This window comes from Manacus vitellinus, unplaced genomic scaffold, assembly GCF_001715985.3.
Source record: "Manacus vitellinus isolate BGI_N305 unplaced genomic scaffold, ASM171598v3 scaffold_19_pilon, whole genome shotgun sequence".
Taxonomy (NCBI): Eukaryota; Metazoa; Chordata; class Aves; order Passeriformes; family Pipridae; genus Manacus; species Manacus vitellinus.
Genome location: NW_021939395.1, coordinates 12,372,667 through 12,442,822, shown reverse-complemented (window position 1 = coordinate 12,442,822; position 70,156 = coordinate 12,372,667). Strand labels below are relative to the sequence as shown.

The window sequence follows — 70,156 nt, the reverse complement described above, 5'->3', positions numbered from 1 at the left end:
TCTCCTGGGATGGGTCAGGACCATGGTGCCCCCAGGGGGCCAGTCTAGGCTGCCAGCCAGGGTCACAAATCTCCACAGGATTAATGGGAAAGGAACATTAAAAAACTATCCCCTCTAACAGCCCCTTCTCACACACCCACTGGGTTTGGGAGGAGGCCGAGCACTCCCAAACAGCTGGAATCCCAAAACAGCCCATGGCCCACTCACTGTCTCTCCAGAACCATGTGGGGAGTGGGAGCTGAGTGGGTTTGGGACCGTCTGGCACAGACGGCTGCAGCCAGCTCCCTCTGGTGATCCCCGCAGCTCCCGGCACTGCAGCTCCTCGGCAGCAGCAGCCATGCAGGGACACAGCCCTGTGTGACACCCGCAGTCAGACAGGACAGCCAACGAGGCAAGTCCAAAGGCAGAACTGGCCCAACTGGTGCTGCTGGGCAGCTGAAGGAAGCTTTCCCTGAGAGCCAGCTGTAAGAAACCATTAAGGTTGATCTAACACGTTTCCCCTGACATAATGATCTCCAGCCTGTGGTGCAGACAGACAGTTATAATATATTAGAATCAAATCTCCTTATCCTAGTGCTTCCATGGGTGGAGAGCAGCCAATCCCTACTACAACCAGGAGACAATCCTGGTCTGCACCCACCAGGAATATGACTTTTATCTTCTTTAGAAAGTGAGCAGCAACAACTCCGTGTTAAAAATGGTCTATCTCAAAACATCTCAGGAATACCTCAGAAATGAGATGTGATCAAAGATAAATCAAAATACATTAATTAATGGCTAATCCATGCCACTGGATAATTGTTTGGGCTGCTCCTGCCACGTGTGAGAAGCGGTGGCTGTAGCACAGCGAGCATGCCTGGGGCAGGCAGGGTGGGCAGGGTCCTTTTTTCCATATTTCTCATCCTTTTATTCATCTTACATCCCAATAGCTGAACAACCAGCAAGGGCAGGAGGTCTCTGGGGGGCATGCTCCTGGTGGCACTGCCTTCTGTCAGGGGGATGAGGTGCAGCAGCCAGGCCCCATGAGGGAAAAAAAACTCAACAAAGAGACAGAGACTTGTGTTTGTGTGAAAAACATGATGGTTCTTTGTCTGCTCCTTCGCTAACTCAAATTTACAGAAGAAGGAGCCAGGAAGTAGTTTTGGAGAGCACTTCAGACACTGGAATTTGAACACTGACTTAAGGCTGTAAAGGCAAGTGAGTGCAAGTGAAAGTGATCCAGGCTAATGGGTGTTTTGCAAGGCAAATGGAACCAATCACATCCTGTAGGGTGCCTGCAGGTGGTTCTTGTTCCCCACCAGCTTACCCATAAATCCCATCACCTGTTCGAGGGCATATATATACAGCCAGGGGAAGAGCAGGGTTTTTTTAGGAGACAGACTTTGGGGTTTGGAGTGGTTAAGGTCTTTCCTCTCTGCTTTTGGCCAAAGGTAAAGAAATTAATGACAAGTTTCTTGCCCCACAGCAGCAGTGGCTGGTGGGGAGGTGTGCAGTCCCTGCTCCTTAACTTTGTCAACCCTTGGGATAGGGCTGGAGGTATCACAAATACGCTGGTCAGGCAGCGCTAAGGGGTGGGGCTTTTTTCAGGTTACATTGTTGTCTGAAAGCTGGTTACACTGTGTACATACTTAAATAAACATGTATAAGCAAGCTAAGTGGATTTTAAGCCTGGGCATGGGCGTTTGGGTTGATAAAAGCATGTGGTGGATGGCTTTTTGAGCTTGAGTAGCTGGTTGCTATGTACACTTTCCCGTGCTTGCAGCACCTACCCTCTGACTCTGACCAGGGTGGACTAGGAGCCAGGATGTCCTTGTGGAATTTTCCTAGCTGAGACAGACAAAGCAAGTGTTGAGAAGCACTTTTGCTTTTTCTAAATGAGCACAGTAGGGCACAACTGACTTTCCTGGGAACATTCAAAATATTGAGCTGAGAAAAGCTGGCATGTGATATTGGGCAGCTCTCAACACATTGAATAATGAATAACCATGCATGGGTTTCTTTTGGAGTTTTGTTATCAGTTGTAGATCCTCTGTTGTATTGCACTAAAAGTGAGCGTTGGAGTGTTTGCTGTTATGTGTTCTGCAGAACTGTTAAAAAAATAAGGCTGAATTTAGTGAAAGTAACTCCCTAAGCTGCTCTTCATTGTTATGAGTCTATCAAGACTTTGCAGGGAAAGAGAAGATAATGAGTACTGGAAATTGAGAAAATATGAAAACTTGCCTTTTTTAGGCTAAATTAGCCTTGTTGGAGACATTGCTGCTGGCAAAAGGAGGAAGGATATAACCAAATTTATTTAATGGATATATTTGTCTCAGGACATCAGGAAATGTGCCAGAGTCTGAGGTATATAAATCTGTCACATTATGTACCAAACATGTTTGCTGGTTTTCCCCCATTTAAAAAAGCTTACTTTTTAAAAAGGCAAATTGTGTTAACTAAAATTAGTAGTCTTTCACTTTCATAAATTATCATTCTGTAAGTCGCTGCATATTTGAATAGGTTATTTCAGACTATAAGGCGAAAGTGTCTCTTGAGAAAGACTATCAGTGTATTAATTAGAAGGGCTTTTGCTGCAGAATATCACTGGATATGGGATCAAGAGCCAATTTATTAACCAGAATTTTTCATTTTAAAGTCATCTGCGGCAATCAGAGCTCAGGCCTTGCATGTAAGAGAACTTTCACCTTATTAAACTACACTTACATTTCTGTGCAGGTGAGTTTAGCAAGACTCTAGCCCAAATTCCTGACCTGGTGGCATAAATCTTGCTTTCTGCCTGAGCTCTCCTCTGATTAGACTTTACACGCATCTTCCATGCATAGTGCAGCTGTAGGAGAGGTTTAGGTGTGATTTTGTAGGGCTTTCATTTGTTGGTTGTTTTTTTTTGTTTGTTTGTTTGTTTTTTTTGGCTAGGCTTGTGTTCATAGGCTGCAGGTACTAGTGCTACAGAGGCCTGCAGCAACCAGCATCTGAGATCTCTGCCCTGTTTCAGCCAAGAAAGCTGCTGGTGGAGCGATAAACTGATCTAAAACGTGCTTGAGGGGTGGAGAGAAGCATGTGCGAGTCCCCTTGTGTGATGGACACTGCAGTGTGGTGCTGCTGCTGAGTTAACTCTGTAGTGCTCAGTGCAGACTATGAGCTTGCCTCTTCCTTCCCTTTTCCAGGAAGGTTGGGAAAGCCCAGAAGCACTCCCTGGGATGTCCCTGCTGCAGGTTATGACTTCCCAGAGGAAATCATATGTCTGAAGCAGATGTTTTTGGCACAGGGTGTGAGGCAGAACTTGGGAAACTGGTGCTGAGTGATGTGCTCAGCTAGTGCTGGTCAAGCCCTGCTGATCCGGGGGGATGGGATGTGCAGGTTCCAAGGGAAGTCGTGAGGCATGGCTTCATGCAGACCCCTCTGCAGACAGTTACTGGCTTCCTTCCCTCACAGGTGTTTTGCAAGTCTGATGCAATCCCTCCATGTAATGCCCTGGATACCCAAGCACTTGCTGGCCACTCCCAGGTGGAACCTATTTTTCCCAGGCAGCCAGGCATGAGGGGAGGATGAAATCTGCAGCCTGCCCTGCTGAGGGGCAATGCCCAGAGATGTCAGCAGCTAAAGGCTATATGTAGGACTTCAGCAGATACAGAATTTATGTGGCTTTGGCTGCTTTCAGAAAGTGTGCTCCTGATCCTGTGGCCTCTGGTCAGCCCTGTGCTGGCAGGGTAGATTTGAAAGTCTCAGGTGTGAAGAGACAGGAATTCTGCCTTGGGATATGTTGGGGGGAAAAAATTTCCATTTCTTATCAAACAACCTGTGCCACCAAATCAGTGAAAGATCTGCCCCATTCAAGAAAAGGGGAGGAAAACAGTGGTGGTGTCAGCTCCTCCTTGGCATTCCCCCCGAGGGCCCATGTGCCTGTGGGCAAGGACAGAGCCCTTCTAGTCTCTTCAGAGTGCTGAGATTGTGGCAGCCCTGACCAAGAACTCACATTCCCAGATGGAGATGGCCCTGGAATGGTTCTCAGGGGGAAAGAATCACCTCGAGAGTGGGTAGCTGTGGTGTCAGTCAGCAGTGAGTACCTCTTTCTTGATCCTGTTGCTCGGTGTGAGAAGGAGGAGCAGCAAGTCAATAAGGACAATAAACTAGCTGTTGGTCTACAAGGTTGGATTAACAAGATCTACCTCAAGCTGTAGCAACACTAAGGATAAACCTGTAGTACTCGTCAGGCAGTGGATGGACCTTGAAGAGATGCAATACATCTCCATTGACTTCATACTCCACCGGATACTACAAAAATCCATTAAACAGTTTGAAGACATGAAAAGCCGATTGCATGTTCTGCCACCAACTGCTCTTCATTCTCCGAGTGGCCACACGATGGCAGAAGAAGCAAAGAACACTGCAAGAATAAGCGTTTTAAAAAAAAACAACAAACAAAAACCAACCAAACAAATAACACAGTGAGGGTTAGTGTGTGTCCCAAGGTCAGTGCGCAGGCTGGCTCTCGCCTCCTGCTAAGCCATCTGCCAGGGACTGAGCTTCAAAAGCCTCCATAGCCATGAACAGTAGAAACAAAGGTTTTCACAGGACATGAAAAGTATCTTGTGAGGGGATTTAATGGACTTTCTGAAGTTGTGAGTAGCTCACAGCAATCCCTTGGGTCACTCTGTTCTCGCCCTGGCTGTAGTCTGCTGAGAGCTTGGCTGATGTACTGAATAACTTGTTTTTGATGTTAATTGAAGTAGTGATGGGTCCCAACCAAGCTGTATTGAGCAAAATTCTCCCAAGGATCTGCCTCTTGTGGTCCCCTTGTCAGGGGTGCAGAGCATGGCTGAATGTGGGATGGAGTCCCTGCCAGCTCTGTGCAAGAGACCCTTCTGGTACTGCTTGTGCCATGTGTTACCCATGCAGCACAGGCTGTTTGTGGCATTAAAAATAGATTTCCCTTGTAAAAGACCTGTGAACTGATACAATTGCTACCAAATCAGCAGTGGAATCACGCAGGCCATTCCAGGGTGTGAAAAAGCCCAGTCAGGGCTGTTCCTCTTTGTGGGGCTGGTTTCTGCTGAGTTAGGGGTTTCACTGCCAGAGACCACTGTGTCAGCAGCAAACAGGGGGAGGGGGAAAATGACAGCTGCCTTGATTTCTCCAGTGAAATCCTGCATGGATGCTCTCTTCTGCTGGTGAGAGACCAACTCCCCTTCTTACCAGTTAATGCAGGTGAAAGGTGAGGAGCAACTGTACCTGTAGGAATATCCTGAAGATAAGAATATAGTTCATTTCTGTGGGCCAGGTGAGTCAGGCTGCCTTGGCCTTTGGAAACATCTACATGCCTGGCTCCAAAGGCTGGTGGTTCACTGGGCACTGCTGGTCTGTTCAGCACCTACCAGAGCCCTGCAACAGGAAAAAATGTCTGAAAAGAACAACTCTCTCTTCTAACCAACACAAACAGGCTCAAAAACCATCAGAAAAGTATCCAAGAAGCAGTGCAAAACCTGCAGGGTAGTGTAGGTCTAAGTTTAGTTCTCTTTTGTTTTGTGGGGGAGGGAAGTCTAGAGCTAAACTGGTTAGGTATTATATTATGATGTTTAACAATTCCCATTCATTATTTTAAAATGTGTTTCAAACTGCCTAGCATTGTTTCCTGGTTTCCTCTGTTGTGGTTAGGCCTTTGTGTGGAAAGGTGAGTAACAGCACAGCTGCACAGAGAGTGGAAAGGTTGCACTTGGGATTCAGATGAGCACTGGCTGTGCCCTAGGGAATGCTGCCTTGCTCAGCAGGGATGTGAGAGCCTTTATGATCCATCTACTGCTGCCCCGGGATAAGCGGGGTTAAAAAAATCCCAGTAGGCTCCTACTTGTCCACCTGACTGCTATTTTGGTGCTGGGGTAGGCTTTCTGTGCGAGCTTAGATATATCACACCAAGTAAAACTGTCAGACAGTGGGTGCTTGAGTAGAGGAAATGTGACTGGTTTTAGCCCTAGTAAAATCAATATGATGCTCTTCTTGCTTTAAAAATGCCAAGTGAAAAAAATCTGTGTGTTTCCCAGGTCTCTGGAACCTGACAGTAGCTCTCCAGGCTCAGTCGTGGTGCCACAAGGTGGGTTTTTTTGGTTTCCAGGAGAAGCTGGCTTTAAAAAAGGAGCAGTGCAAACTGCTGAGATGACAGTGGCCCCTGGGGGCTGGGGTCAAGGAGCCTGCCTGCTCCTGGAAGTGCTTGGGGCTGTCAGCAAGAGACAGCACCAAGAAAACTCCCTGTCCTGTGCTGTTGCAGAGGATATTGCTCTAGAAAAGACTGTTCTATTACCAGGCAATAAGGATGTCAAAAACATAATGAAAACCATGTATATTTTGTTAGGTTACATCTTGTCTTTCTCGGTTTTGGTGGTTTATGTGGAAACAAATATTCTCATGTTCTGTGGCTGCACAACTAGAGAGAAGGTCCCTGGAGGAAATGTTTCAGATGAGTGTTGCTTCCACTCATGCTCTGTCCCAGCCCAGAGGGAAGAGGATGTGTTTAGCTTGTGTGCTGTGGGAAGGCTGGAGGCACCAGGGAATGCTGGGCAGCTGTGGGCTCAGAGGCTGCAGAAGTGCCCCAGGGAACAGGCTGGACTAGCTGGCAGCTCTCTGAGCCACCCATGGCAGTGAGCTGCCTGGGAGGAGTTTGCAATGGGGAAAAGTGCCCAGAGACCCTAAATACCTTCTGTGGTCAGTCCTGATTTGAGGAAGATGCTCTGAGGTATGTTTATGATGGCTGCTTGAGCATCATGATAGTGGCTGGGTTTCTTGTACCAGATGAGGGGAAGACTGTGTTCTTGTACTTCAGAAAGCCAACCATGTCCTGGGCTGCATCACCAGCAGGCTGAGGGAGGGGTTTCTGCCCTTTATTCTACTCTCGATACCCACACCTGCAGTGCTGTGTTCAGCTCTGTGACCCCCAACATAAGAAGGATGTGGACCTGTTGGGTCAAGCCCAGAGAAGGCCATGAAGATGCTCTGAGGGCTGGAGCAGTTCTACTATGGAGACAGGCTGAGAGAGAGCTGGGGAAGAGAAGGCTCCGAGGAGACCTTAGAGCCCCTTCCAGTTCCTAAAGGGGCTACAGGATTGCTGGAGGGGGACTCTTAAAGAGGGTATGTAGTGATAGGACTGGAAGAATGACCCCTTGGGAGGTCACAAAAGGGATTAGTCCTCTTCAAACATAAAGAGGGCAGGTTTGCATTAGGTATTAGGAAGAAATTCTGCCCTGTGAGGGTGGTGTGGCAGTGGCATAGGTTTCCCAGGGAAAGCGTGGCTGTCCCATCCCTGGAGATGCTCGAGTTCAGGTTGGATGGGGCTTGGAGCAGCCTGGTCTGGTGGAAGGCATCCCTGCCCATGGCAGAGGGGTGGAATTAGATGGCTTTTGAGTTCCCTTCCAATCCAAACCGTTCTATGCCTGTGCCACCGTGCAGCGGGGGGAAGCTGCATTAAGGACAAATCGCACCCGTGGGCGGAGGTGGGCAGGAGGGTTTAACAGGGCACGACGTGCCGTGGGTAGGAGGTTGTCCCTGGCCGCTGCTGCAGCCCCTCCCGTCCGCTCTGTCCCCGCCGTCGCCTCCTTCCCCCGTCCTCTGTCCCCCGCCGTCCCTACTGTCCCCACCGGCCGTCCCTGTCCCCGCCGTCCCTCTGTCCCCCGCTGTCGCTATTTGTCCCGCGGGCCGGCCCGGGGCCGCGGTGTCTCCCCCCGGTGGCCGCCGAGCGGTACTGCAGCTCGCCAGGCTGCTTCGGGGCGGTCCCGCCCCCGGGGCGCGGCGGGACAAAGCGGGGCTGAGCGGGGCGCGGGCCGGGCGGCGGGGCCCGGGGCCGGGGGCATGGAGCGGGGTGGCGGCGGGCCCCGCGCCGCACCCATAGGAGCCCGAAAACCGAGCTGAGCCGGGCCCGGGCCGATGCGGCGGTGAGCGCCGGCGGGCTGGGCGCCGCCGCGATGCTCCGCCTCAGCCGCCTGGTGAGTGCGGGGCCGGGGTGGCGAGCGGGGGTAAAGTTCATTGTTATTGTTTTTCGCCTTGTGTTGGGTTTGTTTTTCCGGGAGGGGTGAGCGGCACATCCCACTCCCGGCGCGGTCCGCCCGCGCCGCGGGGCCCCGGCCCGCTTCCCTTTCTTCCGTCTATCCGTCCGTCTGTCCGTCCCTGCGAGCCCTCCAGAAGTTGCCTTTGCTGCTAGAGCCCAAACCTTGTTTTTTACCCCCCGAAACCCAGCGGAGGGGACTTCCCCGCCCTGGCAGCGCGCACCGCAAACCGCGTGGTTCTTCCCCGGGCGGGATGCGGGGTGTGCTGCCCCCGCCGCTGCTCCACCCGCTTCCTGCCCCCCAAATCCATCCCGAACCTTTCCCCATGCCACATAAGCTACTTGAAGATTTCACAGTGACCTCATTGCTTGGCCTGAATGCTGTAATTACTCATTTTTTCCTCTTCCACAGCAAATGTGGCAAAAGCAGTGTTTTAACATCATTTCAGGCGCCGCTGTTTACTCAGCAGTGTCATTGATTGCGCAGTGCGTAGTTAGCAAAGTTCCTGGAGTTCAAGCAGCAGGCAGCGGTGTGTGGTGTTAGCGCAGCTCAAACGCCCTGAGAGGCTCCGGAGCTGGTTCCTGAGGCACCACCCGGTTACCTGCCGGAATAATGGGCTCTGCCCGTAATTGCCCATAAGGCCAGAGCCGCTGGGAGATGCACTCGCATATTCACTTTTGGTTTTGAGTGAGCTGCTACGTGTGCCAGATTGTCCAGATTTGCAGGACAAGGGACGCTAAATCTCCTTTTTAAGTCTGGACGTAGCTCTGCAGTGCTCATGGGGGGGGAAACTGGTTGATTTTCCCATTTGTAGGTTGTGTTTCTGTTGCAGGCTCTGGGTTAGCCCTGTGGAGAACCAACCACAACCATTGTTTTGCAGCCTTGGGGTCAAATATATCTGATCTGAACTCAGTGCCTTGCTTTTCTGGCTTTGATGACTGAATTTATCTCTGCCCTGTGTTATGTGCTTCCTGCCCCACCCTTGTGGGAGGCTTTTTCTCAGTCCTGTTGGAAGGCCTTTGGGGTTTGAAGCATCTCCACTGAGTTCAGAGAAAAGCTTTTTTAGGTGGCTGCTTCCCCTGAGCAGGTACCCACAGAGGTGCCTGACTAGGCTCTGGGTCCAGTACCCTCCTTATGTGTGAGGTGTGACCCCTCTGTTGCCCAGGGGCCCCTCACTGTATGACTCCTGTGCTACCTGGGGGCCCCCACACAGCCTCTGTGCCACCTCTCGCAGTCCCTTACTGTGGGGAGTGGATGTGCATCACTGCTGGGGTGTGCTGTCCTTTGGGACAGAGGAAAAACAGTCCTGAACACTGAACCCAGGTATTTCTAAATGCTTTGTGCGGGGCTGAACTGTTGCGGCACCTGTTTGGAAGGTTAGAGGTAATTTTCTGGCTAGAGGAACAGCTCTGCTTGGAGACCAGAATAGGATGGCAGGGCATCTGCAGTGCTGGTGAGGGGTTTTAGACATGTTTTCCACCTCTTGGTTTAGTAAGCAGCGTTTGAGTAGCAACGAGATGTTTGTTATCAAGCTGGTGCAAGTGGCCATATCAGCCTTTGGCTGATGGAGCAGCTCCTGCCATGCTGCTGCAGCTCTGCCCTGTCCCCAGCCCTGCAGGGTGCCCTGGGAGGTTTGGATTGGTCCCCTCTCTCCTGCTCCATGGGAGGAGGGGACAACCCATGGCAGTCTCCATGGAGCTGTCCCAAGCTGCTGTCTTGCCCTTGGTCCTGGGTGGGTAGCACTGGGCTTCAAGAGATGCTTGTCTTCATTGCAGAAAATTCACTGCAGTTACTGAAGGCTGCAGATTTTCTGCCACTTAGGATCCCACAGGGCTACTCAGACAAATGTTGTAACCTCTTCTCTGTGTGGTCTCTGCCAGAGGCTCATAAATACCAACAGATATTAAAAATCCTGTTTTCGGCTGTATTTCACAGTTTAGGCACGATGGATGTGCCTTGCCCTATCAACATGATTGTTTGGGGCTGTGTTTCTCCCTCCTATAAACTCTTATCCTGGACTGGGTATGACATGGGGTGGTAAAAAGAGCAAGAAGGGTAGAGTGGTGTGTGTGGGTCTGCTTTGCTACCCAGGGGTACAGACTGATGCTCTGCAGAAACAAATTGGATTCTTAACTTCAGTTTGCACCACTGAAATAATCCCTGCCAAAAGAATAGTGGGGCTGGGATCGCTGCGGGGAGGTGGGATTGAATTGCCGTGGTTAATCCACTTTTAGGAGATACTGTCAACTTGAAATATAACTTTAATTCTTTTTTGGAAATGGATTCTAGCACTGGAGTCTTATTTTTAGATTCATGCTGCTCGTACAGCTGTTGCGGGGAGGATGCGGGAGTAGAGTGGGGAAGTGTGTTGGTGGCCCGGGGAGGGTTTGGGTCAGTCTGCTGTGCTGGGCTCCTCACAGGACTGGGGTGAGCTCTGTCCACTTCCACTTTGCTGGGAAGTGCTGGTCCCTGTGCTGTGCATCAAAGACAAGGTGCTTTTTCTCATTTATTACTCTTGCTGGATTCTCCCGAAGCGTGCCGACAGCTGTACCTGCAGGCCACAGCTCTGCACCACAGCTCTGCCAGTGCTGCGGGGCTGGGGCTGGTTCGGGCTGTTGTAAGAGCTAAATGAGAAATGCAGAAAGAGAAGTTACTCGTGTCCTCATTATTTCAGTTTTCCCCTCCATTTGCTTTTACTTAAGGCTGGTCTGGAAGTGAGCCCTGGGAGCTGTCACCCTGCTCACAGTGCAGGAAGGCTGCAAGAGGCAGGGAAAGACCCCAAGGTGTTCTCTCTCCTCTTGGGGTACCTGGTGCTGGCTGAGCTCATGGACTGATATTTGCACTCCCTTCTGGATCTCTTGCCTCTGCAGTCAGTGCAGTTCCTTGCTCTGGTATTTTCCTATTCTGTTCAGAACCCAGGATAATTAAGAAAACAACAAACAGTCTGTAATTGGGAGCAAAATTCTTCTGTTTGTGTGTTTGTGCAGTGCCCAACAACAGGACCTTAGTTGTGTTATTCCCTTTTAATTAATACCTTGGGGCCTGATCCTCTTTGCAGCCTGTACCCTGGTAAATCCCTGGTGTTTAGCAAGTGCTGGGCTTGTTGTGAGCTGCAGGTTCTCAAGAATGTTTGCTTGATGTTGTGGAAAGAAGGTGCATCTTAGGTGGTCATGCAGTGCTTGTCCCTGGGCTGGACCCACATTGTGACTCTGTGCCTTTGCCTGGTTGTAAGTTGGAGTGATGTTCCCTTGCTGGTCTTCTGGAATCTGCAGCTGCCAACCATGGGGTTACCCCTGGGTTGTTTATGGGACCCTGTGGGGCAGGTCCTAACTGGTGCCCTGCAGGAAAATACCCCCACTGAGACCTATTCAAATGACAGAAAATGGGAATTGACCAAAGTCATTTTTTAGAGGGGAAATAAATTCCCCATTGGCAATGAGAAATATGTGAGAAGGGGCAGGGGTGGGTGGAGAGAGCTCCTGGGGTGCACTGGGCAGTGTGGGAGCTGACCACTGTTGGTTGCTGCTCACCTGGCCCCTGCCCAGCTCGGGGGGATGCTGGAGTATGACTTGTGGGAGATGTCTGAGTCTGAGGTGGAGGATGTCTATAGTTTTTGCAGCAAATATGTAATAATGTCTATTTGGGACATGGAGCACATCTGTGATTTTTCTTTCACGTTTGTTTTTTTTTTTAAGACAGTGTGAATCAAACATTAATGTGTGATTGCAGTTCTTACTCTAATAACAAAGAAGACCATAGGCAGGAGTTGGTGGCCTTGAGAATTGTCTTTTTTCCCCTAAATCAAGTCATGTTAACAGCTTGTGAGTAAGGCTGCATGTCAGATACCTTGTACCTGACTGACAACTTCTGCAAGAAGTGTTTTGCTTTCATTAATGTGACAAAAACCTGCAAGCAGCAAAGGTTGGGGCTGGGGTGTTTCTGTGACACCAGGTGGCAGTTCTGCTTGGAGAAATCCCACACTTCAAAAGAGTGTGAATTTTAACGAAGTGACTTGAATTTTTCATGAAAGTTGCTGGAATTTATTTTGTAAGGTGTATTTAACATGATAACAGCGTTTCATGCACTTGGGGCCAGTTCCCCTGTAGCAACCACAGGGCAACCTATGCTTGATGACAGAGAAGACAAGCTCAAATAGCTGCAAAAGACTTTTTCCCAGGGATGCAATCCCTTATTGATGCCCCTCCCCTGGAAAATGGGGACGCAGGAGTTTCTCAACTTCCGTGGAATGTGGAGACACAGGAGTTTCTTCGATTCCTGTAACTGTTTCCTCTTTAATGTCTCCTAACTATAACCTTATTCCCAGAAATAGCTCAACCATTTGGCTAAAAATAAAGAAAAATCAAACAAAAAAACTTACCCTGGGATAAAGAACTGCATGGAAACATTCATGTGTGCAGCTGAAGGTTGGAGAAGTTAGAAAATGCTGTAAGGAGGGACTGGAAAACACCAGTCAAACATTAATGATAAATGGTGCTGCCAATTAAACCTGTGGTGTGCAGAAACTTTTTTGTGGAGGATAACATGTGTCTGGCCTGTATTTTATTCTTCACTCAATACCATTTTTGTCCCCAGTTGGTATTTTGCTGAGAATAATGATGATTGTCTGGGCTGTGCGGGGAAGGTTCAGAGCTGAGCTGACTGGAGTTGCAGCTGAAGGCATGGCAATTTAATTTTAACAATAAAAGTTGTAAAACCTAACAAGCTGTCTATTAATAGCAAGCTTTTCAGCCTTGCCTTTAATTTCATCCTGTTGCCTTTAGTTTATGCACTTCCTTTCTGATTAAAACTGCTGTTTTCTGGCTGTAACTGTCTCTCTCTAGTGGAGAGATTTATTTTTTTTTAATGTTAGTTAAAAGCAAAGCTGGTGGAGAGTATTTGTGGGGTCTCTAAGTTCTGACTTACAGACCTTCCCACCCAAATTAGTTGTTGTCTGCCAGTGATCACGTTTTTAGCAATGCAGGCTGGGTTCCTGTGAGCATCTTCCTCCCATGGCACCGTGCTTGTGTCTCTTATCCGAGGTGTGCAGCAGAAAAATAGCCTTTGACTGCTAATTCCTTGAGGTGGGGGACTCTGTGTTCCCTTGGGAGACTTGAACCTGCTATCCTTGCTGAGAAAATGCCAGGGTGGCCAAGTGGGGGAACATCCCTTTGGCCGAGATCTTCCCACTGGAGATCGCAGGGGTAAGGGAGCCACCGAGCTGCCCAGCCTGGCTGGGGTGCTTGGGCAGGGGGAGTTTTCCAAGAACTTGGACTGAGTGTGCTGTTAACCCATTTGCCTTTCTCTGAAAACATTTGCTCAGGGGATTTTTCAAGGGAGTTTCCTGTATTTAGTTGTGTGTAGGAGGTGGGTGCTGAGGCCTGATGGCAGTGGGGAGGTTTTCCTGCTCAGCCAGTCCCTCCAGTGGCCTTCTGCCCAGGAGTGTCCCCTGCTGAGGGGAGAGGGCAGCAGCTCTTGCCCTGTGCCAGGACAGGCTATCCCGAGGTGATCTTAGAAAATACTTTACTTCTGCATTTAGACTGAAATCTCCTCCTCACTGCTCATCTCAGAAATAATTCCGTGCTTGCCGAGTCCGGTGTTGGGACAGATGGGCTGGTTTTTCTCAAGCACGTTTTGCCAGTGCAATAAACAGGGTGTTGTGGGCTTTACCTGCCTGTGCCCTCCCAGCCAGTGGACCTGCATCCAGACCTGGGCTTGAAGGTGATGCTGCATGGGAGCCAGGAGAACCTGGCATGTGTCTCCTGCAGCTCTGCCCTGGCAGTTACCTCATCTCTTGCAAGTAGACAATATTTTTTTTCCCCTACTTTAATTACCGAGCAATATTGAGGTTCAGGGTTTGTTTTTTTCCAGTGTTTTCTGTTTTTTGCCTGGAGATTTGCAGTTTTCTCCAACTTGTGGGGACCGTGTAGATGCTGGGCTGCAGGCAGAGCTGGTGCCCTGCAGCTTGGTGTGCTGGACTGTGACTGATTTTTCGCCCAGTTGTGATTAATTGTGTTACTCAGGAGCCTCACACTGCTGGGTTGTTGTTAGCAGTGGGCACAATATGAAGGACACTGTGAAGTGGGCTGTACTAGACCCTGTCCTGCCTTTAGGGATACTGTGCCAGTCAGGAAGGGTGTCCTACTCATTGGAAATGCTCATGTTGCTGATGACTGTAAGCCATTATTATTATTTTAAAATTACTGTGTCTCTTTCCTGTAGTTTTTCTCTCCTATGACTCCTTGTACTCTCTTCATAGGCTGTCTCCACCACCACCAGGCAGCCCCAACTGCTTTGAGTGTAACCATCATGCTGCACTTTGCTGAATTGCTTTGATTTGTCCAACCTCACACCAATGACTTGTTCACTGTGCTTACCTTAGTTGGTTAACATTTGATTTGGGCAGTTAGTATTTTGGCTTTCTTGCAAACTTGACTCCAAGACTTGTGCGTGGAGCTTTTACATGGATTGCCATCACCCTTCCGTGGTAGGAGGGTGATGCTGGTGCTGCCTCTGCACTGCAGGGGATGGCAGTAAGTGGCAGGCTGGTTTAAAGCTTGGTTTGCTGACTTGTAGCCTGGGGAAACAGTAAAACTGTTTTAAAAGGTCTCCTCCGGCCTCTGCCCTTACCTGATTCTTGCCTGGCAGCAGCACGGCTGCTGGGTCAGGAAAAGCCTGTTTTACCCAGAGGCTGCAGTGACTTCAGTGTATATATATATATATATATGCATTAAATATACATGCATGCAATATATGCACATCAAATATGCATGTGTGCAATATATATAGATGCATTAAGTATATACATTTATTTTTACTTATGGGCTCTTTCTTGGGCTTGGCCAAAACCCAGGGAGCTGCAGGCCAGTGGTTGGCACAAGGCACCACTTTGGTGACTACAAAGTGCATTTGGATATTGAGCTGCACACGGGGCAGTGGGGTGGGGATAGCAACTGGAGGCTCACTGATGGGAAGGAAGCAGTCCTAGGTTTTGCTTCTCCTCCCCTCCATGCTTTTTTGTGTTCTCATAGGAGTGCTTGCTGCCACGGGTCCTGATCAGAACCAACCCTCTGTAAAATGTTTAGCTCCTTATGCAATCCCTTGCACACATGATTCACAGATTGTCCATTCTTGTGGGCACCTGTTGCATCTTGCTGACTCCAGTGATTTTTTTTTCCCAAAACCTCACTTACATTTTTTGGGATGGAATTCCAACTGGAGACCATTTAGTCTAAAAGCATACTTGCTCTGAACATCCAACCCTAATTGATAGTGCTTGTAGTTCAGAGACATTTGTCCTGTTCTGCTTAATGAAAGCTTAATGCACTTATTTTTGATCTGGCTGTTTGTAAAGAGCTTTTTGTTTTCCTCCTGCAGCAGAAGGAAGGGTAAGCCCCTGTGAGGCTGTCCTAGCTGGGTATTTTGAGAGCAAGGCTCATAATTTTTTTTCACGACTTGAACACGATTCCTGTTAACCTCCTTTGTGGCCTTGGCTGAGTAATGCTTTGCTGTCGGCTTTTTGCTCTGTTTTCAGCTGAATTTTGCAGGATCTATATGTGAAAGGACCCCAGCTTTGCTTTTGTAGGGCAGTATGTGGAGGGCTTGGTAATTTCTTGCGGTCTGTTTCCAAAGGGTCTTTACATCTTGCATGTCTTAAAGTGTGCTGTACACCTTAACAAGATTTTATAAGACTATTAGAGTGAGAAACAGAGGCATCAGCCACTTGGTAGATGTAATTTGTTTGCAGTACTGTGGCAAACACACTGATTTGCAAAACAGAGGGATCCTATTTTTCTTGTACTGTAAAGGACCTAGAAAAGCTGAGTAAGATGTGCAACAGGCAAGACTAGACAATTTGAAGCGCTTCTTTGGCACTGCAATCCAAGATCTCTTCAGCAGTAATACAAATTAAATACTGCTTGACTGCAGCGACGCTGTGCTCTGTCACTGGAGTCTCAATTGGCTTAAGAGGGGAAAAAAATAAAAAAAACCCAAACTCACTGCCGGGAAATTAAATGCAGGGGAAAAAATCCACTTTGTGAGCAGCCTTGCCATCTTTTATTATAATTTCTTTGTAATTCCTCCCCAGCATTTGCACTAAGCCAAGCAGCTGCTGTCTGTAGGGACTCAGACTGCACTGGGGGGGGCTGCAAAGCCAAGCATAAAATACAGTTAATATATTTTTTTTGTTTACTTTGGGTGGTGTTTTGCATGCCACTTTTGTTCACTCTGAGTTGTGGGAGGTTTTTGTTCTTTTTGTTTTTTCTTCCTTCCTTACAGCTCACCTTTTCTTATATTGTTTGCTCAGGGAGGATGCACAGTAAAATTAGCTGAGATGCCCAGAGGCTGTTGTCCTTGTGTCAGCCAAACTAATATTGTGGAGTACATAATTTCCATGGGGAGGTTTCTTTCAGTGCAGTTGAATGGATGGAAGTGGGACTTCCCACTCGACAAGTCCCATTCCGGTAAGCGCAGGGTGGGAAGCAGTGACACAGAGAGAGGAAACCTTGGGTGAAGGGGCTTGCCTTGATAACTGTGAGAGTAGGAACGTGCTTGTCCCAGTGCTTGGCTAGGGATAGCCTCTGATAGGATGGGATGGAGGTGGCTGAGGCATTTCCTGGCGTGCTGTCTTGTTCTCCTGCACAGGATGGGCTCTCTTCTGCAGCTGATGGTGCTGCAATTGGCCACACTGAAACCCCTTGAGCTCCAAGGCCAACGTGCTAGGGCTAACTCAAACCTCAGCTCCACGTCCCTGTGGATAAGCAGATTTCCCTCCTGCTGCCAATCCAGGCTGCTGTGCTGCTGGCATTGCTTGGGCAGCCTGTGCTCCGCAGGAGCTGCTCTGCAGCTGCCTTACCCAGCCCAGCAGGAACATGAGCCAAAGGATTTCCTGAAGATAAACAGTTCTAGGCAACATGTTGAGGATTTCTCTCCTGACTGGGTGGATTGCAGTGATCCCGTATCCTGGTACAATTGTGCCTGCAGCCCCAAGAATGAATCTATTGGTCACTATAGTATCTGGAGATGAAAGTATTTCCAGTGGGGTCTGGAGCATGTGGAGCTGGTTTTGGCTGTGGAGCAAGGGGTGAAGGTGGTGATTTATCCCTCTCTTTTCCCTTTTATCTCCTGCTGCTTCTGTGGAAACATTTCTCTGTAGTACAGCAAAGGGAGGATTAGAAAACCATGGCTTTTACATTTTTGGAGTTGAAAAACTTAATCTGAATCAGTGTAAGTGAGGAGCATGGTATGGGGGGCTGGGACCTTGGGTACCCATTGCAGGGACTGAGAGCATCCCATGGTGCTGGTGCAGGACTTGGTGGGCCCCTGCAGCCTGGACCTGCCCTCCCATCCCTGCTGGTGGCTGTTGTGTGGGAGATAGGACAGCCTCCCTGGGGCAAAGCTTGATCTGAGGGGATTTTCCTGGGCAGGCCTGTGTACCAGCCTATGCTTCTGGGATGCTGTGGTGAGGTACACCCTGGTAGGGGGGTGTGCAACTCTGTCCCCAGAGTGTGGACAGCCAAGCAGGCTTGCTTCCCAGGGGAAAGGGAGGAAACTGCTCTGGGAAATGGGCTCCTCGCCAGTCAGCTGGCAGCCTGGCTTTGAAATGCTGGGAAAACTTAAAAAGGGGCAAAACGTTTGTAGGTGGCAGAGGTCAGAGTAATGTCTGGCTGAGTGGGGATGCATAACATAGCATTTAGGTGTTTTTTTGTTTCCATAACTGAAGAGCTCAGGCTTTCAGAGGACCAGAAAACAACAGGAAAACCAACAAATTATAGCTCTGCAGGGTGATGCAAGCACTGACAATTGCAAACTTGGAGGGTTTTTTCCACTTTGCTCTTATTTTAATTTTTGCCAGGGCAAATCACTGCTCTGGAGAGCTTGCTGCCTTGCTAAAATAGCTGCCGATGAACAGACATATGTGCACAGCTTGAGCTGGGGAAAGGAGGGAGGAAGAGTTTTGAAGACAGGAAGACCTCGTTGTATTTGCTTTGTGACCTCTGCAAAACATTTGGCTCTTATTCAAAGTCCTTTTTTCTATTCTCGAGCCTGAAGTGTTCCTATGAGCCTGAATTTTATATGCTGGCAGCATGCTGGTCTAACTTTTCTTTTGGACTGCCAAAAATAAAGATCTGCTGCCTGTATTTCAAGATGAGCAATGGTTTCATAACCCTGACTGCCAACAGGGTAGAGAAAAAAGAATGGAGATACTGAAAACTTCCAAAGGTCGGTGGCTATGTTTGAACAGGAGCAACAGATTTTCCACACAACAGCTGCACTGAAGTAATACTGGCCCAATCAATACTGTCTGGGTTTGACTTTCTACATCATATGTGAACCTGACTTTGTGCAAAGTGCTGCTGAACAGAGGCTGTGATTACAGACATTGTGGCATGTTTGATGGGAAGATGCAGTACTGTGTGGTTTGGGGGTAGACTTCTTCCAGAAGGGAAAAAAAAAAACAAACCCGTGCCAAAAAAGGTCTTTTCAGCTGTCACCCCTGTGCACGGTGCTCCTCAAGTCCAGGATGGGGCTGGGCTCTCCTGTAAATTTAGTATCTGTGGAAAAAAACTCTTGTATTTCCTCTCTCCACCCTTATTAAACCTTTCAAGTAGCTCTTTCCCCTGTTCTCCCCACCCTGCCATGTCTCTCTCTAGTTTTATCAGTGGCTTTGTTGGCTAAGTCAGCTTTTCCAGGAAGTGCAGCCTAGTTTGGCTCTGCTGTTCCCCAGCCCATTGTCCTTGATGAAAGTGACCTTCCTACAAGCCCACATGGTCAGGCAGAACAATGTTGGGGCAGAGGGGACATGGGAACAGGCTCTTGTTGGGGCCCCTTGCTTGGATGTACTTGAACTTGCATGAAGGATGGTGTGATCTGGGTCAATGATGTTCTGCTAGAGCACATGATCTACCACTTTGTCATCCCCAACAGGGACTGAGGGCAAGGTCTGGGTATTGAACCTCATCACATGTTGATGGTGATTTTAAAAAACGCCAGGTATTGGTCCTTTTCTCATGACTCCTCTTTTGCTCTTGTTTGTTCTGTTGGTCTGGGGGCTCTCATGGTTACCCCTGCTGCCCCCTCACCACGGCTGAACCTGGCTTATCCCAGCAGTCACTCCTTGGTGATTGTGTTTTGTCTCTGGTTGAAATAGCAGCAGAAACTTCAACATAGGAGAAGGGATACAGGTTTAAACTTCAACTTTCTGCTTTGCCAAGGTACCAGCCTTCCCTATTTTGCTTAGGGTTGAGCATCTAAAGTCCTGTCCAGTGAGAGATGAGTTTCAAGCAGCCCACACCTTCAGCCCTTTCTCTTGGACCTATGAGCTCTTGGCATTTCAAATGGCAATGTTGGTTGGTTGTTTCCTTTCCAAGGTCTGTGCACGTTATTGACTCTTTCATGCAGGTTCGGGGAGAGCAGTGGGGTTGATCCCAGTCGATGGAATTCTCTCTCTAAATCAGGAGATCTGCCTAAATATGGGGTCAGCATGGGTAAGCATAGTCCAAACTGCTAAATTATTAAGGATATTCTCAAAGGATCGCCTTTACCTGCGCAGAAATCACTGAAAACAGGGAGTCTTAGAAAAATCGGCAAGAAAAATTTTCAATTAAAAATGTATCAGTTGGGCAGTGGAGTTGGTGTGCTGAGCGACTGCCCAAGGCTGATGGATGTTTTGGGGAGGTTATGGTAAATTTATGGAGGCTTTTTAAAATTGTGCATGCGTTCTTCTTTGTTCTTTTGGGGCTAAATGAAACAGGAGCTAGAACAGACTGTTTTGGGAGATGGTGTTATTTTTGCAGGCTTTTTTTTTTGTAAATCAGGTCGTCTTCTCTACTACATTTTTGATAAATGGAACAATATAGGAGAAATTAGACTTTAAACTATTCATGAGATTGAAGCCAAGTAATGTGATTTAATCTTTCTTTTGCCTATATTTAATATAAGCTGTGATTTCATTCAAATGTTTGAACTTTGTACTTACACCATATAATTATCTCTGGTTTTAGCAGATGACTTTTTTTTTAAATGCCTGTGGTTTTCATTAGATATGTTTTCTACGAGTTATTTGTGTTTACTTTGTGGCTTGAAGCTATCTTCAGCAAACATGAAAGCAGTGGTTTTTTTTATTAGTTAGTTCTGGTTTAGGTGCTTTCTGAAGCTCTAGTAAATCAAATGCTGGTGGGTTTTTTCCTTCTGCCACTGTGTGTTCTTTTGTTTTTTTTTTTCTGGAAACAGGGTCAGCAGGTAGCACACAACTTGCTTTCCATATGGGGCATATAATTATACACTGTGTTTTACAGCTGCTCTAGAAATAGTCCACTCAGAGTGGCTCCTTGTCAGCAGTGGCTGCAGGAGAGGTTCACCTCTCCTGTTGAACTCAGACTAACTCCATTAATTTTTATCCAGGCTTGCTAATTTTTACCCAGGTTTGCAACTTTTATCAAGGGCCATCCAGGTCCTGTACATGATGTTGTAATGGATTCGTAGAAACTGGGGACAGTGGGTGAAGAGGAGCCTCTCTCTGAGGCAGGGGACAGCTGTTGTGCTGGAGCAGGATGTCTCTGTGGGAGAAGGGCATAAATGGAGAGGGGAAAGAGGCACAAAGGGTTGCCAAACTGAGGTGAAGAATTTGGGGAGTGCTGTGGGCTGCAGATGTAATTCCGTTGTCTCTATGTAATGCTCCAAAAGCTTCAAGTCATAGATGATTTTGGGTTATTTATTAGTTGCAAGTTGCATCCATGGGTATTTTTAGACCTGATCAGATTTTTAGTCTGATACCTTCAAATCATATATGTTCTTATTTCCCCAAAAAAAAGTTTGTAGTGAAATGCCAAACTTCTACTGACCTTCCATGGGTGTATGGGTGCATGTAGATGGACTTTTTAAATTTGGACAGCGTAATAAAATAGTCATTATCCTTAATGCCTTGTTCTCAGAGCTGCTGCTCCTGGCAGTACATGGGCTTTATAAAAGGTGAGAGTAGGGGAAAGTCGGGTTGCATCAAATTACTTAACAGAAATACGTTCTGTATCTGAATTTCTCCATGATCTGAGGAGGACTGTGCTGCAGCAGCAGCAGCCCTTTGCCCATGCAGCAGAGTGTGCCTGCATCAGTGGTGATGATGTGGTTATTTATTACTGCAGCTGGACTCCTAGTCCTGCCCAAGGAGGAGAAGGAAGATGGAAAGTGAGCTGCCAACTTGAAGGATGTTCCTGGCAGAACAGCCTTGCTAGCCTCATCTTTATCTCTTATGATTTGTGTTTGGCTGTTGTCTTCCAGCTGAGCTCCTTCAGGAGAAATCTGGTTTGAATGCCCTGCTGAAAGATTGACTCGTTGATGGGCTTGGTTAGGCACTGGGGGAGTGGACCAGGAGCCCTGAACTGAAGCTTGAAATATTGCGGGAGAGACGCACGTCTTTGAGGCTGGTCTGCAGATGATGCAGACAGGATAGTGACTGCTCAAAAATACCTCCTTCCCTCCTTCCTCTCAGTTCCTGGTGTCTGCAGTGTCCCCTGGGCTGCTGCTGTGTGTCTGCCAGCTGCTGGGAGCTCTTCTGGATCGCAGGGACATGGTACAGCAGACAGATCTGAGGTCATCTACCAACATCCCCACATTGTCAAGCCTTGGTGGGATGATGCAGTGTGGCTTCCCCTGGCACTGTCCTGAGGTTGTGAGCAGTCTGACACTACTAATCCCTACAGATAGCTCTGGTTCTCCCAGCACTCATGCAAACACCACGCCTCAGGCCGAGGGAGGTGATAAAGTGCATATGAGGGGAATGCAATTGTTTGTTTTCTTGAATAATCCTTTTGGCAGACTTGGCTCTGAACAGCAGGAGAAACTCTGGCATTTGCCTGCACTGGCTCACTGCAGAGCTGTGGACCCTGGGCTTTATAGAACCCCACCAGGCAACGAGACAGCTGTTTGAATTCTATCCAAGTAATATTTTCTTTTTTTTTCATCAGAATTAAAATTTTTGATGAAAGGCGGTTGGAAAAGGTAATCTAAATCCTCTCTCTGCTAATCTGCATATTTTATAATTTTCCTCAAAGCCTGGCAGTTATTCCCTAAATCTCCCTGTAAGCCTCCGTTGAGAGCCATTATTAAGATGTAGCAATCTATTAGCGACCCAGCGAGAGGTCCAAGGTGGGTTCATCAAAATGAGAGCTTCTAATTGCTGTGCTGAGCCAACACCTCTCGCCTCAGGCGTCATCGTGGTATGTTTTCACTTTCTGGAAAGTGGAGAAGAGAAAGATGTGGTGTGAAGCCTTCCAGGGTGTAGGGTGGTGTGACACTGTGGGGTGGTTGAGGGAGTGGGAAACGAAATGCTGTGAGTGGTGGGAGCCTGGGCAGACCGGGGAATGATGACTGCTCCCTCTCCTGCCACCTCAGAGGGCTCGGATGCGTTGTGGAGTTACAGTGTTACTGTTGACATGGGGTTACAGTCATTCTTTGGAAAAGATACTTCCAATAAATAACTGAAGGGAGATGAGGGTGAAAACCCACCTAGGAGTTAGCAGTGCTAACCCAGTGAGCCTTGGTCAGCCAACACACCAGATCTGGGGTTTGGGTTCTCCTCTGCTCTGGGGCTTCATGTGCTCCATGCTTTCTATGGCTAACTGTGGATAGTCAGTAAATGCTCGTGTATATTTTTCCAGTAGTGCTTTAACCAGAACTTTATTGTTTCCATGCCAATACGTGTGTTTGGCAAATCCTCACCCCTGCTCCTTCCCCCCTGCTCTGCCAATGGTGCAGGCAGGGGAAGCTGTCACTTCCTCCCTGTGCTGGAGGGATGCTCGCCAGGCACGCCTGGCTCCAGATCCTTCACAGGGACACGACGGGGACTTCACACTTGGGGACACTCTGTCTCAACTCCCTGGTGCTGCAGTGGCGCAGATGAATGGCTCTGCCTCTCGCTCCTGGGGTGCAGGTTGGTGAGACCCACCTCCAGAACGCAGCAGATACATCAGGGAGCATTTTTTGGAAGATGTGCTGTTCACTGCTGCAGGCAGTGATGATGAGGCTGGGAAAGTGGTGGCATTCCCTAACTGGGAATGTGTGCCTGCCTTATCTGTGTTTGGGAGCTGCTGGAGGTGCTGGTGGCTGCTGCTGGATCTGTGTTGGGAGGTGCAGGGATATGGTGCAGGGTTGTGAGAAATTTCCATCTTCTGCTCTAAGCATCAGCTGCTGGAGGTTTGAGGATGGCAGTAGCAAGAGCAGTCAGCACAGCAAACCAGGTTTAATTAAAGATGGTGTAGACACGGGTGGGGAGCAGGGGGAAGGAAGCTGCTTCCTTTGGGCAGATCCTGCTCCTGGTGCAGCAGGATCAATTCAGTTGTTGCTGCTCCAGGTACACCTATTTTAGTTGTTTAAATTTTTGGTTTTTACACTTTCCCCAAGCAGCAGTTAGTCCAAGGCTTTGCTGTCTTAACATGTTTGCTTTCAGAGCACCTTTTCTCTAGCTGGGTTTTGTTTGCAGCTTGACAAGCTGCCTGTGATGAGCCCTTTGGACAACCGAGATGCGGAGCCAGATCCAGGGCACTCCATGAACATCTGTCTTTTAAGTAGAAGTAGACTTTTTCTAAGCTAAATCCAAAGTCTGTGTGTACCCAGTGTGGTGGTGAGACATTTTGCATGGACTTGAGGATTGGACAGGAGAGTGTGTGTGTAAAGGAGGCTGCAATTTCCATCATTCTTCGTGTGGTGAATAAACCCAAAGCTGAAGGACTTTCAGGTCAGAACTAGGAAGAGATATGCAGATGATAAAATATATTCCTTATCACTTCAAATTCTTGATAAAGATACATATTCTCCTTCAAGAAGGAGAAATTGCCTGGTATAGCCTGCAAGTATAGGCAGCAGATGTCTGGCATAGAGACCTATCCTGGTGACAGGCTGGGGTTCAGGGAGCTGATGGCTGAGCAGAGCTGGGCTGCAGGCTCAGCATGGTCTTGGTTTTGCTAAATGACCTTATGTGTTCTTCTTTGTGCTTTGAGTGAGACATAGAAGTGAATTTTTGGGTTTCTAGCTGCCTTATTTCCAATGAACAGCAGAGTGCATTGAGAAGCTGGAAGCTATTAACACAGATAATTAATTTTTTTGAGTTAAAAGCTAATTTCTCCCTTTCCTGGTTGCCCTGACAGTGTGCTGGGGAGGAGAAGCGGGTCGGTACACGCACCGTGGTGGTCGGGCACCGTCCTGTTTCAGAAACAGAGGCGTGTGTGGCACAGAAGTTCTGCGACAACAGGATTGTCTCCTCCAAGGTGAGCTCACTCTGCTTGTCCAGGTGCATAGTGGACATGCATTCCCTGCTCCTGTATTCACCCTGCTTTTATTTGGTGGTGGTTTTTGAAATAGAGAAACGCTGAGTTCCTCAGGGTTGGATGTAAAGGTCCCTTTGCAAGTGGAGCAGTGTGGTACGGACCCTACATGCAGCTCCAGTCACTCTCTTTGGCTTTTTTTTTTTTCTATCAATGCCAGTGGGGGTCTGTACAAGTTCCTTTCTTCTAGGCTGGATTGAGAGCAAAGCATACGGACACAATGGTTTTGGGAGGTTGGGGTAGGTGTTTTTGGTGGTGTCTTTTTTTTTTTTTTTAAGTTTTCTGGCATTGGCTTTGGGAAGAAAGGACAATTTAGATGTAATACAGTATGAGGTAACAGCAATCAGATTTGCAAAAGGGAGTGAGAATTGTTTTATTTTATAAATGGACTGAAAAATACAATTTCCCATTTTATTTTATTTTTTTTAATTCCATGGGATTTTTCTGTCTTGAGATAGGACAAAAATAACCATGCTCTGTTTATCCCTTTGGATGGAAAGGGGGAAACATTCATATGGTATTAATGCCGCTTTTGTTTATGGTGGAAAACTGTGATGACACCCATCTGCCTTCTGCTTAGCTTTTTTCCATGACATTCATGAAGCTATTTCAAAAGATTTGAGGCCAATTCGAGTAAAATATCAAACAAGTGGCATTCCATATTGTCAACACAGCTGGATACGTATCACATTCCTTAGGATTCATGATGCTCAGCATACACTCAGGCTTCAGTTTTGCTGTACTTGAGCTGTAAAGCGTGTTTTCCCTCTCCTTTCTCTTTTTATACATCTTGGCTCTTATCTGTTTTTATATGTCTATGCTGTCTGAGTTTATTTTGGGAAAAAGTTTTAAGTCTAGCCATGTTTAGCTTGTGTAGCATTCCCATTGACATTTCCCTGGCATGCAAGAGGGGGTCCTTCAGCGAGGACACCTTCCCCTGCTCCAGTTCCCTCTCTGACAAATGGTTTGTTTGAGCACTAATTTTAGTTCTTCCTTGATTTATTTTTGAATGTTGTGTCCTTGCTCTTTTTTTCCATTTATATTTGCTAGGCATGGGTGGTCTTACCTGACAAGTCTCTTTTATAATTAACTAGATATTGGTCTTGAGACTTGGCTGCTTATTCTTTTTTATTCCAGGCAGATTGAAAGATAGATATTACATGTTTGTTTCGTGGGCTTTTTGTTTGTTTTTGTTTGTTTCGTGGGCTTTTTGTTTGTTTTTGTTTGTTTCGTGGGCTTTTTGTTTGTTTTTGTTTTTCGTGGGCTTTTTGTTTGGTTTTGTTTGTTTCGTGGGCTTTTTGTTTGGTTTTGTTTGTTTCGTGGGCTTTTTGTTTGGTTTTGTTTGTTTCGTGGGCTTTTTGTTTGGTTTTGTTTGTTTCGTGGGCTTTTTGTTTGGTTTTTTTTAACAGAAAAGCATCTCTAAGGTGGTTTGGGTAATTTGGAAAAAAATCTCCACTGTGCATTATTTCTTAATGAAATCATATGTCTACAAATGCCTTTCTAGAAGTTGTCTGCTGAAGTAGATCCTGTTGCTTTTATTTTATTTTACTTTCACCATTTTCCAAATGTGTGGTTTGGGTTATTTTGACAAAAGGGAAATAGTTGTCCACTTTAAAGCAAAGAAACACAAATGCCCACACAACTGTGAGGCACTTCCAATTATTCCTACTCTGCTCCAGCAGAGAGAACTGGAGCTGGAATCTGAAGCAGGAACTTAGTGGCATGTCAGCATCCAGGTCCATCGTGCTCCTGGTTTTAGATCTGGGACCTGGACCTCTGCCTGGAGCTGCTCAGCTGCCTTGCTGTGGTTCTCCTTGGCACGTTAAAGGGAGAACTCCTTTCTTCTTTTGTGCAAATACTTTACATTTTGTAGCTCTAGTCCCGCTCAGTCACATCCCTTGGTTTGTTTGTGAGTCCCCCTCTCTCCCCACAGTACACCCTCTGGAACTTCCTCCCGAAGAACCTTTTTGAACAGTTTAGAAGAATTGCCAACTTCTATTTCCTGATCATCTTCCTCGTGCAGGTAAGAGCTTTGCTGCTGAGAGTGGGTTTTATTTTGGTACAGATGGTAAGCACAGCTTGAACAAGAATTGAGCTTCAAAACTGACTCTGTTTGTGCTTATAAGTGGTTTTGTTTCTTTTAGTTGGAAGCTGTGTTATAATTCTACCACACCATCCAGTATATAATAATAATTAAAATATCTAGGCCTGTCTGAGATGAGGTTTGAATGACTGCTGGAACACTGATGAACCGTCTTAACTCTAGCTGTTAAGATCAATCAACCAGTGAAAATACACTTGATGCTACAGAATCTATTTTTTTTGTCACAGTTACTACTTCTGCTGCATAACTCTATTTTCTGAAGTCACATGATATTTGTATGTCTCAGTTATCATGAGTTTCAGGGCAAGCAGGAGAGATAGGTTGTACTTAGTATAATTTAGAAAATGCGTAGGATGAGATTCAGTAACATGAAGTTTCAGGAAGCTGCTATGCATGGACAAAACAGCAAGTTTTTTTTACATGAATGAACTTTTCCTGCTCTGCTTTGTAGCTTGAGTTAAGGGGCAAATCCTGGGGAAGCCTGAATACTCATTTTATCTGTTCTGTCATCCAAGAAAAGCAAGCTGTCAAAATGCACTGGGGCAAAGGGAGTTTGAGAGAATCACCACAGTGCATTTACTCACCTTTTAAATCCTCAGGCCTGGGTCTCAGCGGACAGCCAGCTCTAGGGCTGAAAATAGGCATCAGAGCTGTACCCCAGCAAATGAAGTGGCATTGTGTGGCTACTGCAGAGATCCTTCTGTTAGGTGGCTTCTCCAGGGTTTTGGTGATTCAGGACTGGGGTATCACTCTCTCCTAGGCTGCTTATTTGAAAGATGAGTGCCTAAAATCTTTATCCTTACCGTAAAGAGTTATGATTTATAGTCATTTCGGTGGTTGCTGCAGAAACGGGGGATCCCAAGATAACAGCTGTGTGTGGCTCTTCCTGGCAGTGTGACATGAAAGGCCAATTTACTCCGGCGTCAGCTGGCTTGCCTCCATCTCTTCATTTCGCTGGCGTTGCTCCATTTTGTCAGACCCAATTTGTAATTTGCCTTGAACTGAAGCGATGCCCTGGAGTCGGGATGTCCTTTTTGTGTAGCTGGCCACTTAGTGACGCGGTATTACATTTTATCTATTGACCCTCTGGCCAGGAAGAATGTGGAATATTCCTGGTTATACTTACAGAGCGGGTCGCAGTCTAGCTGCTTGCCCATTTTAGACACAGGTGTGTGCAGGTGAGAGAAGAGCCTGATTGTTCCTCCTTCACTGTCTTCTGTGAGCACCTCTAAAATAAGGAAGCAGCCCTCATGGTCTATTAAAAAAATAACAAACCCAACCAAACAAAACCCAACCTGACAGCACTGATCCACTGGCTGCTGTATAGAGTAACCACCTGCCCCCAGGTGCTTCTGGAGATGTCACTTGCTTTAAAAAGCAGCCAGGGCCACTCCATTCATTTAAAATACCAAGGGTTGTACCTTGAAAAATACCATTGCTTAAATGTTTGTGCTTATCTTTAAGTTTCTTCAAATGAATTGAATTGTCTTACATGATTTGCTGCATGAGGAGTGAAGCATCACAGCACTTGGGGTATTTCCTGGTGCATCTACTCTACCTGTTGTGAAACCCTTTATTAAAACATTACATTGTGACTCCAGCTCTTTTGTCTCTCTAATACAAAATAGGTACATTGGGGTGGAACTGCTGTTAGAGACAAGCAGGGTTACAGATACAAATAGTTGTTTCTTTGTTTCATCTATTGCAACACTCACAGGAATCCGCAAGGAAACACCCAGTGGAAGGGATTGGTCTGGAGTGACTGAAGTCCAAGTGTGTTTGTAGACAGACCAAGCTGGTGGCAGTAAATAATTTAGGAGGTACCAGGAATGAAAAGTGTCCCTTTTGATTGATGGAGATGACTTCTACAGTGTGATTCTCAATCTCCTAAGGAATCACCCAGGAAGAATCTATTAAGTAACAGGAGGATTTTGTCACTTTTAAGTGGATCCAAATTAAGCTGTTGAAGTCCTAAACCAGTTCAAAAATAGCTTCAGAGCAGTCTGCCTTTGATGTTCTGGCTCACTGTTGATGTGTTCCTCAGCCTTCCACCAGCCACTGAGCGGAAGAGCAGTATCCAGCCGTGGGATGTGTAGGGTGTGCAATCTCCAAATACATAAAATGCTTATTTCAGGGAATTCATCTGATATTTGTGTTGACAGAAATCGTATTGTTTGTTTACATAAATACATGCAACTGTATCTTGTCCAGTGCAGAAAACTCTTCTGCTGGGCAACAGGAGGTCCTCTGCTTTGCCCTTCTCAGTCAAAGCTCCTCTTGGATTTCCAAGACCTGTCCAATTTTTGCAAGATAACTTTTGTCTGACTGGCCTAAACTTCAGTGATGTCACCCCAGTGAGAGGCCATCACGTGTGCTGTGTGCAGTGTGTCTGTGTGACACTTGGCACTATCCTCACTCGAGGTTTTTCCTCCAAAGTCTGGTTTCTACCAGACTTTCTGCTTGGAGACATTTTACACCCATTTGAGTGAGCCAGGGCTTTGTGTTCCTGGAAATATTTGTGGTGTTTATCTTAGTTTACCCTCCTGCTACTTAACTCATACGCCACTTATATGGCTGCTTCTTATGTTGTATCTCTTCCACTTCAGTATCCTCTGACTTTTCTCTTTGGGTTCAGTAGTGCAGGGTAATATTGCAGTGTACAGCACTTCATAGTCAAAAATGTCCACGTAGCCAGTAAGAGGAGTCCTGTCTTTAACATGGCATTTTATGGGCAGTCTGAAACAATAAATATACAGATGCTGCTGTTTTTGAGTGTGTCAGGGAAGCACAAACAAGAGACAAAGTCCCTTTGTGGGGACACAAAGCCTTTCTGCTGAATTTCCCCATCCCTTTCACCACAGAGCTCATCATCTGCCTCTTGTGCTCCCGTTCTCTCTGAGGGCAGCAGGAAAAAGGGCCAATTTATTGTACCCTGGTTTGGAAGGTGGGGCAAGGGTGCAGCTTGTCCTCCTGTTCTGCTGTTCTTACCCTTTAGGCCAAGTCTGGATGCAGTCAGAAGAAACAGTGGTTTCCCACAGCCTGAAGGTTTATTTAATGGTGATGGGGCTTGTTCTTTGCCACAGGGCTGGCTCGAGCACCTGAGCGAGCTCAGGAAGGATTCACCTATGTGCCCTAAGGCCCCTGTGTAGTCATGGTGCTTAAATTGTGCTCTGAAATCCCAATTTGAGAGCTGAAAGACATAGCATGGATTTCTGTTCTATTCCGCTGTATATCTAATAGGCAATTTGGGCTGATGTGTGTTATTTTTAACCTTCAATTGTCAGTGGTTCAAGATGACTTGTACTGTCCTCCCTTTCATAGCCAGAAGTGATTTAAGGTTCAGATGTGCCCTGTCTCCACTGCCAAACTGGAGAAAGGACCTTCCTGTGGCTCAGTGAGGAATGAGGGTGGTTGTCACTTCTTTCATTGCTTCTGCCTCTACCCCATCCTCGTCCTCTGCCATGGTCCTCTCCAGCACACCCTGTGATGGGAGTGGGATTGCTGGCATTCACCCTTTGAATAGTTGCATTTAGCCCATCTCCAGCAGCCTATTCACTCAAGCTTTTGTTTCCTGCTAGAGCAAGGTCAAGTTTAGGCTTTAAGCTGCTTCCGGTAGGATTTTTCCCACTGGAGGCCATCCCATGATCTTCAGGAGCAAGTATTGGAGTCTCCTTGTGATGGAGAAGGGCACTCCTGGGGATGCCTGTGCTGGTCCTTCTCATGTGCCCCTTGGAATTGTAGAATGACTCATGGAATGGTTTGGGTTGGAAGGGATCTTAAAGATCATATAATTCCAACCTACCTGCCATGGAATGTCACTCAGTAGATCAGTTTGCTCAGGACCCCATCCAACCTGGCTTGAACACTTCCAGGGACAAGGCCCTTCCTTCCCTTCCTTCTCTGCTGGGCTCTGACTTGCCTCCAGTGGGATGAGCCCCTTTTTCCCCCGTTACCAGGGTTTTGGTTTCTTCTGCTACCTGTCAGCAGTACATGTTTTTTTTCTCTGCAGGTTATAGTGGACACCCCAACCAGCCCAGTGACCAGTGGCCTCCCGCTCTTCTTTGTCATCACTGTCACAGCTATCAAACAGGTACAGATGTCAGTGTGGGGAGGAGAAGATGCTCTTTGGGACATGTAGAGAAAATGATGAACATGTATTTAAATATACTCAGAAGTCACCAACTTGGACTGGTAGGTTAGGCAAACCCTTCTTAGAGGGTGAGACACGTGCACTGGTGCTTCTCAAGAGAGACTGCATTTCAAGAGTGGTTATTGGTGTCTCTTGTTTTGGCAGCGTAAAGCATCTCTGCATGTGCTGTTGTAAGCAGGCCATGAGGGTCAGTAAAGCTCACTGCTGTAGTTCTGGTGTTACTTGAATGTTTTTTCCCTTTTTAGAAATGCTCTGTGGGTCTTTGCAGACATGTGCTCCAAGTATAGCCCACGCTCTGCTCCCGTGTTGGTAGGTGGAAAGGACAGGTTCTGTTCAACCACTCAGCTAGTCCTGAACACATGTAATCCTCCCTCATCTTGCGGTGTGAAAAGACCTTTTTCCTCCCATCATATGCACATGTGCCATTTAAAATTTCCTGATTTGAATAATAAAAGAAGCTTCTCCTACAGTGGCCGGAAAGAGAGCGCTAGAATAAAATCTATCTACTTCAAATCTCAATGTTTTATTCTTCCAGTAAAGACTGAAGAGGAAGAGTCTCATCCTGCGTTACCATAGGAAAGAGTTGAGGGCTGCTAAGTGTATTATTCATATTATCAGCCTGTTCTTGCTAATGCTGAGAATAATAGAAGTGTGTTTCAGTAGTTTGGCTGCTCATTGCATGCCCCGCATATAGATTATTTTTGTGTGTTATTTTAATCTGTTCTGAATCTGTCAAATATGCATATGAAGTTTTTAAAATAAATTGATTCAGTCTGAGCTACTCTGGTTGATGTTTTGTCAGGCATGAAGGAGGTCTGAGGACCGCTTGATATATTCATTGTTTTAATCTGTCCCTCCACAGCCTCACTCATCCTTTTTCATTAGTTTACTTGCTTCATTATGAGCTTTGTTGCCTGTGTCTGTGTGCCTAGGGGTACGAGGACTGGCTGAGGCACAGAGCTGACAATGAAGTGAACAAGAGCAATGTCTTCGTTGTCGAAAATGCAAAGCAAGTGCGGAAAGAGAGTGAAAAAATCAAGGTAACTGTTAACTCACACGTGGTTATCGCTGAAGCTGATGGGAACACAAAGGTCTGTGTGGTAAGGAGACAGGGACAGGGGAGGAGGGAGGTACTGGGTTAGAGCTGCCCCAGCCTGCTCACTTTCAGATGAGATGCTTCCCGAGCTGTTCCTGCTTAAGGAGTGAAGCTGCCTTTGATTGCTTTTGAAAAGCTGTCTCACAAAAGCTGAACTGGGGCTGACAAGTGACAGATCTGTCAGCGTTTTGCACTTCTCCAGGACAGGCAGTCCTCTTCTATTTCCAACTCTCCCAAGGACACCAGGAAAGTACACTTAGCTTTGACGTTAATTTATCACGCCACACTTCAGACAAGTACAGTTTCTTGCTCCATCAAGATTTAGCAGAGAAATAAACAGTAACTGTGCCATGTGGATGCTCTGATTTGGTGATGGGCTGGATCACCCTGTAGGGCTTGTTGGGTGATGCTTAAGGACCCAACACCTCTTGAACCCCAATTTACCTTTTTAGCCAAGGTGATTTCTTCTAGGCTTTGAGAGAAGCTAAATCATAACCATCTCATAACAACTGAGAGGACTTTTCATGTAAATATTTTCCATCTTCTAGGTTGGTGACATAGTAGAAGTGAAAGCAGATGAGACTTTCCCCTGTGACTTGATATTTTTGGCCTCCAGCAGCATTGATGGGACCTGTTATGTCACTACAGCGAGTCTTGATGGCGAGTCCAATTTCAAGGTGAGAGGAATGGATGGGGCAATGTGTGGGAGGTGGTCCTTTGGTACCTGGAGGTGCCACTGCTTCCATGACAGAAGGGTGCACTTAACTGGAGTGTGCTCCCACGGAGCCCATCCCTGTGGCTGCATGGCTGCATTTAACAGCTCCTCCCTCTTGTCTGCTTCCAGTGCGTCAGCACTGAAGCCCTCAGAGATTGTTTGTGCTGTGTTTTGTCTCCAAGAGCCATTTCTGCTGGCAATGCCCCAAACTGTATTGATATTTATCAATACAGCTTCACTGCCTTACTGCCCACCACAGGAACATGTTAGTGCTTCCCTGCTCCAGCTGCACATTGCGAGGTCTGGAGCATCAGTAAAGCAGTGCCTGCAGCTCTTCAGCTCCCTTTCCAGTACCTGCCAACGTGCCTGTTACTTAACCGAGCATTTCCAGTGAAACTGGGGACTTTTTCAGGCAGTATGTCCAGATTCATTTGGGGAATTTTTCACCAGTGTGAGAAAAGCGTCGCTTCTGGGATTTTTTTCTCCCTTTCCTTGAAGCAAGAAGTGAAATTTAATACTAGTCTTGCTCAGGATGAATCTCTTCAGTTTATTTTCTTTCTTACTCTCTAATCTAGGGAAAGAAGCAACAGTAAAAAACTGTATAAAAAATTATCAAATTATCTGTATAAAAAATTATCAAACCCAAGTGCACCCAAATGTTTGCACTTGGGTTTGATAATTTTTTATACAGATACTAGCAGCTGCAGTAGTAAGACTGGAAGATACTTTAAAATTACATAATTCATTCTGGCACACTCTGAAGTCATTGGGAATACCACTGTGGATCTGATAAGTGTTATCTGGGGTTTGTGGCTCATCTCTATTGTTGGCTATTAATTGGTTCTGGATAACTTGTGTAGGAGCTGATGCAGTGCTGGTGCACTGTACTGGTTCCACTAGTGAAGAGGAGTTGGAGCTTTGAAGTGGCTTGAGGCTAAAAATGGATAACCATATTAAAAAGGCTACTGCTTATTTTTGTCAGGTGTATTATATGCATGAGTTCACATTACTTTTGCAGAGTCTTGGGTCTTAGTAACTTGTGAGTCTGTAAGTGTGATGCTGAGTTTCTATATCAAGCACTGTGTTGTGTTTTTCTTGGTTTGCAAATTCCTGTAGGTGACTGGGAGCTGTCTCCTGTTTCATGATGAGATGAAGATGAGTTTGAAGGGAAAGAGGAATAGAAAAGCTGGTTCTCTTTGGGGAAATAGGTCTAACATTAGGAACCAGGGTTTGCTGCAAAAGGAGGGTGAGGGAAGCACACTTGGGTAATCACCAAACCTCGTCTGCATGGATATCTGCTGTCATCCTGGTGGAGATTTTTCTGGTATTTGGGGCATGTCAGGTCGAAATATGGGAAAGGTGCCTGATTAAGTGAAACTGGAACAGAACCATAAAAGAGATTTTGTCAGGGCTCTGTCTTTGAACCTCAAATCTTTGGTCATACGTTAGCTAAAAGAACACGTGTTTTCTAAATACACTAGAGGATGTAAAGATTGTGGAATTGATTAGGAGACAGCTTTGAAGCATCACTCAGTGTCTGTGGTTTTGGGAGCAGCAGATGCAAAACCCCACACAAGGGCTGGATTTGGTACTGGACACTGCAGGAACAGCTTCGAGTTGTGTTTCACAAAAGCTGTGATTTATACTGGAGGGGTGTGTGTGTTTGTGTGTCTGCTTTCGATACGAACAGCCAGGCAGGTCACCAAAACGGCACGAAGGTGGCTATTTATGAAGCCATGACTACAGTGTGTGTAATGTAATGGTGCTCCCTGGGATGCACAAGGAGGGGGACGCAAACGTAAGGAGTGGAGGAAGCTTTTTAATGAATTTGTTTATGAAGATGGATGGAGGCAGCGTGCCGTGCAGCCCGCCGTGACTTGGAGCTCGGAGTAGCTCCTATAAATAGAGCCTGAAAGGCAGCGAGCAGATCCTCTGTGGGCTTTCCAGTTAATTATGAGAGATGAACCTTTGCAGCAGCAGCTGCTAAAAATAGCTTGGAGTCTGCCTGTGCTCTGCCTGATCCCTGGGTGCTGGAGCTGGTGTCTAGTTACCATCAGGAGCCAGGGCAGGTGGTCCCCGGGAGCCCCTTCTTCAGGGGTCACCTGCATCCTCCCCCTGCCTCAACCAGGACAGGTTCCTAGGGAACAACCAAAAATGTTCTGCTTTTGGTAGATGTCTTACTGGGAGATATTCAGCAGCTCCTTGCCACTATGTTTTTTCTTAAACTTTAGTGACTTCATTCTTTCACTGAGAGATGCTTCAGCTGCTTTGTGGGAGCATGGTGAGGGCTTGGGTGAACTGCTGGTGCTAACAAGCCTGTGCATGGTGACATTTTAAGTAACAGTGTAAAACTTGGGGATGGGGTTGTTGCTGGGGGCTTGTGGTGACACTGCCTGTTCTCCTCTGCCCAGACTCACTACGCAGTGCGGGATACCACCGTGCTCTGTACAGATGAAGCCATCGACACCCTCACTGCCACCATCGAGTGTGAACAGCCACAGCCTGACCTCTACAAGTGAGTCTGCCCCTCCTGCATCCCTCCCTGCCCCTCCTACATCCCTCCCTGTCTATCCTGCCCAATGTCCTGCAGACACCTCAGCACCGTCATTCGGGAGATCTGCTAAGTTACAGTTCAGCAAAGCAAAGGCCATCTTCTTTTAGTTTGAGATGAAAAGGTTTCTTAAGGCAGTGATAAGCTTCTAGGCTTCTTCCAAATGAGGATGGCAAAGTCAACACTACAGTTCTTCAAGGCTGAGTGTCTTTGCAGGAAAACCTCTGTCATGCAGCACTTGCCGTGGTGTAATGAGCTTTCTTTTTGTCAGCTCAGCTGCAGTAATGATCCATGTGATTATCTTAGCCAGTCTACCTCCCAGGTGAAATACATTGGGCCAAATGACTTCCAGGAGTAAGGGGTCTTTGTAGTCAAATCCTTTGAAGGAGGTTTGCTGGGGTGTGTTGCAGTCTGTAATGGGGATGTGCTGGGGCATGTAGGGACACCCCTGGCCCTGGGGGTGTGTGGTTTCTCCTTGTCTTGAGTGCAACCACCCCTCTGAAATGTTAAACTCTCAAATGCACTCGTTTCTGTGTTTACTTCCATCTCCTGTCAGTGATTTTTCTTAGTATGTTTGTAGTATCTATAAGATGTTTGTAATAGAATTTTCTCATATTTTTATTACAGATTTGTTGGAAGAATTATCATCTACAGAAGTAACCAGGAGCCTGTAGCCAGGTTGGTCTTACAGCCATCTGCTGGCCCTCTTCAGAGGGGTTGGGCATCTACATAAAATTTCAAGGATCTGAACTTGTGCTGCCATCATTTGGGAATGTTTTTTTTCTTTAACCATTCCAAAGATTTCATTATAAAAGGAGACCTCCCTTCTGCCATCCTGTTACTCGTTTGAGCCCCTCTTGGGGAAGCAGTGCAGGGGAATTCCTGCCCTGCTGATGGGAAATTTACCAGACAATCACAAAATATTTTCTTTCAAAGGAAAGCAAAAACTTAAACATCAATCGGAGCGTTTCAGGGAAAAAATGAACAAATAATGTTCATAAGCCATCAAAAAAAGTCAACTGTCACTGGAGCATGGTGGATGTCTATTGTGCTGTGATGGATCTACTCATACCCTGGAAGCAAGAGAGGGTCATGGATGGGGGTCAACAGAGTGTCATTGGGGATTTCAGAGAGAAATAAAAACATAAATGGGACCACCAGCTTTGATGGTGCCATTGATTGACTGTGCTTTGATGCTTTAAAAATCGGATTTTCATCTAAGTACTGGAACATACGAGATCTGAACATTTTGCACTTATTCCTCAAAAGCCTTACTGATAATCCCCCAATAAATGTGGGACTTTGAGCATCAGGGATAGTCTGTGTAAGATGAAATGGAAATGTAAGTATATAAAGAGAAAAAAAAAACTCAAGCAAGACCCAATTTTACGTACAAATCATGTACTCAAATCTAAAGAGCATCTGTTTAGCTTTATAATCTGTCTCTGAGTCTAAATTATAAAGTAGTTTGAGTAATGTAATATTATAATTTCTTTTATGTTTAGGTCTTTGGGTCCTGAAAACCTGTTGCTGAAAGGTGCTACCCTCAAAAATACCAAGAAGATTTATGGTGAACAGTTTTTATTACTTATTCATTTAAATAGTTTTGATAAACGATGAGAAATGTAGATGTTCATTACTAAATTTGGAGAGGGAAAATACTTCTCTACAGCCTGTCTGCCTGGGCTAAACAGCTATGTTTGGCATGCAAGCTGATTGCAAAGTGGACAGGGTGAAATTAGGAGACAGTGGTTGTGTCTACAGTTGCTGCCAGGCTGTGCAGGTTGTATTTATACACCAGAGCAAGCTTTTCTTTTTGCCCAAGATACAATGAGCAAGGAGTTGTTCCCAAATCCTTTGCTGGAAATGTGCTAGGAGCAGAGTTCCAGACACTGATGATTTAGGGCGATGGCTGTTATGGAAGACTGATGGTTTTTCTGACTGTATGTGATCCATAGGCTCCTGCTCAGTCCTCTGGGATACATGCAGTTGCATTACTTGGCAGCCTCAGAGGTTTCTGTAGTTGAACAGTCCTTGGGTAATGCCTCTTCCTTCAGCTGGGATTTGAGTTTGATGTAAACACCGATGCCCCTTATGGTCAAGTGCCAGCTGGGTCCCTCTGGGGCTGCAAATCCCTTATGAGCCCTGCTTTGATACCCTGCAGGAGTTGCAGTTTATACTGGAATGGAGACGAAAATGGCTCTGAACTACCAAGGGAAATCTCAGAAACGGTCTGCAGTGGAAAAGTGAGTATTAATATTCCAGAAAAAATCAGTAAGAGTTGTTGGGTTTGTTTTTGTTTTTAATGGATGACTTGTACAGACATAATCCCCTAATCTACTGCCTTTTGTTTCAGATGCTCTCTGATTGCATAGGAAAATCTGGGTATTTGATAAAGCGTATCTTGCAAGAAGCAGCATAATTTAGTATTTTTTTAATTTAAAAACAAAATTAAGAGATGTTAAAATATATGAACCTGACTCTGAATATCAGCAGTGTCAAAAGCACTTGTTCTGTATTTCCTTTCTTAAAAGTAAGGAAGTCTTGTTCCTGCTTATTTACACAGTTTTCTGTGTAAAAATAGCTGCAAGAATTGAAAAAAGAAAACTGTTTTTCAGATCTATCAACGCTTTCTTGATAGTGTATTTGTGCATCCTATTGAGCAAGGCCACTGTGTGCACGACTCTGAAATACGTCTGGCAGAGTAATCCATTTAATGATGAGCCTTGGTACAATGAAAAGACTAAAAAAGAGAGAGAGACATTCAAGGTAAGTGGATTTGTATTTTCAGCACCTCCTCCAGCTTTACCTATTCTGACGGTTTTATTTAATTGTGGTGCCTGCTGCCAGCCCTGTGAGTCCTGTTTGCCTGCAGAAAGTGCTGTTGTTTCCTTTGGTCTCTCCTGCTGTCTCTGTTTCTTTCCTGCCTCTTTCGTGCTTGTGCACAGTGATATTTCTGTGGACCAGGGCAAGGCATAAATAAATACTATATAATATAGAAGTGCAGCTGATTTAACCTGGGTCCTTATCTGAACTGGAGCTATCTTTCAGCTTTGAATAGGTAAACTTAAATTGAGGCCACATCAACCAGTTTCTTAAACTTGCCGAGACGTGGGCAGTCAAGCCTGAAAGAGAGAGTGCAAGTGTGTAGAGATCTGTTATTTGATGGATTATTGAGCAGGACTTACAGGGATGTCACTGAATCAGTTGTACCCTTGTCATAACTTAACTAGTCTCAAGACACCTGCTCCTTGTTTTCAGTTACTTGGGATCGGGATGGACCTGCAGCAGTATTCTGTTAAGAGGAATATGCTTGGATAAAACATTGTTTTGGTCACCATGGAGCTTTCTTTTATTTTTGTGTCAAAGGAAAACGGGATTTAGCCCTGTATCTTAGCTATATTCATTTTCGGGTGGGTTTTTTTCTGTTTAACCTTAGAAGAAAAGCTGTCTAAAATCCCCGAGGTGTTGCTGTAAACTGGCCTTGAGTTACTCCTGATGGACACAGACTACATCTTCTCTTTCCTTTGTAGGTCTTGCGGATGTTCACGGACTTCCTGTCATTTATGGTTCTCTTCAATTTTATTATCCCAGTCTCCATGTATGTTACAGTAGAGATGCAGAAGTTCTTGGGCTCCTTCTTCATCTCTTGGGACAAGGAGATGTACGACGAAGAAATAAAAGAGGGAGCGTTGGTGAACACCTCAGACCTGAACGAAGAGCTTGGGCAGGTCAGAACACACTCTGTTTGCATCTGCTTGGATGAAAGCGTGGGTGAAAATGTCCCCCCTGCTAGGAACCCTTGTTGTGGTCCCCTCAGGGCAGAGCTTCACCCGCTTTGGTGGCACTTTCCATTTAATGTGATTCCCCCTCGCTCTGCGAAACAGATAAGGATATAAATAGTGCATGAAAGAGCAGGAATTGGGTCACGCCAATTGTTTCCATATTGGGGAATATCAGGCGCAGCACTCTGCGTGTCAGGGTGGTTTGCTTTCACTGCTTCAATTAAAAATTAAAAATCCTCTGTCTCTTTGAGGATTAACGAAAATGTCTGCCCAGTCATCTCCCTGGGCATGCAGAGCACTTGCAGCTGCTCTGCTGCTGGGGCACCTAGGCAGCTTAGGCTTCCCTTTCTTATCTGCACCAGGAGAGACTGAATGGAGGGCATGTGTAGTGCTTCCTGCTTTTAATTTTGCTTTAAAAAACAGTAAAAATACATTTGAAGTAGCAATTAACTAATTGAAACACAGCACCAAGATGAAAATCCCCCAAAGGAGGCAGCAGACCTGCAGTAGCAGTTCTATAAACCCAAGGAGCTATAGCAAAGTATCCAAGAAAGAGGATGAGGGGAAAGTGAAGAACCTGGAACCAGATTTTTAAATCTTCAGAAGCTGCCTCCTGCCACCCATGAAACAGGCTGAAAAACAAAGGAGCTGCTCTAAGGAGCAAAGTAGAAGAACTACACAGTGATGAAATGGGGCACCTGCATCTTTTCTGCAGGGTCAGGTTAGGATAGCAGCAAAGTACTACTCTCCAGCACTGGCACAGATGCAGTGAAATGCCCCGGCCTCTTTTTCTGGCTTGGCTCCTTCCCCAACAGCTGGGGCTGGAGGTGCAGTGAGGCAGCCTGCCTGCTTGCTTCCAGGTGGAGTATGTCTTCACGGACAAAACTGGTACCCTGACAGAGAACAGCATGGAGTTCATCGAGTGCTGCATTGATGGGCACAAGTACAAAGACTGCATGTCAGAGGTGGATGGCTTCTCTCAGACTGATGGACTCCCAAAATACTATGGCAAGGCAGAAAAGGTAAGAAGCATGCATATTGGTGGCTGTTAGGGTTTAGTGGTCAGCTCCTGGCTGGGTGAACACAGCGGAAACTGGGAGGGAGTGTAGGGTTTGGAGTTTTTTGGTTTTTAAATATGTGTACACAAAAATCACAACCAAGTACTGCAAGGTGGGCTGGTAACAAGCCCTACCTCATTTCTGCCTAGAGCCGCGAGGAGCTGTTCCTGCGGGCCCTCTGCCTGTGCCACACGGTTCAGATCAAGGAAGCAGACCAGGTGGATGGGCTGATAGGACACCCAGAGCGCAAATACACCTACATCTCCTCTTCCCCAGATGAAATCGCTTTGGTGAAAGGCGCAGAAAAGTAAGGATTTGAAGATGTTGGGTTTTCAATTCCCTCCTTTGCTGGAGCCCTCATGACCTTGTAGATTAATCCCCAAGAAACAGAGACCAGTTACCATTTGCATATTGCAGCGAAATTGTTTCCTTGGTGTGCAGTGGCAAACCATAGGGTGGGTTACTTTTGTCAACCCCACATTTGTGTCCTGCCAGAGATGCTCAAGGCCAGACTGGATGGGGCTTTGAGCAACCTGGACTAGTGAACAGAGGGTTGGGACTAGATGATCTGTAAGATACTCTCCAACTCAAACCATTCAGGGATTCGATGCTATTGCCAGGCCCTAGGTTTTAGATGAGGCTGTTGCAGCTGTATATACTTGCTTATGGCTTGTAAATCTGCCAGAGACCCAGTGGACCATGTCCAGAGGCTCTTAATGTCACTGTGCTCCAGTGCCCAAGCTCTCCAGGTGATGGGAGCAGTGCCAGAACATCATAGCAGGCTGTGTATGCAGTAAGCAAACATCCAGCCATGCTCTTTAGCTCGGACTCACTGACTTCTTTACTCTCCTCTGCAGTTCAGAAGGCGAAATGAGAACATTTTTAATGCATAATACGTGCCAATGGGTGTTTTCAATGTTGTTCTGTCCTTTTGTTTATTGACAGGTATGGTTTCACTTTTCTAGGACTTGAAAACGATTTCATGAAAATACGAAACCAAAAGAATGAAACTGAGATGTAAGTGCTGCTGGGGCTGCCGAGGAACAAGGCTGCTCTCCTGCGCCGCTCCCAGACGGCTTAAGCAAGTTTGGTCAACCTGGCAAGGTCAAAGCTGTTCCTTGAGGGCTGTCAGGCCACGCTGACCTGCCTGAAAAGTCCTGTCCTCTTTACAAAGCACAGCACAGCGAGGTGCAGGCTGAAAGGCTCACTTACAGAAATCCACGGGTGGTTTACTGACGTCTAAATTCAGGTCCCTTAAGTGCCTGCAGACCTTTGCGTGTATCCTTCATCCGTGCCCAGCCATGCAGATGGCTCCTGGTATTCACTGGGTGGCTGCTGACCTTATGGACAGTGCCTGGGTCTCACAGCAGGATACTGTAAGCCTAAATATATGATACATCTCCCTTCCCTGTAACCTTTTTTCCCCTCCCAAGCTGAAAATAGTTAGATTTTACCCTGTGCTCACAGCTTGGTGGATACCTGAGAGTCACTGACCTAATCCCAGTGCTCCCTGAGAACTTGCCTTCACAAGCAAGTTTCACTTCTTACTTCCTTTGCGGTGAAACTTCTTACTTAATTGGCAGAGTCAGTGTTGCTGCCTGTGCCATGTGGTTCTACCACTGCTGAGCCTCTGCCCACCCTGGGGACTTGGCACAGTGGTGGCACCCACACCCTCAGCCCTATGCTCAGAGCACCACTGGAGTTCAGGTTTTTTTCTCCATTTTCATGTGCAGTAGCTGTAAAAAGTACATTCCCCAGCGGGTGATGCCTCTTGTAGAGTGTATTGATTTCTGCAACTCATTGTTAGTGATTTTCTGTCTCAAATAGTTATTTTTCTGGTTTTCTTTTACTGAGTCAAAGCTTTTTTTTTTTTTTTTTAAGGTACCAACTTCTCCACGTGTTGAACTTTGACCCTGTCCGTCGCCGTATGAGTGTCATTGTGAGAACCACCACAGGTACAATCCAAGTGCATTTGTGGACTCTCATATGTATGTGCACGGATATAAAACACATTCTTCTTATTCCTGTAATCTAGAGAGACTGAGCTTTTAGTTTTCTAAGCTGATCTAACTAAATTCTGTGTCAGTTCTGGTTGGGATAGAGTTAATTTTCCTCTGTAGCAGCCATTTGGGACCCAGCACCAGATCAGGGGAGGGAACAGTGACCCATGGAGAGCTTCCTGCCTGCCTTGTTCCAGGCTGGAACAAGTACAGAGAGAAAGATGTGAGAATGTCCCCTGAGTGGGATGGGGTTTCATGGGGATAACAGACAAAAATTCAGAGGTCGCCATCCTTCTCGAGTGTCAGTCCTGTAAGGTATGGGATGCTGGTTTTACCCTCCCTGGTAAGGTTACCAAGGCTTCTAAATAGGAAAAAATAAACTGCTTTGTCCAGCCTGCTACAGGAAGGTTGCTTAGAAGCAGGTAGGGACACCTGATGTCCCAGCTTGGGGTCAAACAAGATTTTACACAGGCTAGTGTAAGGCCACTTTTGGTAGTCAACTGGGCTTCTAGCAGTTCCTTCTTTAGTCCTGCCAGATTTCCTCCCTCAGCATCACTTGCTCACTATTGACGTTGTTAAATTTTTCTACAGCTTATGAATGCTATAAACTATTTATAATTTCCTTATAGGAAAGTTACTTCTCTTCTGTAAAGGAGCAGACTCCTCTATTTTTCCAAGGGTGCAGCAAGAAGAAATCCAACAAACAAAAGTCCATGTGGACCGCAATGCTATGGTGAGCACACGGATGGAATTTGGCTGGCTCCTGGGATCAGGAAAGCTTTATTCCAAAAATAGGGATGTGACCTTGCCTTGGAGGGAAGTGTTGAAAATCTGAGTGTCACTTCACATTGTTTTGATGCTAGGCTTCTTTCCTTTTCTGTTTCGTTGGCTTCCACCTTTATTTGATATACTTATATGGTCTCCATCACAGTTGTGTCCAAGCATCTCCCAGGCAAGTTAAAAATAGAAGTAACAACAACAGGCTGTTTAGTCCAGTGGGAGAAGTGCCTGGTCCCAGTCGTGGTGGCACCTGGTCCCTGCTCTCCCTGCCGGGTGCACGCTCTCAGCTCTGGTCCTTCTCTTAATTTCTCTCTGCCCTATGCCCTGCACATGATAAGTAGAACCACGATTAGTCTGTGGGGATGAAGTTACTGTATAAACACTGAGAAAATCTCTCTTTTGACTCAAGCCAGCAAATTGTCCTTGCCCTCAGGGTCAGTACTGCGAGAAGCACTGACGGTGGACAAAAGCATTAACCCTTGTTGCCGGTGTATTTTGGTTCTGAAAAAATCTCCGGAGCAGTTAGTAGGGGTGAGATAAGAAAGGGTTTATTTGCCAAGGCAATAGGTGATATAGACGCGCGCGCCAGCCGTGCCGAGAGGTTACATTTTATAGCATTATCCATCCAATCCCAGATGTGTCCACCCTTTGGCCCTTCCTCTGGACCGCCCCGGGCCCTCCCCCTGAGAATTGGGTCTGGGGTCTTTTTGGGACCACCTACTTCATCATCTTCAGCTTCATCAGAGTACAAAGGGTATATTGTCACCTAGTTTTTGACCGTACTCTGTGGTTTAGGCCCTGATACGCTGTTCTCCAAACAGTCTGGGCCTTTACCTTGACAAAAGACTAAACACTGCTACTGGATTCAGGGGTAGGTTGATATAGAAGGCATAGAATGGGGTAAAAGGGTTAGGGAATGTGTAAACAAGGGAAAGGAACAAGGGACAGAGGGGTTTCTGCTTTTAAAACCTACCTATAAAATTTACAAGTCTTATAACTATTAGAAAAATAAAAAAAACCATTAGGGGCTTAAGGCATCAGTTCCCCCCTTAGAGACTGGACAAAACCCAAAGGTCTTTGTCCAATCTCTACTACCTACACTTACAACAACTATAAAATCGGTGTATGCAGTGAGCTATTACACTAACACTAAGTATATACAATACTAAGATAAACAGTTGTTTCATCCATGTCCAGTTCGGTAACCATGAGGTGAGTTTGTTGAGGACGTCTCCTAAACCTAGGGAGACATCATCCAGAGATATCTGATGAAAAATTTCGGTTTGATTTCGAATTGCGGCCAAATCATTATTAATTCTACCAGTCTGATCTATGTAAGAACAGCAGCTGGTATTGATGACTTTACACACACCTCCTTGTGAGGCTAGCAAAAAATTGAGGGCCATTCTGTTTTGTATTACCACACGAGACAAGCTTTGGAACTGTTCTTTCAGGGTTTCAATTGCATCCAGAGTGTGATCTTGTATGTTTTCCATAACAGCCGAAATATTTACAATTGCCTTTTCCAATTCACTCACTCCTAGAGATGGGATTAAAGCTCTGATTATGCTATGGAAAATCGTAGGGTGCTCAATGAGGGGATTGCTAGTTCTTTTCACTCTTTTTGGATAGGGTCTTTCCCATTCTGGTTCATCAATTGGATCGAGGATTGTTATATTTGGAATCACTGCTCCCAGAGCACAGGCCCGATCCTTATCAAGAGGCAAAACTTTCCAGGCTTCCTTTTCACAAATCCAATACCATCCCGAACCCTGGGGAGGAATTAATCTCAAAGGGAACTGTGCCATCCCTGCAACAATTTCTGGGTTTATTTCTTCTTTTAAATTGTTTTTATCACAGTAGGGGGGGAGAATGATTTTTCCTGTAGCGTTTATGATCATACAGGGAACAACATCCTGATTAGAAATTACATTACTTAGGGCCACCGGGTAATAGGCCTCTGTAACTGGCTTCCAGGACCCTGGGAAATTCATCATGGATTTACCGAAGTTTGTCTCGTTTAGTAAAATGCCAATTAGGGGCCACTCACTATTCTCATCGTCAATTGCTGGTACTTGAGTACAAATCCAGCATTCCGTTTTTCGGAGAATTTTAGATACGTTTTGGACTAGGGCCACATGCAATTTTTGGTCCCAAACTCGGTTCATGGTTACCGGTTGCATGAACAGAATACACAGAACAAGCAGTCTATTCCACATCCTCGTCGTCGGTGTCTGGTTCTGTCTGGTTGGTTGTCCCAGGAGCTGATGCTTTCTTGACTCTAGAGTAGTGGAACCAGGGTTCTCTGCCAGCAACTTTGACGGAGGTGAGGGAGGTCAGCAGGACTTGGTAAGGTCCTCTCCACCTGGCTCTCAAGGGGTCACTGTTCCACCACTTGACGTAGACCCAGTCTCCTGGCTGGAATGGGTGAGCAGGGGTGTCCAGTCCTATAGGTCTGGATAACTCAATGACCTTCTGCAGCTTCTGCAAAGTAGAGCCTAAAGCAATCAAATATTTTTGTAAATCGGCTCTCCCTCTTAAGTGTACATCCCCTGGTACATGTGGTGCCTGATATGGTCTTCCATATAATATTTCATAGGGGCTTATGTTATCCCTCCGCCTCGGCTGGATACGAATTCTCAGCAGAGCTAGTGGCAAAGCCTGAACCCAGGACATAGATGTTTCCTGACAAATTTTACTAATTTGCATTTTCAAGGTGCCATTCATTCGTTCAACTTTGCCACTAGCCTGAGGTCTATAGGGGGTATGTAGGTCCCAGACAATTCCCAGGATGCGGCATACTTCTTTTACTACTGCCGCAATAAAATGTGTTCCTCTATCTGATGCCATTCCTAGAGGAACCCCAAACCTTGGAATTATGTGGTTTAATAAAGCTTTTACCACTTCCCTTGCTGCATTAGTGCGACAGGGGTATGCTTCAGGCCATCCACTGAAAGTGTCAACTAGTACAAGGATGTATTTGTACCCCCCCATGGTGGTAACTCAGCAAAATCTATTTGCCAGTAATCTCCGGGTTGGTCTCCAGCTTTTGTTACCCCTAGTACCACTCTCTTTGATGTATCTGGATTATTTCGTTTGCAGATCTCACACTTACCTACCGTAGACTGCACAGCTTCGGTCATATTTGTTCCTATTACTGTTTTCTTTAGATGTTTCAGGAGATTTTCCGTTCCCCAATGGGTAGCCTCATGTTCCTGTTGAGCTATTTCCCTAAGGAGCGGTGGTGGGACTACAACCTGTCCAGTAGGGGTAACAGCCCACCCCCCTTCTTTGATTTCAGCTTTCAGTGATCTAATTAGCTGATTGTCTCTCTCATCATACTTAGGGGTGTATTTTGTCAAATCAATTTCTTTTTGTGGCACTACTGCCAAGATGCCTTTTTCTGCAGCCCTTTTTGCTGCTTGATCAGCAAACTGATTTCCCAACTCGGGAATTGTTTTCCCCTTCTGGTGGGCCCTACAATGCATAATAGCTACCTCCTCTGGTTTCCAAATACTCTGCAGGAGTGCATGGATTTGGTCTGCATGCTTGACTCCACTGCCTTGGGCTGTCAGTAGTCCTCTCTCCTTCCAGATGGCTCCGTGGGCATGTACAACACTAAATGCATATTTTGAGTCAGTCCAGATATTTACCTTCTTTCCTTCACTCAGTTCCAAGGCTCTTGTCAGTGCAATTAATTCTGCTTTTTGGGATGACACATCTGCTGACAAGGCTTTTGCCTCGATCACTTCGTCTCTGGTTGTCACTGCATACCCTGTGAAGCGTTTACCATCTCGCATGAAGCTGCTTCCGTCTGTATACAGTTCCCAGTCTGCGTTTTCCAGGGGCTCATCCTTCAGGTCTGGTCTGCTGGAGTAAGTCTCCTCTATAGTCTGCAAACAGTCATGCTCGGGGACACTGTCAGTTAGTGCTGAAGACAGAAACATAGCTGGATTTACAATAGATGTTGTTTTTAGGGTAACATCGTCCTGTTCCAGCAACACAACCTGGTACTTAAGCATTCTGCTGGGGGACAGCCAGTGGCCTCCCTTTTGTTCAAGCACAGCTTGAACTGCATGGGGTACATACACAGTGATGTGCTGCCCAAGGGTGAGCTTCCGGGCCTCTTCAATCAGGATAACAGTTGCTGCGACAGCTCGCAGGCACCCCGGCCACCCTTGGCTAACACTGTCCAGCTGTTTGGAGAAATAAGCCACAGCTCTTCGTTGGCTTCCCAGAGTTTGTGATAATACTCCCAGAGCAACATTTAACTGCTCGTGTGTGAACAGTTCAAACGGTTTAGTCAAATCTGGTAGTCCTAATGCTGGAGCTGACATCAAGGACTGTTTCAGTTGCTTAAACACATCTCTGGTCTCATCTGTCCATGTTATAACTCCCTCTTTGGCCGTTTTCAGGGCTTCATACAGAGGTTTGACTAGCAACCCATAGTTAGCTATCCACAGCCGACACCATCCTACCATTCCCAGGAAAGCCTGCATCTCTCGTACAGTGTGGGGCTCTGGGAGACGGCAAATGGCCTCTTTTCGGTCTGTACTGAGTCGCCGATGCCCACGATAGATTTCAAGTCCCAGGTAGATGACTATCTCCTTGGCTATCTGTGCCTTTTCTCTCGAGACCCGATACCCACTTAGCCCCAAAAAGTTCAAGAGACTTACAGTGAGCTCGATGCATTGGTCCCGGTTTTTGGCTGCAATTAAGATGTCGTCAACATACTGCAGGACAACTCCTTCTTGCTGCTGTCTTCTCCAGTCCTCCAGTTCCTTTGCCAACTGATTTCCGAAAAGCGTTGGACTGTTCTTAAAGCCTTGTGGAAGAACTCTCCAGGTTAGTTGCGTTTTTCTCCCTGTCTCAGGATTTTCCCATTCAAAGGCAAAAATCTCCTGGCTATCTTTGTGTACAGGAATGCAGAAAAAGGCATCTTTGAGGTCGAGTACAGTAAACCATCCTAAATCCTCTGTCAATGTGGTTAACAGTGTATAGGGGTTGGCTACCACTGGGTAAATGTCCTCAGTTATTCTATTAATGGCCCTAAGATCTTGGACTAGCCGATAGCTTTTGCCATCAGCCTTTCTCACGGGCAGTATGGGGGTATTAAATCTGGATTCACATTCTACTAGTAAACCAAATTTGAGGAACTTTTCAATTATAGGTGCTAGGCCTTTTCGGCTTTCTAATTTCAAAGGATATTGTTTCTGCCTTACCGGGGCTGCTCCTGGCCTGAGTGCGATGCTTACTGGTTCAGCTTGCTTTGATTTCCCAGGGTACTCGCTGGCCCAGACTAAAGGTATGACAGCATTTTCAACTTCTGCAGGGATCTCTCCATGTTTTTCCTGTATAAAGAAAGCAGCTGCCTCGACATATTTAGTATCTGGGATTATAACCTTTATGTCTCCCCCCTTGGTGAATTTAATTTCAGCTTCTAATTTTTCCAGTAAGTCTCTACCCAGTAGAGGCTTAGGAGAATTTGGCATATAGAGAAATTGATGAGTTACCCAGTGTTTGCCCAGTTTGAATTTTAAAGGTTTAAAAAATGGCCTTGTTTCACTTACCCCTGTAGCACCTACCACAGTTACAGTTTCATGGCTCAGTTTCCCTTCCAAAGTATTTAATACAGAGTATGCCGCACCTGTATCAACCAAAAATTCAACATTCTCCCCCCCCAGCTTAGCTGTAACCAGAGGCTCTGCTGGGTAAGAAACCTCCGGTCCCCCTCATACATTCTGACTCACAGTCAGTTGGGGGGCTGGGGGTGGTGGTGGGGGAAGTGTGTTTTCAGTTCCCTTCAGCTCCGGGCAGTCTCTTCTCCAATGTCCCTTCTTCTTACAGTTAGAACATCTGTCATCGGCTATGTCCTGCCGGTGGTTAGACCTCTGATACCTGGGGTTACGTTTATGAGGCTCTTTGTAGCCACCTTCTTGTTCCCTTGTTTTCCTTTTCTGCTCCCTATTTTGATATGCCGTCCAGGCTACATCTAACAGCTCACTAATATTCCTTCTATCACCACCTGCCTTCTGCAGTTTTCTTCTTATATCATCTGTGGACTGCCCTATAAATAAGTATAACAGATTTTTCTTTCCCATCTCTGACTCTAAGTCAATATCCGTATATTTTCTGATAACATCTTTCAATCTATTTAGAAAATCAGTAGGTGACTCATTTATGTCTTGTCTAACCTCGTACATTTTGGACCAGTTCACCGCCTTCGGAACTCCATGCCGAAATCCATAAATTACCCAATCTTGATAACGTTTCAAAGCTCCTAAACCTGCTGCCACATTAGGATCCCATCCAGGATCCGTGAGGGGGAAGATATCTTTGACATCTTCGCCTGGAAACTGCCCAGAGGTTTTTTGTATTTCTATTGCTTTTTGAGCAGCTCTTTTCACCATTTCCTTCTCTGTTTGGTCTAATAAAGTATCCATCATAACCTCTAGATCATTCCAGTCAGGATTCTGAGATTTGATTGCTCTTTGGACATAATTTGCCATCTTTTCCGGATTATCTCTATAAGCCCCCACACAACCTTTCCATTGCTGTAACTCAACCAGTGAGAAAGGAGCCTTTATTAATACCGTGCCTTGATTGGTCACGGCTTGTCTTAAGGGGGCTTCTAACGGTGGCTTGTCTTTTGCCCTTGTTCTACTTGCAACCGGATCGGGGAAAGCTAACACTTCGCGAGCCAATTTTCCTTTCGGTTTTACTACAGGCTGGTCGGCTTCTCCTTCCCCCGAGTTATCACTTAATTCACCCTCTGCTTCCGTGTCCTTATCAAACGGTGGTAACCCTCGCTTCTCCCTTCTCTCTGCAGCTGGAATCGGCTTGCCCTGTCTGTGCGTTTCTGTTCCCTTTTCGTGAGAGGCAGAGATTGGAAACTCCCTCGGTTCTTCTTTTCTTCCCCCTCCCCCAAGGATGGAAGCTTCCCCCTCGGGAGGGGGAGGCGTGGGAAAGGGGGCGGCTCCAGCCCCACCTCCCAAGTCAGTCAGGACAGAGGCTCCGCCTGTTGGCACCGCCCCTGCCCCTCCTGCCACTGCTGCTGTGGCCCCTGCCCCTGTTACTCCCACAGTGCCTGCTCCTGTACTTGTTGCCATGGCAGCAAGTCCTGTACTGATTGTGCCCGGAGCAGCTCCCGCCGCCCCGGAGCCAACTCCTCCGGAGATTCCAACTCCCCCTGGCGCAGCCATGCCTGCGCCAGGGAGTCCCCCCACGGCTCCCGCCTGTCCAGCTGGAGCCGGTCCAGGAGGAGCAACCACTGCCCCGGCAGCTCCAGCCCCCCCCACCGCCGCTGCAGCAGGGAGTCCGATTTGTGGAGCTCCCGGGCTACTTTCTCTCCTGTCAGGTGATATCAACATATCCAAATCATCCTCTCCGGTGTTCTTAAATAGTATTTGTGGGATAGGAGCAGCTTTAACTCGATCTTTCCTTTTCCCTCTTCCTAAAACCATTTCTGCTTTTTCCATCTTTCCTGAACTTTCGTTTTCCTTATCTCCTATACCCAATTCAGGGCGTGTTAACAAAAACAAGAACAACTCTGCATATCGAATTTCCTGCCACCTCTGTTCTACATGAAGAAGCGAGATCAACCGAAACACTGTATCCAGTTCAAACGGACCAAATTTCGGCCATGCTATCCCTCTCATTTGTCCAAACAACGGCCAAGCATTTAGAGACAACCTACACAGCTCTTCCTTCTTTAAAGGTGTCTCAGAACCAGCTAAAGTTTTCCAGTGCTTTAGAACCAAACTAAGGGGGGATTCTTTAGGGATCTTAACTTTTGAATCCACACAACCCATGCTCGCAAAACAAAAGCAAACCACTCACACACACTGGGTCTCAAACTGACAACCTTTAGGTCACGAGGCTGTTAACGTAACCTCTCAGCTATTTACCAAGTCGTACCGACTATAGAGCCCCACCGGCTCTCCCACAGCGTCAGAGCACCGGAGGGCGTCCCCTCCAAAACCAGAACAGCCCCTAGGCTGAACACCCGCCCTGACCTGGGTAATTGGCGAACTAACCCGTTCGCCTCCCCCTGAAAATTGACTCTCTAGACTGTTTCGAGGGCCCAAGTCAAAATTTTCAGGAATCCGTGCCCCCTATCCCGGGACACAAAACTTTCCCGCAGCTGCTAACTAACCAGATTCGTTCTTTTCTTATCTCACCTCTATGCTCCGTGCTTGTTTTCGTGGGTTCCGTGGAGCTGGACTTCTCAGACCGGCGGGAATTTCTCTCAGATAAAAGCCGGCTTGCTGAGGAATATTCCTGCTGATGAAAATTTCAGTCTGAAGAAGTCCCCGGTCCAGTTCTCCCCGTGCGGGTTCCACCACTGTTGGCGGTGTATTTTGGTTCTGAAAAAATCTCCGGAGCAGTTAGTAGGGGTGAGATAAGAAAGGGTTTATTTGCCAAGGCAATAGGTGATATAGACGCGCGCGCCAGCCGTGCCGAGAGGTTACATTTTATAGCATTATCCATCCAATCCCAGATGTGTCCACCCTTTGGCCCTTCCTCTGGACCGCCCCGGGCCCTCCCCCTGAGAATTGGGTCTGGGGTCTTTTTGGGACCACCTACTTCATCATCTTCAGCTTCATCAGAGTACAAAGGGTATATTGTCACCTAGTTTTTGACCGTACTCTGTGGTTTAGGCCCTGATACGCTGTTCTCCAAACAGTCTGGGCCTTTACCTTGACAAAAGACTAAACACTGCTACTGGATTCAGGGGTAGGTTGATATAGAAGGCATAGAATGGGGTAAAAGGGTTAGGGAATGTATAAACAAGGGAAAGGAACAAGGGACAGAGGGGTTTCTGCTTTTAAAACCTACCTATAAAATTTACAAGTCTTATAACTATTAGAAAAATAAAAAAAAACCATTAGGGGCTTAAGGCATCACCCTAAAGTGAGGAGCTGTAGAGAATCTAGTTTTAGGGCACTTGTCCACTTTGTTTTCTTTCCCTTCCCACGCCAGGATGGCTATCGAACGCTCTGCGTGGCCTTCAAAGAATTAACTCAAAAGGAGTATGACAAAATTGACAGACAGCTCAATGAAGCTAAGATGGCTCTGCAGGACAGGGAGGAGAAGATGGCCAAGGTTTTTGACGACACAGAAGCAGACATGCACCTGATTGGGGCTACTGCTGTAGAAGACAGGTAAAGAGGTGACCCCACCACCAGCACTGTAGTACCTGTGGTGTCTCTGTGATGTTGCATTGTGGCCCTGACTCGCTGTGGTGGAACTGAGCAGCCAGGCAGATGCTAGCAGTGTCCAGGGCAATGAATTACACCATGGCACAGCCCATTTCACAGTGCCCTAGTTGCTAAAATTGGCTGGTGTAGTATAAATTGGGATTTATTAATAAAACTACAAAAATACTTGTACTTCTAGAGTGTGAATTAAGCACACAGCATTAATTTGCACATCAAAACAAATTCAGTTCCACATGCAGTTATAGTAACTGCAAGTGTGAATTAAACTCTTACTGTGAGACCTAAGAGTCAAGAGTAAAACACAGTGATTTCTCTTTTTGCCTGCGGACAAAAAATTGGGATTGCTGATTTCTAATCCTTATTCCTGTGGCAGTGATCTCCCCAGCATGGGCAAAATCAATTCTCTTGAGCTGGTATTTCCTAACTTGGAATCAGGGTTATGTGGATTAGGTGCAGGCCAACCTGAGGAGTGATGTTTCCCTTGTGCTTGCAGGCTGCAGGAGCAGTTGGCAGAGACGATCGAAGCTCTGCACGCAGCTGGCATGAAGGTTTGGGTGCTGACAGGAGACAAGATGGAAACTGCCAAATCCACCTGCTACGCCTGCAGGCTCTTCCAGACCAGCACTGAGCTGCTGGAGCTAACAGCAAGGACTGTGGGTGAGAGTGAAAGGAAGGAGGATCGGCTCCATGAGCTGCTGATGGAGTACCATAAAAAGCTGATTCAGGATGTTCCCAAAACCCGGGGAGGCCTGAAGAGGTAAGTGAGCAAGAGGACTCAACCATAGTGAATTTCAGATGCAAATTTGATAGAGAAATAGGACCTTGTGGCCCTGGGGACTGGCTACTTGCAGACACTGGAACTGGCTCCTTTGCTTTGCTCATCATCTCTAATATTAGTTACTTTTGAAATTACATACACAGTTCCTTTAGAGAAGGGTGCATGTTAAATCCAAGCTTTTTAAGATTGCTAAGCCCTCAAGAATGGATGAAAAGAAGATTAATACAAAAGCAATTTCTTTTTCACTAAGATGATACAAGCAGCTAGATTGACTTCTTAGTCTGATTTTGTTTCAAACGTGTTCCTTGTTGTGCCCCAGAAGCTGGACGTTGAGTCAAGAGTACGGACTGATTATAGATGGCTCGACGCTGTCGCTGATACTCAACCCTTCTCAGGACTCTGGTTCTAGCAATTACAAAAACATATTTCTACAAATCTGCTTGAAGTGCACTGCAGTCCTCTGCTGCCGGATGGCTCCTTTGCAGAAAGCACAGGTATTTACTTCTAACTGACTGAAGCCCGTCATTAGATGATGTGACGCACTTTGAATTCATCAGCTGGGACTTGACCTGATCATCTTAATCAACCAGGACTTCTCCAGGCTGTGTATAAGCCTTGTCTGAGCTTCAGAGCGTGATGAAAACGCACCATTCTTTCAAATCTGAATGCAGACCCTTTGTTTAATATGCTCACAGGAAGCCACAAACCCAGGGCAATTAGAAATAAACAAACCCCCCCTGTTTGCTCTTATTTTTCTTTTCTGAATTTGTCAGATAAAGTCCATAACTTCCTCATGACAGTAGATGATGGATGTCCCAGCCTGATAAGTGGTGTGTTTCTGCACCCTGAGACACGTGAGAGGTCCCACCTTTGGGACAGCAGGGTCTGGCAGAGGGGAAGAGCAGGATGCTGCTGCTTGGGTTTGTTTTTAAATACTGTCCTTCAGCCCTGTGCAGCTGGATCTGGGCTTTTGCTCTAATTGTGACTGCAAAGAAATTAACAAGGGGTTACTTCCCCTTTTTTTATTTTTATTAACCTGAACTCTGAATGAGGGTTTTATTAACCTGAACTCTCCAGGTATTACATTGCTGCTGTAGAAGCCTGGTTGCTTTTCTTGGCAGGGGGCTTTTTTGCAAGTGGGATGGTGGGAAGATCTCTGGAGGCTTTTTAACTGAATTTTGGGTTCTGCTGCTATCCTTTTTTTAAATATTTTAGATTGTGCGAATGGTGAAGAACACAAAAGGAAGCCCGATAACCCTCTCCATAGGGGATGGTGCAAATGATGTTAGTATGATTTTGGAAGCACATGTTGGAATAGGTAAGCCCTCCTGATAACACACATCTCATGCCCAAGACCTGTCTGCTCTTGCAGGGGTTCACTGTTGAGGTGCAGTCAGTGTTTCTGATTGCACATGGCTAAACTTATCCTACTGAAAAATGTGGAAACTCTGCTGTTGCTTTCTTTGGAGCCAGGGCTTGACTCCAGATCAGTGCTTGAGATCATAGAATAGTTTGGGTTGGAAGGGACCTTTAAAGGCCATGTAGTCCAACCCCTGTAGTTACCAGGGGCATCTTCACTAGTTCAAGTTGCTCAGTCCTGTCCAACCTGACCTTGAATCTCCCCAGGAATGGGGCATCCACCACCTCTTTGGACAACTTGTGCCAATGTTTTACCACCTCCACTGTAAAATGAGAGATGAGATCATCATGTGCTGCTCAGCTGTAATAGTACCATTCTCTCCATCAGTGATGTGCTGCAGATTAGGTTGAAAAACTCTGTGTCCAAATTCGTGGTGGTAAGGGTTGCTTGGGGCTCAGAAAACGAAGGCACAGGCAGCAAACTGGTGGGTGATTAGTGGGAGTTGTTGCAAAGTCAGTGCCATGGAAGTATCAGACTTTAGCATTAACTGGTCACAGTAACTCAGTAACTTAGCACTGGGGACCTGCACATTTTTCCCAGGGGCTGATGCCCAGTTATGTTGTGTCTGTGCTGTCCATACAACTCACGTGAGGCTGGAAACTACCCTTCTGTCTGCTGGTTGGTGTCAGAGATAAATGAGATTTTTGTAATACCACTAAAGAAGCATCAGTGGAAGAGAAAGGGCAGGCTCTTTAATTGGGGCTGTTGGAAATGCTGTGGTGCCCTCTAATGAATAGGATCCAGTGCAGTTTGTTTGGCTGTGGCTTTTGAGTGAAAAAACCCTGTGTGTCCTTAGCCCTTCTCTGTGGGGATGTCTCAGGAGGCTGAGCATCTGCAGTGAAATGACTCTGCTGTGTGAGATGTGGGCGAGCCCGTGGGGAAACCAGTTCCTTATCTTTTATCAGATCTGCTTAGATACTCTTCACCACGCTCTTACACAGGAAATCAGACAGCAGCCTAAATATAGCTGAAAAACTCCAGAGGCAGGTCTGAGTGTTGTGGAGCCAAAACCACACCATGGCAAGCATGTTAGTATTTTGGTCTCCTGGGATGCTCAGGGAAACACAGCCTTTGTCACGCCTTGAGACACTGAGTGATGTGAGCAAACCTAGTGGGTAGCATCCAGATTCCAGCCCCTTAGGGATTAACTCCTTGCCATGCTTCTGTCTCCAGGTATAAAAGGCAAAGAAGGACGGCAGGCTTCCAGAAACAGCGACTATGCTGTGCCAAAGTTTAAACATTTAAGAAAACTGCTACTAGCACATGGGCATTTATATTATGTGAGAATAGCACACCTTGTACAGTATTTCTTCTATAAGGTAAGGGGGGGGTGTAGCTTATTTCTTTGTTTATACTATTGCATTTCTTGGGAATAGAATAAAATAATAATCAGGGAAAAAATAGGATATTCTGTAGCTCTGTTTTCCTTCCCTAGAACAGGCTGTGTCTGCCATGTGCCTGTCCATTGAAAACAGGGCTTAGAAGGGAATATGAGCATGACTTTCTTCCAGTGTCTTCTGCAGATGCTAGCTGCTCACTAGATTAGTTTTGTGCTTGGTAGAACAAGTGCCCTGCCTTGTCTGATGTTGTAATATCAGACACAAATGTCTGATAACAGGAAAAACTACTTGGATTTAGATTGAGAAGTCAAGTGCTTCCCTGCTGATCATTTGTGTTTTGTTTCCATAGAACCTTTGCTTCATTTTACCGCAATTTTTATACCAGTTCTTCTGTGGATTCTCACAGCAGGTAATTTTCAGTAATTTGTCTATAAAGGTAGGATAAAAAGCAAGTGGCATAATGAGCCTTCCTAGCAGACACTTGGCTTTTGGCATCCTGTCCCTTCATCACCTTGCTCTACAGGACAGTAGGAACTGACCTTGGTGCTCAGCACCATATCTGGAACATAGTATTGTGAGACCCATGACTGAAAAGGAGGAAACCTGCTTTATTTCCTTTCCCACCCACCAGCCATAAACAAAGTTGGATGCCTTCCTGAAGTAATGAGAGAGGGGTTTAGCTGTTTTGTCAGCACCCAATTTTGCTACTTCTGCTTCTCTTAAGAGAAGAAGTTTTCAAGGGCTTCCTGATCTTGTCTCCTCTGCTGCGTTTCCTTGTGTTAAAAATGTCACTCAAAAGGAAGAACAGTTCCTTCTTTTATGGCAACTCAAAAAAAAGACACAGTGTCATCAGAGCCTTGCTTAGTCCAAGTGAGTGTCAGAGGGACACATTCATCTGGTGAGTGGGTTCATGTACTTGGAGACAAAAACTTTGGCTTTTATATCTATTTGGGCTCAAAAGTAATGCTGAGGAAGAGTAGATGATATGAGATAATTCTCTGCTTGCCTTGGCAAAACCACTTGCCTTTTCCTTGTTTTAAAAAAAGGAGCTATAGTTCCTCTAAAACAGTCTAGTCTTTAGAGAGCCACAGAAGGCATCAAGTATATTAACAGAAATGGCAGCACAAGAGCAGCAACAGAAAAGCTGTGATAAGGGCTGTTTAGTCATGTGTTTCTGGAGAATGTGCTGGAGATGAGACCAACCAGTTACAAAACTTCCTGTCAGTGGGAGCAGGTTCCTGGCCACGCAGCCTGTGGGTGCCTTGTTCCCTCTTGCATTGCGCGGAGCATGAGCATTCTGTCAAATGAAGCTGTCCTATGTGGCTGTGACAAAGGGATGAATCTGTAGGGTATGCAGGAGATAAGGGCTGGAAACACTTAATTTCTTTGCAGAGAGACTTTTAAAGTGGCACTTCTGTGTGTCTCATTTTACCCTTTCTTCTTCTTTTAAGCCACTGTATGATGCTGCTTATCTGACCATGTACAACATCTGCTTCACATCACTACCTATCCTGGCTTACAGCCTCCTGGAGCAGCACATCAGCATCGACACGCTGACCTCGGATCCTCAGCTGTACATGTAAGTAACACTGGACTGGGTGAGCCTCCACACAACTTGGTTACCCATGGTTTAAGTTTTGTTAGTGCAGGAGTGTAAGCAGGTGTCTCTGTCCCATGTCAGCGATGGAGTCACCATGAACTGCAGAAAAGGCCATTTCTGTCCCTGCTGGCTTTGCTGCTTCTGCATTTGAGCTGAGCAGCGTCCCAGTTACCACCTATTTCTACTTGTTTATGCTCTTCTGACAGTATCTGATCTAGCAGATTGCAGCAGTGTGTCTCTATAAAAGAATAAAAGAATTCTCCATCCGTAAGACAAATCGAGCTGTGAGTGATCATTCTTTCACATTACCTTTGAGCCAGGCAGCGTGAGCCAAGCACGTGATAGAGCGTGTAGTGCATGGAGGGGAGATCTGGCTTGCAGGAGGAAAAGACATCCAGTAATTTTCAGAAAGGTTAATGTTTCTGAAACCCAACTCAGGCAGGTAGCTTCTCAGCTTGTCTAAATGGATATGGTCCCCCAGGCTTCCCCTGCACAGGCCAAGTCCCCGTATCAGAACCATATTATGAGAGGGCTCTGCTCATTGATCCACTGCTCAGTGTGGTTTTCTGCCACATTGCCCGGGGAAAGGACAGTTTAGACTGTCTCTCTCTGCTTTGCTCTTTGTTTACTCTCCTTCCTTCATTGCAACAGGGAGAGGCTCCAACCTCCCACAGAAACAGAGATATGTCCCATCTTCCTCCCACCTCTGCCCACACACAGGCACTTGTGTGCAGCCCTTCAGCAAGGACTAAGGAAAGATCTGGGGTTTTTTGAGGAAGCCCCTGTTCATGCATCGCTGTTGCTAATTCCCCTGCCTAGCAGTAAGCTCAACCCCGTGCAGAGAGACCAGGTCAGGGTTGCTTTGGTCAGTGTCCTGTGCAAACCCTGTCACCCCTGTCACACCCTGTATGATGCTTCTCAGGCATGGAGGGGCCATGTGTGTCATGGCCATACTCTAAACAAGAGTGATGCCTGTGCAGAGACAGCAAAGGGAATTAGCAGGTGCCTAAAATACTGCATGAAAATTACATTAGGTAGAGAAAAATCAGCAAATACAACAAGAGCTGTAAGGCTGGGAAGGGGCTTGGGCGTTTTTAAAGTAAGCACTCAGAGCAATGATTAATTAGACCTGTGTGTTCCTCTCCTCTTATGGCAAAATGCCACCACATGTATTTTTAAATAAATTGGTAATTGAATATTGTGCAACAGAGAGCAATAACAGCAGGCCCCTGTGCCTTTGCCTGGTGGGCTCTCTGATCTCTGGGGTCTGCCTGTTGAGGGAAAACAGCTTTAGTTTGAATATTCATGACTGTGCATGTGCTGCTGAATGCAGAACGCCCTCTGTGCCGCTGCTGTATGAAGTGCTGAGCTGCTGCAGTGCAGATCTCGAGTCTGAGGCGCTGTAAAAAGCCTGTTTACGATGAGAGCTGCAGGACATAAATGGAAATGCAAAACAGAGCTCACAGGGAGGAAGCTGGTTGTATTTTTGGTCCTTGCAATAAACCCTCCTTCCAGTCTGGTTTATCCTTGATCCTCTCTCATAGCCAAATTACGGTATGTTAGAGCATACCACAATTGTCACTGTATCATCATGCATAGGATTCAGTAGGGTTTTACTTTAGAAACTGCAGTTACAGGAGTCCAGCACCACAGCAGTTTGCAAGGTGCATCTTGCTGAAAATGAATGTATTGCTTTAAGAGTTAGGAAGAAAAATGAGATAAGAACAGGGATTTTTGCTTCTGACATAAAAGTGATTTTTATCCCCCATCATTCTTCAAATTTTAAAGAAAGTAATCTGAAAAGACAATGATGCAGGGAACTGTTTAACTCCCTCATGTCCTGATAGCCACCCTCTGTTCCCCAGGCCCTGCGTGTGGTCTGTGCAGAGCTTTGCTCATGGCCCATCTATTTCCTGCTGCTGCCTCCATGCCAGATCTCATCCTATATTCAGCCAAGAGCCTCTTGCTACAACCCCTGTGATAAAAACACCCACCATACAATTCAGGAGGTTATTTTCAGTCTGTGCAGAAAAACACCATTTTAGGAACAGGACTTGCAGAGCTTTTCTCAAAAAAGGAGAGCTCATTCATCTAGAAAAAGAGGAAAACACATCACAGATTTGATGTGTCCCATATGGGTGCTCTTTAGCCTTACCCTGATTTAAAAATTTATCATTTAATATCAGATACCATGGATGATGTGGGGACTGCAGGAGAGGCTCAGGACAGTGTTACATCTGTTGGCTTTGGGCTGACTTGGCTTTTCATCCAAACTACCTAGAGGAGAAAGACAAAACAATTCATGTGCTGAACTTCTTGTGATTTCTCATGATCAGCAGCTGCATATAGCAAATGTTCTTTATGTCCTGTACACTGGCTGGTGTTTATGTGGGTACTTCCTTGCCTCATACAGCAAGGGTTTGCTCCAAAGCTCACTGATCACCTGCCTGCAGGGAGCTTTGCCGTGCTTCCTAAATGTGATGGTGATGGTCTTCTTGCTCCATCTCTTGGCAGGAAGGTTTCAGATAATGCAATGCTGCAGTGGAGGCCGTTCCTGTACTGGACCTTTCTGGGCGCTTTTGAAGGACTCGTGTTTTTCTTTGGGGTTTATTTTCTGTTTCAGAATTCATCGTTGGAAGATAACGGAAAGGTAACGCCACCAAAAAAAAAAGGAAGATGAGTGTTTCTTTTGTGCTCTGCCTCTTTGATACGCCTGGCAGGGAATATCTGCGCGCTTAATCTGTGCAGTGTCTCGAGTCTTGTCCAACAGTGTAGCCTTGCTTATGGTGTGATTCTGCAGCAAATGCTTGAAATAAAACGTTTTCCAAATCGCCATGGAAACAGGGCAGAGCTGGTTATACTCACTAGGTAAAATGACTAGTCTTACACACAGCTTTCTGCCTACCCAGCGAGCTTTACACTGTGCTCATCCCCTCTCCTGTCTGATCCCAGGAGCTGAGCCAGGGCAGGAGCAGTGTCTGTCCTTCTCACCAGTGACTGTCTGAAATTCAGCACGTACTTGGCTGGTTACAGGCAGCTGAATTAGCCCACCTTGATGAGATGCTGCTTGTTAGCACAGACATGGTGTAGGGCTGCTTGTGCACTGTGCCTGCTCTGGGGCGTGATTTCAGCCTCCCATTTCTGTTTGCCATGGGGGAAGGCTGGTGCTGGGCTATTGCTGCTGTTTTGGAGCCAGCAGAAGTCATCACTGCTGCAGAATGAGCAGACTGTTGTCCTGTTGTCCCTGCTTGCTCGTGCCTCTGGTGTCGGGACAAGCGCTTGCATCGCTGTGTGAACAAGGTGTGGGAGCTGCTCTGGGTTAACTTGCACAGAAGGAGGAGGAAAAAAAGATTGAGGGGTTTTTTTATTTTTTTCTTATTTCTTTTTCTTTTGCTGGTTAATTGAATACAGAGCAAAGCATTAGTGCAGGGAGGCTCCCACTTGTGGTGACCTGAGCTGTCTCAGGACCTTTTCCCCAAGGGAGTGTGCATCATATTATCAGATCTCATTTGATGGAAAACTTCTTTACACCAAGGGTATTTTACCCTTGAAAATACCTAACATTTTTTAGTGGCTAACACTTGGAGAAAAGCTGATGAAATTTATGTATGTGTGTTCATACATTGCATCAATGCCAACATTTATGGCCCCAACTATATGTAATCAAGCCCCTGTATTGTCAAATCAGTGCTTTTCTGTATTTATAGCCATTCTGGTTGTATTTGAATAAAACATGAAGCAGTGATATGTTCTGCAACTGCCTTCAGAGGTCAAGTCTATGTGGCACTAAAATAAGATCTGTGGTTATGTCCTGTTCTGTAAACACTTATGCCTGTAAGAACTGCTACCAGCAATTGTTCATAATATCCATGTATGTTCGATTCCTTTTTCGCTCCTATTGACTTTGGGTTTTTTGCATTTTTTGAAAACTTTTACATTTCACTTTCTGTTTTAACGTATGCATTCAGATCTTGACAGCCTTTGGTAAGCATCCCTCCCATTCATTGCCATCATTTGGATTTCTGTACAGTATCTGCTTTTCTTTGTGTGCATAGTCACTAGTATCTTTGAACCAAACCAGGTGGAAAAACACCCATTGGTGCATTCTGCAAATGGGACTACAAAGAGATGATGGTTGTTGCAAGAAAGCAGAGACTGAGTAAATTGCCAAGAAAGCAGGTGGTCCAATGACTTGTATCCTCGACTGACATTGCTGTTAGTAGGAGGTTGTTCCTGTCACTGTCCCAGCTCTGGGTCACCCATCTGTGTGGCACTGCATGGCACAGGGTAGCGTAGTGGCCGGCGAGTCTTCCGAGCATCAGTTCCCCGTAGCAGTCGTTCCATCCCACCCTTCCCCTCTGGTCCCTGCTTGCACCCCGTCCTCATCGTCGTCTCTGTGCCTCTCCAAGGAGATGGACCGAGACACCTGTGGCAATGTAACGTGTTTTTCAGATTTTTGGGAACTGGACCTTTGGGACGATTGTTTTCACCGTGCTGGTGTTCACTGTCACTCTGAAGGTGAGGATCTTCCTTCCTTTTCCAGTCACTCATTGCAGATGTTTTCCAAGGCTTGTGTATGTGAAGTGAATGTGTTGAAAATTAAGTTTCTTTGAATGTGTTTTCCCCCCACACTTAAATCTTCTCTTCTTCCATAGAGGCAGAACTTGCTTATTGTCCTTTGTGTGGTCTGTGGTCTTCAAGTGTTTATGTTTTGGTTAAATTATTTTTCTACTTTTTCCCTCTTTTGAGAACTCCAGTTGGTTATAGTTGACTTTTCCCCACACTTTCACCCCTTGGTGTTCAGTTCTGGCAAGAGAAGAGGAGCAATAGAGAATTTGAACTTGTCCACCTTGTTTCAGACAAGGCTGAGTGCTGCAGTAATCAGAAAAGCCCATGTCGAATAGCAATAGCAAATCTGCTTTGTCTCATGGAGCTTTCCAGAACAAACTGTTTGCATAAGACCTTACAAAAGGTCTTTTATGTTTGATTCAGACAGCAGGTGGTGACAAGAGGCAATTACAATCCCTGTAACCTTTAGACATTTATTTCCTGTAGCATCAGAGGTTGCATCAAATTTATTCTATTAAAAAGTGTCAGTTACAATTAGAACCTTGCTGTTTCCCTGTTGTCTCTGTGCCAGCCTGTGGATATTGAAAATGTTTTGCCTGGTGTCCATATGCACAGAGGTAGCTGTTTGGAGAACCTTCAACCTTAATGTGAAACCAGTCTGAAATGTCATATAAATCCAATCAGATACACTCTGCATCTAAAACCTGTTCCATCTCTTTTTTTATTCACACAGCTAGCGTTAGATACCCGATTCTGGACGTGGATGAACCACTTTGTGATTTGGGGATCCCTTGCCTTCTACGTGTTTTTCTCATTCTTTTGGGGAGGAGTCATTTGGCAAGTATATCTTCTTTCCATGGTGCTTTCCTAGGGAAATGCCCAGTGCTGGCTTTGCAGGGGACTTGGCTGCAGCATCCCCTCCGTTGGGATGTCCAGAGGTTTACAGATGGCAAGGTGTGTGCAATCATGCTCCTTTCCCTCCTGAGGAAGGAAGGGTGGATACCTCCATCCAACACCCTCTAAAGGCCAGTGCTGGAAGAGGGCTCTTGCATCATGAAATGTGTTTGAGGAGATATCTCAGCCCACCAAAGGGAATAGCCTGAAAGAGATAAGGCCGTGGTCGCCATCCAGGTGCTCAACTTTGGCAGAAGGTGATTTGCTTTTCTGCTCAGGGTCATTTCTGTTGCTAAGGCTCTTGTCTTCATTGGGAGGTTCTAGAGTAAGCATTTTAGGATCTGTTTGTGCACGTGGATGAGAAAGACAGGAAAAATTCATGGTGCAAAGAAATCCGGTGAAATGGAAGGAAGGAACAGATGAGGCAGATGTGGAGCAAGAGGACCTGGCCCTCTGGGACAGCTTAAGAAGGAGAAATAAACAGGAGAAATCACAGATCCTGCTGCTGAAATCCTGGATCTGAATAGGAGAAGAAATTCTCATTGATTTGAGTGCAACCAGGATTTTAGGCTTAATATGTTGCAAAAGCAGGCAAACAATAGTCCATTACAAACATTACTAGTTTTCTATTTCATGTGCTGGAGTAAATGTTCAGTTGACATTCACAGTAGACAGTGTCCCCCATTTTACACCTTTGCTTTCCCATGGGCTTGTGCCATGGGCTATTGGCTAGATACTTGATCCAGCAACCTGTTAATGAAGATGTGGAACTGATTTAAGTATTTTAATTGGGAATTAAAAGCTTTGTTTGACTCTTCAGTGTTGCTAACCAACAGATCCAGATCTGCGATCTAGCCACCTATCTGTAGTGAAATGTGTGAGTTTTCTACTAAAAACTCTTTCTACTGTTTAACTTGCATAGCTCAATATTTTTGACTTAACAGTAAGCAACAACTTCTTTGGGATCCTTGTCATCGTTTATTTATGAGGTGTTTTTCACAAGCATCTGTCAGTTGCTCTCCCTCATCAAGGAAGGGAGGAAGGTGCAAATAACCTGCTGTGATTGAGAGACACTGGATTTCCACCATCAAAACCAAACCAGAAGCTATAGCAAAGCCTGAAATTGAAATAAAATGATCTGGGTTTTGATAAGGTGAATAATTTATCTTTCAGTGATAGTGGCAAAATTCAAACCCCTCCTCACAGATGCAGAAGATGCAAAATGAATCATGACAATCCTCTAGAATTAGCGCAGTTGAAGGCAGGAGATAGATTGGGACAAGGATGGACAGTGTGTTTTTGTGGGGGCTGTGTCCATATCCATCTGAAAGGGAGGCGTAACTGCTGATAGTTTGATGTGAAGTTTCCTTTGATTCTGACCTTCTTGGAAAATCTGTGTTAACCAGAATTTGTGTCCTTTCTTTTTCAGGCCTTTCTTGAAGCAGCAAAGAATGTATTTTGTATTTGCTCATATGCTGACTTCTGTTTCCACATGGCTGGCAATAATTCTCCTGATCTTTATCAGCCTTTTCCCAGAAATTCTTCTAATAGTTTTAAAAAATATAAAAGAGAAAAATCATCAGGTAAGGAACAAGATGATGTATTCCACTGTATTTTTAGGAAGACCTTTCTTAAGCACCAGATCAACCTGTAACAGTACCACATACCACTCACATCTCAAGGAAGGCTTTCTGGAGTCTTGTCTTGCTTTTTCACATGCCAGAAATGGCAAGACGTTAATCTAAAAATACTGCCTAGATCTGTAATGAAGAGAGACTCAACCTGTGCCTTTCCTTAGTTGCCTTTGCTGGGTGGAATCGTGCTGTCTCTTATAGAAGTACAGTAACCCTTGTCCAACCTGAACTGATCATCAAACCCACCTGAAAAAAACCCTACCTGTTTTTATATCAAAAAACACAGCCAGGATGTTCTCCTTGGGTATGTCCTCAGGTGCTGGTGCAGTGGGAGAAGGGTCAGGTCTTGTCACATTTGCCCACCCTCCGTAAATAACTGAAGGCTTGTACCATGGTGTTTGCTCTCCTTGAAAGTGATCTAGTCTCATAACAGCTTTCCTCCACTGCTGAGGAGGAGGGCTCCTTTTAGAAGTGGAAACCTTCTCCTAAAAGTTTTCTTCATTGCTCCTGCAAATGGTGAAGGCCAGCAATGCCAGGTTCATGACTCACCGTGCTGATCTCCCCTGCCCGTTGCTCTCTGCTTGCCCAGAGGTGCTGAGTGTCCCTGCAGCACCATCTCCTGGGCAGCCCCTGCTCACCCTGGCCGTGCCTCCCCCCTCTCTGTGCCTCCCTCTCCTGCAGCCCCTCTCTTCCCCCTGCAGCATCAGCAAGTCCTGCCTCGGGTCAGCACATGGTGTGTTGCAGCCAGCCCAGACCTCTTGCCGTTGGGTTTGCACGTCCCTAGGCAGCAGTAGGGCACAGCTGAAGGGGCACAGTGCAGGGTCAGCCCCCACCAACAGCCAGCAGGATAATCCCCCACCCCCAAGTCATTAATAGCATCACAGAATGATTTGAGTTGGAAGGGACCTTAGAGATCACCTAATACCAACCCCTCTGCTGAGGCCAGGGATGCCATTCACTAGGTCAGGTTACTCAGGCCCCCATCCAACCTGGCCTTGAACACTTCCAGGATTGGAGCATTATTATAGTTGAAAACAATAGAGATGGTAAAAGAACTATGGTTGTATTTTGTAAGGGTCTATGTAACTTTTTCCACTTAAACATGATTTAATAGTTTCTAGCTTGACACCCCTATTGAACCAGCTGGGAGCAAGTTGCTCTCAGCTGTGGACATATGACAGTTTGAGGACAGTGCCCTGGAAGGGTGACCTGGGGGTTTCTAAGCTCCAGGTCAAGTCACCTGAGAGGTGACCCATTTTTACCTTCAGCTGTTGACCAAAGACCCATCTCCTCTTGCAATACTTGCTTTCAAGAGTGCTTTATATGCATTTAACAAAGACTCTTGTGAAATCATTTAGCAAAGCAAAGTAAGTGTCAGCTAGAAAAGTTTCTTCAGATGTGCATCCCAAACTAAACACAGGCTGAACCATATTTAAATGTACATTTTGAGTAAGAGTGTTATTATAAGTCCCTGAAGCAGATACCAGCTCTGGATATCTGCGTCATCAATCAGACATCAAAGTCAGTTGCCTGATTAGTAAAGGCATCTAAGATCAGGTAGATGATTTTGAATTAAGGCCTTATTGAGAATCCTGACCTTAATATTGAAGTAAAATAAAATAAACATCAGTGTCCCCAGGGGAGCATTAAATGAAAAACAAGACTGGGGACGTTGTTTAGGTACCTGAACCCAAACTTGGCAGCCAAAGCCAAGTCCAGGTCCATGGACACTTGCTATTGACCTCAGTGGGACAGGATTTCACCCTGAGTTTCCTGTAACACTGTGCATCAGCTCTGCTCAACCTCTATTAAATTTTCTGTGTGGAAATGCGGTGGTTGTTTTTATTTTGTTTTGGTTTTGCTTGGTTTTTTTAACTGCAAGGCGCATTTGTGTTTTCCTTGGTTTCTACCTTTCTCCTTCTTGTACTGCAATTTTCTGTCTTTTGTGCTGTTGTGAACTAGGTAACGAAGCGCCTTCCTTCCTCAGGAACATCCACTATCTTCATGCTTTCTCAAACTTCCAGCAATCACAGCTTTTCTTGGAGTGAATAAGGTGATTTCCTTTCTGAGTCGCTTATGTGTTGCTTGCTCAGCTGCCCTTCTCCTCCTTCTAATGCCTAACTCCTGAAAACACACATTGAGATTTGCTCACACAGCAAAACCTTGCTTTTCCCTAGATGTTGCCTTAATTTAAATCTTTTGCTTAAATATTTCGTCTGTCTCTTCCCCTTCGGTCTCTTGCTGCACATCAGGTGGGTGAGCTGGTTGTGCTCAGGATGTCCAAGTGAGGTGGACACAGGCAAAGCTGGTTTACATTCTTTTCTCACTGCAGTTTTGTGTGTTAGTGGATTAGATACGAGTGGGACAAGGTGGAATTGATGTTTGTCCTCTGGATGACTTGACAGATGACTCAGACTTGTCTGACTGAGGGGGGGAGCTTCCCTAGTACCCACCTTGCCCAGTCCATCCACTTGCTAGTGCTACTCTCACAAAGAAGGATAGTCTTGGATTTGCTGATGAAGGGAGTGGTGGGGCCACCCACAGCAAAGTGCCTTGATTACATGTCCCTAGCATTTAGTTTCACTGCAGATCTCCTCTATTACTGCCTATTTTAAAAATACTATTTTATGTGGAGATCAGGGATGTTTTCCTCCTCCCTCAAAAACATAAACCTCCAAACCTGAAGTTAAACACTTTGGGAAGCAGGGCCGGTTTCTGAATACTCTCTGTGCCTCTTGCACTGCAAAACCCAGCCACTGTTAATCATTCTTTATGATATGACTTAGCTGTAAAAAGGGTTGTGTGTGTCTTGCATTGTTTGACGATAGGCAGGGGCAAGAGTTGCATGTGCTATAAGTCTCCTTGCCTCGCTGTTGCAGAGCAGCAGGAAGGCACCTGATTCACTGTCGGCCAGACCTTCTGTCAGACCACTTCTTTTAAGAACGTTCTCAGATGAGTCTAATGTGTTGTAAAGGTACCCTGTCTGAAGGAGTTGGGATGGTTTTAAAAGGCATCAATTAACCAAATGTAACCTCCTCCAAATCAATTAAACCGTGGTTCTTGTAATCCTCTTGACTATCGGTGTGGGGTACTTGTCCTTGTGGAATGGAGATGCAATGCTTGGGATGCATTTTGATTTGGGGATGTTGTACTATCCAACCTCTCAGAATACTGTATCTGTACAGATACTCTCAAACTGAAATATTTGCAGTATGCAAACAAATCTTTCAATCTAACTGATATTTTAGTCTAATGTTAAAAGAAAATTTAATCTGAGAATGCCATCTGGATTGTGCTAACAGTGGTTATGAAAGCTAACACTGATAAATTTACGCTGAAAGATTCAAATCTCAGTTGTTAAACTGATTCCAGTATTGCATCTGAATCGTACCAAAATCCCTTTCTCTAGGGTGCATGCTGTTCTGTCAGATAGAAATAAGTACATTTTAATTCATCTTCATAGATTGACACTAAATATGTGTACTTGTTTATGTGTGTCAACACACAGACGGAGGCATGTCTCGGTGTCTGTATGTACATACGCACACTGAGAGCATCCTACTACAAGTTGACTTGATTTTAAACTTTGTAGCAAACCAATAGCAGAATAAAAGAGTGCCCAATTGAATTCACAACTTTGCTTTTAGGGGGGATGTAACGTGTGGTGTCGCCTGCAAACAGAAGGCTGCAGGTGTTCTGCAAGCCTCTCCTACCTTTGTACCCACAGCTGCTGCTAAAGAAATGAGTTTGATTGGCATGGCAGCTCTAGCAGCCAGGCTTGCAGGGCCTCCAGTGCATGTGGTATTTGTCCTGCACAGCTGATCCTTCTCCACTGACGTTAGGTGGTGCTCTCCACCACCATACACTGGTGCAGACTGGTGTGGGAGGCAGCTGGACGGGGACAGAATGGGAGGCACAGGGGGCAGTGAGGCAGATGCCACTTTTAGACTTCACGCAGCATTTTGCAGGTTGTGCAGATCTATTTATCGTCTGATTACTTGGTTGTGAATTGCATTGGGCACTTTTGTCATGGCCTAATCATTCTTCTTCTCCTATAAAATTTTAAGTATTTTCTTCTAAAAATAACCCAGGAAAAGGTTTGTGAGTTTGGAAATGTAACAGTTGTAATATATATGTGTTTTCCTTCTGATTTTTGCAGGCTGGCCCCTTTGATCTGCCTGTGTTAGTCTCATACAAACGTATAGAGAATGGTTATGTGAAGACTGAAGATGCTGTTACTAATTTGGCAGAAAGATATCCTCTCAGGATACTTTAAAGTGCTCCATAAACACTGCGTATTGTCATGCTGTAGGACAAAACCCATGGTTTTAACCTAACAGTTCTTTTTGATATTACCAAGGACTGTAAGCAGCCATGCTGAAAGAGCAGCAGCCAGGGCACTGGCCCCACGGTACCTGTTTGTCTTTGGTCTTGTGGTTTCCCCACCCTCCCAGAACAACAATTCTGCCAAATTCTACGTCATTGGAGGCTGAGAAAGCATCTTTAGAAATTCATCCAAAATGGCATGAATCAAAGTGCAAGAGTGCAGTGCCAGCCCCATTTCACACGGGGGCTTCCTCTGCCCACTGCAGATCTGAGAGCAGCAGAGAGCTGCTCAAGTCTCTTGCTCTCCTGACCAAAGAAGTAGCACAGACTTAAACCCAGTAACAGCCCCATCTGACTCCCTGAAGGCACTGAGGAAAGCCTGCTCCTCTCCCATGGAATCTGGATGCAGCCCTGAGAGCATCTCTCCTGGTGCTGGGGCTGCGATCCCTCGGCAGGGGCTGCCCCCTCCCAGCCGTGGGTGCCAGATGCACGTGGCAGAATTACTTGAAAATTCGGGAGAAATCTTTGCTGATCCCTCCTCCAGGTATGGCTGGAAGCAGTCTGTGGGCTGCCCACAGCGATGGTGTCCGTGTGGAGACCTGCAGTGCTGGGAAGCACCTGAGCATCCTCCCACGACCGGTTTGCTGATGGATTTATTCCTGCTGGAGGGTGAAGAAGAGGTTGTTCTGTGGCTGTTCATGATGGAAGGAAGCTTTTGTGGGGGAGGAAGGAATCCCAAAAGTTGGACTGTGGCAGACTCTGAGCCTCTCTGCCCAGGCTCCTGTGGCTGTGCTTACATTACTGCACTGTGCAGTCGCTCCAACACTTTAAAGGCCCAAGTGACAGTGCAGTCCTTGGCTGATCCCAGGGACATGAGATGTGCCTGTGAACCTACAGGTGTATAAAACTACATCTTGAGTTATTTGCACTAAGAAAAAAGAAGCCAGTTTAAAAATAAAAGGAATACATGAACCCGATTTCATTTTACATTTTATTTGGTTTTTAAATTGGCATGTTCTTTTGAAATCTACCTGTACCATGGTCGTAGGAATTTTTCTCTTTAGGTCATGCACAGCAGAGGTGAGATGCCTGACTCTCAATATTTTTATTTTTTTTTTTCCTCTGATACTTCCTATGTGGCAAGAGCAGCTTTTTTTGTTGTGTTAAGTCATAAGCAGTGACAGAGCACCCTGTGTGCCACCGCGGGTTGGTGTGACGGTCCCTCCCTCGTGCCGATTTCCCCCGGCCCCGGCGCTCTTCGGAGTGGGGCAGAGGAACTACTGTGAGAAGCTTCAAGTCTCATTTCAGAAGCAACAAGCTCTACGCTGCTGCTGGGTTTGGCTCCCGCTCGCTCAGGCTTCGTGTCATTTACATACAATTAAACAGTTTGGGACTAGATGGAATGTTCCCCTCACCAAATTTTGTTAAACTGCAGACTACTGATTTTTTGGAAGAATCGAGTCTCGCTCTCTGGCTGCCACCCCTGTGGTCTGTCTTCAACTGGTGCAGATCAGCTGGCAAATTCTCCTGCGCGTCACAAGGACTTTGGATGGGCCTTACCTGAGTGGGAGAGGGGTGTGCACAGTCCGTGTGGCCGGTGGCTGCTTTGACATCACCCAGCATGGAAGGGGAAGGATGGACAGGACCACTGTATTATACACGCTGCACTGGCCTCAACGCAAGTGGTGTCTGCCCCGTGTCAGCGACTGCGGCTCAACTCCTTGCTGCATGCAAGTAAGGAGCTGCACTGCCAGCATGTGTCCATGGGCAAAGCTTTTGTTTTCTTCTTCTT

At 46.1% G+C, this 70,156-nt stretch overlaps 2 protein-coding genes across 6 annotated transcripts; one reads left to right on the top strand and one right to left on the bottom strand.

The window, feature by feature from the left end:
- Positions 1-19,402: 19,402 nt before the first annotated feature.
- On the top strand, positions 19,403-69,881 carry ATP11C (ATPase phospholipid transporting 11C). Of its 5 annotated transcripts, none has more exons than XM_018070759.2 (30): positions 19,403-19,513; positions 24,167-24,286; positions 26,277-26,366; positions 30,457-30,537; positions 31,530-31,637; positions 32,242-32,370; positions 34,820-34,923; positions 35,587-35,637; positions 36,465-36,529; positions 37,124-37,205; positions 37,578-37,728; positions 38,493-38,690; positions 39,605-39,766; positions 39,952-40,109; positions 40,748-40,819; positions 41,684-41,757; positions 42,432-42,535; positions 51,565-51,746; positions 52,297-52,560; positions 52,901-53,075; positions 53,797-53,899; positions 55,175-55,320; positions 55,691-55,750; positions 56,793-56,920; positions 59,456-59,591; positions 61,394-61,459; positions 62,244-62,347; positions 63,834-63,987; positions 66,918-67,012; positions 68,198-68,307. In XM_018070759.2, exons 1-29 carry the CDS (start codon positions 19,499-19,501, stop codon positions 67,008-67,010), a joined length of 3,375 nt encoding a protein of 1,124 aa, XP_017926248.2. In that variant the 5' UTR covers positions 19,403-19,498; the 3' UTR covers positions 67,011-67,012; positions 68,198-68,307. The 5 variants fall into 5 exon arrangements, with proteins under 5 accessions (XP_017926248.2, XP_029814932.1, XP_029814933.1 ...); XM_029959072.1 differs by lacking the exon at positions 66,918-67,012 and adding an exon at positions 66,001-66,091 and having other exon boundaries at positions 68,198-68,305; XM_029959073.1 differs by lacking the exon at positions 68,198-68,307 and adding an exon at positions 66,001-66,091.
- LOC115307382 (syncytin-2) lies at positions 43,549-50,826 on the bottom strand. Its single transcript, XM_029959075.1, has 2 exons — positions 50,763-50,826; positions 43,549-45,080 (listed from the first exon to the last, which is right to left on the bottom strand). The coding sequence occupies exon 2, from the start codon at positions 44,799-44,801 to the stop codon at positions 43,674-43,676; it is 1,128 nt and encodes a 375-aa protein (XP_029814935.1). The 5' UTR covers positions 44,802-45,080; positions 50,763-50,826; the 3' UTR covers positions 43,549-43,673.
- Positions 69,882-70,156: the final 275 nt, after the last annotated feature.

Coding starts and splice junctions, on each gene's coding strand:
- ATP11C (XM_018070758.2), top strand. Junction 38,691..39,604: donor TGAACGAAGAGCTTGGGCAG/GTCAGAACACAC, acceptor GCTTGCTTCCAG/GTGGAGTATGTCTTCACGGA. Junction 59,592..61,393: donor CGTTGGAAGATAACGGAAAG/GTAACGCCACCA, acceptor CGTGTTTTTCAG/ATTTTTGGGAACTGGACCTT.
- LOC115307382 (XM_029959075.1), bottom strand. CDS start 44,801: ATGTGGAATAGACTGCTTGTTCTGTGTATTCTGTTCATGCAACCGGTA.